The 71,623-nt window shown below is 44.5% G+C and overlaps 1 protein-coding gene across 2 annotated transcripts; it reads left to right on the top strand.

The window, feature by feature from the left end:
- Positions 1–16,002: 16,002 nt before the first annotated feature.
- N4BP1 (NEDD4 binding protein 1) lies at positions 16,003–63,918 on the top strand. 2 transcript variants are annotated; one of them, XM_059383559.1, is made up of 7 exons: positions 16,003–16,225; positions 42,425–44,115; positions 51,070–51,200; positions 52,758–52,854; positions 55,350–55,457; positions 57,397–57,504; positions 59,120–63,918. In XM_059383559.1, exons 1-7 carry the CDS (start codon positions 16,028–16,030, stop codon positions 59,475–59,477), a joined length of 2,691 nt encoding a protein of 896 aa, XP_059239542.1. In that variant the 5' UTR covers positions 16,003–16,027; the 3' UTR covers positions 59,478–63,918. The 2 variants fall into 2 exon arrangements, with proteins under 2 accessions (XP_059239542.1, XP_059239543.1); XM_059383560.1 differs by lacking the exon at positions 55,350–55,457.
- The last annotated feature ends 7,705 nt before the right edge of the window (positions 63,919–71,623 follow it).

Here is a 71,623-nt window from a genome sequence, read left to right as displayed (position 1 = left end):
TAGACAGAGAGGCAGGCAGAGAAGGGGAGAAGCAGGCTCCCCACTGAGCAGAGATCCTGATGCGGGGCTCGATCCCAGGATCCTGAGACCAGGACCTGAGCCGAAGGCAGAGACTTAACCCACTGAGCCACCCAGGCACCCCGGATTCTGATTTCTAACGAGTGTTCCGGGCATGCCCATGCCGCTGATCCATGCACCATGGTCTGAGCACTAAGAACCTGGAGGACCTGGCCCAGTGCCTGGCGCATGGAAGGAGCAAACACTTTCCGAGTGCTGACCATGTGTAAACCCCTTCTGTACACTAATTCATTTCCCCCTCACAATAGCCCCTCACAATCAGTTTTATTGTCCCTGCTTGGCAGATGAAAAACAGAAACATTAAGTAACAGTTCCAAAACCGTAACAGCTCATCTGTAGCAGAGTCAGGACTTACAGTATACTTTTGCTAAATCAGATGGTACTGTTTAACGCTGAATTAAACACCATCCGGCTTTCCTTCCTAACTTCCCAGGACAAAGAGGAAAGATCACCGAAGCAGCGTAGAGGAGCAGTGAAGAGGGCAGATTCCGGAGCCAATTACCCAGATTCACAATCTCAGCTCTGCCACTCAGGAGCTATGTGACTTTGATGGGTGGTGTGACCTCTCTGTGCCTCACTTTCTTCATCACAAAATTGGAATGACAATAGCACCAACTTCACGGAGTTGTTAGGAGGATTGAGGTAATTGAATACTGCGCTCTGCAGGCACCTGGTAGATGGGAAGTACTTGGCTCTGCCTGCCCCCAGGTCATTCTTCCAAGGCAGTGAGAACTGCAGGGACAAATGAGTCTCCACTTTGGACTTTAAGAAACTCACAGTGTTAGGGGCACCTGGGTGGCTCAGTCAGTTAAGTGTCTTCCTTCAGCTCAGGTCATGATCCTAGGGTCCTGGGACTGAGCCCCGCATCGGGCTCTCTGCTCAGGAAGGAGCCAGCTTCTCTCTGCCTGCCACTCCCCCTGCTTGTGCACTCAAGCTCTCTCTCTCTTTTTCTCTGTCAAATAAATACATAAAATTAAATTAAATTTTAAAAAGGAAGAACTCATAGTTTCATGAAGGAAAGGGAGAGAAAGTGCTAATAAGCGGGCCATCAGAGCACCCCCGGGGGAAAATCATCACCATACTACACAGCAAGAGGCAGCCCTCCAGCACCCCCTCCACACACAGCTTACATTTATTCACCTGTATGCGCCCTCCTCCCACAAGAAGCTTAATAGCTTGACTGATGCCACCCACCACCTGACCCAACAAGCCCAGAGAGGGCCTATGAACCTGCTGTGCCTGCTGTTCCAAAAGCCTCTCAGAGTGTGAGCTGACCACAATGTGTGTCACTACAGTGTGTAGACCCTTGATTTGTACCCCAAGGCCCCGGGAATGCACACCTGTTACTTCATACAGTGCCATGACCCATTACAATGCTAGGGGAAAAGCAGCCTGGGGTTTACTGAGACAAGATGGCCAGTCTTGACTGTGGGCCTATCTATTTTATTTTATTTTTTAAGATTTTATTTATTTATTTGACAGAGAGAGATCACAAGAAGGCAGAGAGAGAGGAAGGGAAGCAGGCTCCCTGCTGAGCAGAGATCCCAATGCGGGACTCGATCCCACCACCCTGGGATCATGACCTGAGCCAAAGGCAGAGGTTTTAACCCACTGAACCACCCAGGCGTCCCAGGCCTATCTATTTTAAAGGGTGAGTGTAAATAACACATTTTACTTTGCAGTTGAAGGAGCAGGAGGCAGGCTGAGGACAAAGCAAAACCTGGCGCCTTGCACCCCCCCTTCACCCGCTCCCCTCCATAGGTGTAGCATTCCTCAGGCACCCCTGACTGCCATAAAATGATAGTTAACTTGCAGAAATCACAGTCCTGCAGGGTAGGAGTCTCCCTTGGTTTGCAAATGTCCTTGAGATTTACAACAAAGAAGTTACCTTACGTTTGATAGCAGGAATGTAACATTTCACCAGGAGACTCCCAATTGTCATTATGTTAGTGCCTCATTAGAGGGAAAGTGGCCTTGGCTTGATAGTAACCAGGCCTTCAATATCCTGATAGTGCTTTTTTTCGCATGCGTGGGCTAACCGGCCAGTTCTGCTTCTGTAAGATTGCTTTGTCTGCTTTCGCGCGGGGTCCCCTGATCCACTCCACTGACGCCAAGTATGCCTGTTCAAACTATCAATCAATCAGCTCAGCCCCACCCGAAACTTGTTTGTATCTGTCTATAAAAATCCTGCACCGGGCGCCTGGGTGGCTCAGTGGGTTAAGCCGCTGCCTTCGACTCAGGTCATGATCTCAGGGTCCTGGGATCGAGTCCCGCATCGGGCTCTCTGCTCAGCAGGGAGCCTGCTTCCGTCTCTCTCTCTCTGCCTGCCTCTCCGACTACTTGTGATTTCTCTCTGTCAAATAAATAAATAAAATCTTTAAAAAAAAAAAAAAAAAATCCTGCACCGACCCAGCTCCGGACCTCTCGGCGTTATCAGCAATGAGCGGCGCAGAGGTCCAGGTTCGAACCTGCAATAAACGACCCTTGCTGCTTGGCTTTGAATCACGTCTCTGGTGGTCTTTTAAGGTGGGGGTAATATTCAATTGGCATTACACAGTCACAGTTTAAACTCTTGGTAAGTTGAGCTGATTCCTTTGGGTGGTAGTTAATAAAGTGTCTTCAAGAGACTGGAAACAATCTCCACACCCGCCAGCTGGGGAGTGGTGAAAGAAATTATAGTTCCTGGATGATAGATGCTATAGCAGCTATAAAAAAGGAATAAGGTATAGTATTATTTATAATAACCAAAGTGTGGGCACCTGGGTGGCTCAGTTGGTTAAGTGACTGCCTTCAGCTCAGGTCATGATCCCAGAGTCCTAGGATCAGGTCCAGCATCAGGCTCCCTGCTCCATGGGGCATCTGCTTCTCCCTCTGATCTTCTCCTCTCTCATGTTCTCGCTCACTGTCTCTCTCTCAAATAAATAAATAAAATCTTTAAAAAAATATATATATATAGGGGCACCTGGGTGGCTCAGTGGGTTGAGCCTCTGCCTTCGGCTCAGGTCATGATCCCAGGGGCCTGGGATCGAGTCCCGCATGGGGCTCTCTGCTCAGCAGGGAGCCTGCTTCTCCTCATCTCTCTCTCTGCCTGTCTCTCTGCCTATTTGTGATCTCTCTCTCTGTCAAATAAATAAATAAAATCTTTAAAAAAAAAAATATATATATATATATAATAACCAAGGTGTGGAAACTACCTAAGAGTCCATCAATGGGTGAATGGATAAGGAAGATGTGGTATATACATCCAATGGAATACTATGCAGCCACACACACACAGACACACACACACACAAATCTTGCTGTTTGCAACATGGATGGACTGTGAGGGTATTATGCTAAGTGAAAGAAATCTGAGAGAGAGAGAGAGGCAAATACTATACGATCTCACTTATATGTGGAACCAAAAAAAAAAAAACAAACAAAAAACAAAACAAACAAACAACAACAACAAAATTAAGCTCATCAGTACAGAGAACAGATTGGTGGTTGGGGAGTCAGGGGCAAAATGAGTGAAGGAAGTCCGAAAGTGTAAACTTCCAGCAACAAAATAAGTTAAGTCCTGGAAGTCTGACATACAGCATGCTGAGTGTACTTAATAATAATACTGTATTGCATATATGAAAGTTGCTGAGAGAGGAGAATCTTAAAAGTTCCCATCACACACAAAAAAATTCTATAATCACATACAGTGACAGATATTAATTAGACTTATCATGGTGACCATTTCACAATATATACAAATATCAGATCGTTAGGCTATACACCTGAAATTAATATAATGTTATATGTCAATTTTGCTTCAATTAAGATAAATAAGTATAAATAAATTTTTAAAGGAATGAGGGGTTCTTGATGTTCTGATGTAGAATGATCTCCAAGATATTACTGTCCCCAGACAATAATAAGACGATGATTGGTATGAATGGAGGGTTTGCTACTCTTTGTGCAAAAAGAGCCGGGGTCAAGGCTCTTTTTGGTCGAGGTCGAGGATTACCTGTATTGTGTGTATTTTTAAAAAGTGAAAGATCCCTATAAAACTAATAGTGCACATGGTTTCCCATGGTGAGGAGTCACCAGGCAGAGAAAGGACAAAGGCAAGAGAGAACTTTTCCCCTGAATGCCTTTTTTCTTTTTACTACAAGTAAAAAACATAAAAATAGAACATAAAATTCACCATTTTACCATTTATAAGTGTACAGTAGTGTTAAGTGTATTCACAATATTGCATGACGCTACTGAATATATTTTAGTATTTGTTTGAATTGTGGAACCCCATAATTGTATTGCTTATGTTTTAAAAATTAACTTTAAAATCATCATGCCTGGATAATAGGAATAAAGAGAATCATTGTACTGGAAAAAGAAAAAAGAACATCTGCTTTGAAATCAAAACGGACTGAATTCAAATCTTTGTCCTTGCCATTTTCTGGCCTTGGGCAAGTCAAGTAAATTCTTTAAGCCTTAGTCTCTCCCTCCTCTACAATGCACCAAAAAACGGGAACATCCCCTTACAGCGATGTGATGAGCATTAAGTGAGAATCCTCAGAGAACACCAAGAACAGTTAAAAAAGTAAGCTTTCAGTCCACGGTGGTATTTTTCACAGCATCCCGAAGAAGCTGGACAAAAGAGTGCTTTTTAAGCCTGTGCAAGTGCTTTGTTACCTTAGGAGGACAGGAATCACCCAGAGCACCTGTTAGAAATATACCCCACACAAACCCCCTCCACCACACACCCACCAGACGCTTCTCTTTCAACACTACTGTCCCTTTAATTCAGAAAAACCAAAACTAGAGAACAACTAAGGTGAAAAGCTTCTGTGCACCCAGACGGCACCCCCTGGCCTCCAACTGAAAACTCAGGTGGACTTTGAGAATCTTGGCTCAAAGTTGCACGATGGAGGAGTAGGGTCCTGGGGAGTGGCATCCCCGTTAGACTGGCACTCAGGTGCTGCATTCTGAACACAGAGGAGTTCCAGCCCCATCACTGAGACTGCTAAGAAAGAGAGCTTGCGGGGGGGGGGTGGGGGGGGGGGGGGGGGCTGTAAGTGCTGGGTGGCTCAATAGGTTAAGCCTCTGCCTTCTGCTCAGGTCATGATCTCAGGGTCCTGGGATGGAGCCCCACATCGGGCTCTCAGCAGGGAGCCTGCTTCCTCCTCTCTCTGCCTGCCTCTCTGCCTACTTGTGATCTCTCTCTCTCTGTCAAATAAATAAATAAAATCTTAAGAAAGAAAGAGAGCTTTAGGAAGCAATTCCCCCCCATGTGGGAGCGGAGCACATGCCCTCTGTGCGCTGACACCTTGCCTCACCTTCCTCTCCACTTAAGGTAAAAACAGAATGAAAAGTCCCAAACAAATTAATTCATCATCCATTTATTGAACCTCTGATGCAACTCCCTAGCTGCTCTCTCCACACCCAGAACTGCGGTGGGAAGCCGACCCAGTCCCTTTTCGTTGCCTCCAGGTGCTTGTTGTAAGCCTTCATTTTCGTGAAAAGCATGGCCAAGTAGGGCTGTCACTGCTTGCCTATTTCTTTTGGTTCCCTCTGAGGCCCTTCCATCCACGGGACGCTTTTCTGCCAATCACACAGATCCATTTGCCTGCATCCCCATTCGGCCTTGACCCTCTGTTCCCAAAAGAACTGCCTTCCCTGTTTCCCCAGGGGATTGTCCCCAGCGCGCGCGCTCCCTGCGAAGGAAGGCTTGAAATCAAGCCTGCTCCGCCACCATCGGAAGCTGCACTGGCGCCTCTGGGACGGCAGGTGGCGCCCCGTCGGTGGCCTAGACCAGGAGCGGGTGAGAAGCAAGTTTTCTTAGAGCAGAGGTGTCTGGGTCGGGGAGGGGCACAGTAAACACTTGATAAGGGAGCGAGTGTGCTCGTGAAACGTGGAATCGCTTCCCGCGACACTCTGTTCCCTGGTCCAAGCTCCAACGCTAGCAGGAGGCGATAGGAATGAGAATGTGTCAGCTGGAAGGGCCACAAGCTCCTCATTGCAGAAATGGGGAACTCAGCCCACAGCAGGGGAGACCCGCCCAGGCACCCACCCAGGCCAAGACTCCTGCCCTGCGGTCCTTTGGCCGGCCTAGAGCCAGCCCTTAGACCCTCAGACGGAGGTCTTCCGAAAGATTTGCCACGATTCGCACATGCCTTTGCATAAGGGACAAGGGACAGGGTCCCAAAGCACCAACTACCATAAGTATTTGCCACACTTGAGTTCTTTATGCCCCCTTGCGTGATTCTGGCCTTTTCCACACACTACCCCAGTTATTATTCCGTTAACACGTTTTCTTGAATCAACTCACATTTTAAAGTTAAATATAATTATATGGGAAATACTTCATTGCTACAGCTGGAAGTTCAGTATTTCTGCCAAAAACAGGACGGTAAAAAATAAATATATGACAATTACAACTTCTTCGAAGTCTGGCTGTTTCCCAATGAAACTCATCTGCCGTTCCCTCAGTGGTGTTTTCCACGCTTTAGGAAAAATTGGGCTTCTAGAACTACCTCTCCTGGGAATTCTGAAGGAGAAGAAGCAAGAGGTGGTGAGGGGGAGCCAGAGGGCGAGGTGGCCACAATGTTGACTTTGTTGTGAACAAGGAGAACCCTGACATATTCCATGGCCTTCCTGCAGTACACACTAACTTCTGAAAACTGCAAGTTCTTTTTTAGTCTGGAAAGCTGGAGGGGAAGGGTGGAGACCTAGTTTCCCGTGAGCCTGCCCCACCCTGGAGCTCTTAGGGAATGCATAAAATAGCATCTCAGGATGAGGCGGTCCTAAGAGGTCACCCAGCCAGTTCCCTGTAGCTGGACTGGTCTCCTCTCCCTCCCTGTTGGGTGGCAGGGGTACTCGGGCATCTACACCAGCACGGTGCCTGCTACCAGCATAGCAGGAAAAGATGCGTGGGACCTGGGGATGGGGGTGGAGAAAGACGAGGCCCTCCTCTAGACAAGGGGGAGCCTGGCTGTGAAAAAGGTTTGTCCACTCTGGATTGGGCTGTAGGGAAAGACAGTCATAGGTGTGGATAATCCACTTCCCCTCTCTGAATTTCAGTTTTCTCATCTATACAATAAAAAGGATAGACTGGGGCGCCTGGGTGGCTCAGTGGGTTAAGCCGCTGCCTTCGGCTCAGGTCATGATCTCAGGGTGCTGGGATCGAGTCCCATCGGGCTCTCTGCTCAGCAGGGAGCCTGCTTCCTCCTCTCTCTCTGCCTGCCTCTCTGCCTGCTTGTGATCTCTCTCTGTCAAATAAATAAATAAAATCTTTAAAAAAAAAAAAAAAAAAAGGATAGACTGGACAGGGGGTCTTAAGTTAGGGTCAGACTCAAGCGCTTCTCCAGAATACAACTCGGGGGAGTTGTCAGGAGGAGATGTCCCCTGGCCAACTCTTGTCTTCCAGAGCATTCAGGAGTTTTATAACGGGACGTCCAGACCTGTCTTGCACATTTCCAGAGCACTAACAAGAGACAGGTCAAGTAGGAAAAAGACCTTCCTGCTGTCTGGGTCCTGCAGTCCTAGAATGTGGAAAAGTCATTTGCGCCCTCCTAGAGATCTTTAGTTGAGCAAGACCCAACTGGGGTCCTGGGCAGTCACTGAAGGAACCTGTCATGTTTAGGTGCAGGAGAGTACCAGGGGAACCAAGGCATGCGTGCCCCCTTCTACTTCTGTGTCAATGCTGCAGACCTGTTGTGTCAGTTCTGGCTCTGCCCTTTCCTCCCCTTCCTAGTGGTACAACTTTAGACAAGTTACTTGAACTCCCTAAGTCTCAGTTGCCCCATCTTTAAAATGGGTATAACACCTACTTCATAGCATTGTTGGTGGGAGTGGACAAATGAGATCATTCGTGTGGAGTCAGCCAATCATTCCTTTGTGGAACACATACTGTTCTAAGTGCTGGGTGCATAGCCCAGTTCCTTGTATTGGTCAAGCATGCAAAGGGGCATTTGGAAAAACAATGTATATATAGACATATGCACATATGCTTAGGCAGCATGTCTTCCATGCCAGAGCAATTCCATCCAATCCCTTCCTCATTTGTGGGGAATTTTCCCTTCCTCATTTCCTCTGCATCTTTTGCCTGCCCCTCACCACTTGATTTCTGTCCCTCGTGGTGGTAACAGTATGCTATCTTTCATTATGAAGACATTACTTGCCTTCTTTTGCTCTTGGGGAAAGATAAGCAAAGACCACCTTCGTCACTGTTACCCCTACCTCTCACCCCCACTGGTGACTTTAGCATATCCTGTACATTACAGGCACTCATATGAACTTTGTCTGAAATTCCACAGCCCAGGTAGCTCAGACCAAAGGTCTCACAAAGCGGACCCCCTTGTTTGGCCACGTTATCCTAGAAGCTACTGTATCCACCCGGACCGGATTGTGATACATGCCGCTGAGCACCTGGTCTTAAGCCTGGAGTGGTGGCCTCGCCCACGTGCAGGAACCCAACAGCTCCTCTACTCTGGCTGCAACATAGTTCCACAAACAGGAAACGTGATGACAAGACTTCTGAAGCCCCCGCTGCTCTGTGATTTGCAGAATCTATCGACCAAGGAGCATGGATCACCTTCTAATGTCTTCCCATCACATGTAAAATAAAGTCCGCCACTTTCCCAGGCCCACAAGGCCCCATGCTCTGGCCGCTGCCCATGTCTCAACCTCAGCCTCTTCTCCTCCTCTCTGTGCTCACCCAGCTCCAGGCACAAGGTCCTGCTTGCTGCTCTGCAAACACACTAACTATGCTTGGCCTATAAGCTCTTCTCCAGGTATCCCCGGGGCTCCCGACTCCACTCAGATGCCTGCTCAAATGTCAGCTCCTCAGAGAAGTTTTCCTTATCCAGCCCATCTAAAGGATCACAAATGCATCTTCTCCATTTCAGAATCCCCATCATTGCTAGTGCACCCTTTTTCTCTGTTCTTTATGTTTCCTGTGAAGGAGACCAGCCAGACCCTCTCTCTTGGCCTATGTCCCTACCCATCTCTCCCTCCTCTCTATGGGAAGGTTGAATTGCCTGATTGATGAGTTTGGGAGAAGACGCTGAGCATGTGCAGCTCAGCCCTCTTCTCTAGGGGAGCCAGTCTCGCTGCAGAGAGCACACCCTTGACTGCTCTCTGATGTGTAGAAAGGGAACTTCCCATGTGCCCAGAGGGTAGGGAAAGAAGAGAAGACTGAAGGGTGACCAGCGGTGCCTGTCACCAGACTCATCTAGTTCATGAGTAGGTCAATAACTAGTCACAACCTTCACTCAACACCATCAGTTATAAGTTTCAGTATCTGGCTTCTATGTTGCCTATCAGTTGGTTATGAATTTTCAAGGTTTCTTTTTTTTTAATATTTTATTTATTTATTTGACAGATATCACAAGTAAGCAGAGAGGCAGGCAGAGACAGAGAGAGGGGGAAGCAGGCTCCCTGCTGAGCAGAGAGCCTAATGCGGGGTTCGATCCCAGGACCCTGGGATCATGACCTGAGCTGAAGGCAGAGGCTTCAACCCACTGAGCCACCCAGGCACCCCTCAAGGTTTCTTTTATCTGGTGCTACATAACACACCACCCAAAACCCAGTAGCTGAATGAACAATTTACCATTTCATATAAGTCTGTGGGTTGACTAGATGGTTCTGTTGTTTCACAAGTTGTCTCTCAGCGGGAACCCTGAGCCAGCTGGAAGTCCAAAATGGCTTCACTCACATGACTGGTACTTGGTTAATGGTCACTAGCTGAGAGTTCATCTGGGGGCTGTCAGCTGGGAAAATGAGGACCTTGGCCCTTCTCCACATAGTTTTTTGGGCTTCCTCTTGGCATGGTAACTAGGTTCCAGTCAGGCCTGTTCCATAAGCAAGTATTCCAAAAGGAAGGAAGTAGAAGCTAACAGGCTTCTTAAGAATTGGTCTTGGATATCCTGGAATATCATTTCTTGAGAAGCTATCGGTCAATGCAATCACCGAGCAGCCCAGATTCCTGATATAAGTATGATACTAGTAGGACCACACGGAGAGGAAAAGCATTGTTGAGGGCCATCTCTGGAAACTAGCTACCAGAGATGCGGGATAGAATATGGAGCTCCTAAATTCCCACAGCCCCTTCCCAACACTATGCCATTCATTCATTCATTGTCTCTTCCCTTCTAGTGAGTTCATGAAAGCAGATACTTCGCTTTGTTCATTGTTCATTGTTCTTTAACTAGTTGTTAAATGAATAAATGAATTAAACAACCAGTCATTCAACTGCCCAATGAAGGCAGATACTTTCTTTGTCCATTGCTATGTGTTCAGGCAGTGCCTGGTACATAGTAGGTATTCTGTAACTATTTGTTGAATGAACAAATGAATTAAACAACCAGTTATTCAATTGCCCTAGTTAGCTAAACAGGCCAGCATGTTTTCCCAGAAGTGAGGCTTAAGCTGGGCTTTAAAGACAGGCGGGCCTGGCAAGAACGTGCCCTATAGGTAAGCTGATGAGAAATAGTGATGAGTAATGGGCAGCCAGTTGCTGGGTCACTAGCTTGGTGGCCACACACAAGACCCGGACCCTCTTAATCCATGTTGTTCCAAACTCCGTCTACACAGGACAATATATCAGAGGGAACTCAGAGAGCTTTCATTAGATTTGGGGTGTGTGTGTGTGTATATATATATGTGTGTGTTCCCTAGAGGGAATGCAGAAGAGAGGAGAAGACAGAATTCTGACTGGCTCAGTTCCAGGGACAAGGCTTTCTCTGAACTGCTGTGTATACTAGCAGTTCTTAGTAGGGACAGGGCCATTACAAACTGCTGGAGACATTTTTGGTGTTGTCATAACTGGGCTGGAAGGATGCTACAGCATTATCTGGCCCCAAATGTCAAAAGTGCCATTAGGGATAAAACCTGCTGTAAAAGGTGACAGGAAAACACTGTAGATCCAGGGCATCTCGGAACTGGGAGGTTGCAGGCAATCATGGAGTAACACCTGGCCTAGAAACTGTGTTCCCACCTGAGATGACTGAGATTTATAAATGACTTGCCATGCGGTAGCAGGTTAGCAGTTTGAATTAAGGTCAGATGAGTTCCAACGACGTGGGTAATAACAACACAGAGGAATTATAAAGGGAAAGAAGCATAAGACCGAAGCAGCAGAAACACTAGGACTTTTCTTCAGCTAAGGAGAAACAAGTCCCCTGTACTTTCCTGTTGAGGTTTTGCCACCAAAAGACCTCTCAGATTCCTCCTCTCTGTCTCCACTCTGGCTTCCCTGATGCAAACCACCACCATCCCTCTACTGGAACAACACCAACTAAGTGCTAATCCCAGGTCCACTCTGATCCTCCATGCTTCCTCTCCCAGAGAAGGCAGGAGATCTCAGAGCACAAACTGAATGGAGCACTTGCTGCTTAAAACCCAGGAAGGCTTCTCAGTGTGCTTAAAACACTAAATCTGTGGCCCACCAGGTTGGTTGTGGAAGCTCCAACCTCATCCTACTAATGGGTGTCCCCCTGCCTCAGCACTCTCTAGACATAAAGGGCTACATGCTGCCCTGCTTTCCATTCCTAAAATACTTCAAGCTAATTCCAGCCTCCAGGACAGCCCCCATGGAGCTGATGGTCTGATGACATCTGGAGATGGATGTGAATCAATCATATCACACAAGCATATGTAAGACTGATCAGTGATATGAGCAAGAGGGCCACAGTGCCCCCAAGAACCCGTGACAAGGCAATTTGATCAACCAGAAAAGCCAGTGAATGAGTTGTGGGTGGTGGTGGTTTTTTTTTGTTTGTTTTAAGATTCTACTTATTTGACACAGAGAGAGAGAGAGCATGCAAACACACCACAAACAGGGGGAGCAACAGAGGGAAAGAGAGAAGGAGGCTTTCTGCAGAGCAGAGACCCTGGGTTCATGACCTGAGCTGAAGGCAGACGTTTAACCAGCTGAGCCTCCCAGGCACCCCCAGTGATTGAATTCTTAAAAGAAGTGGCTCTTGAGGGGCACCTGGGTGGCTCAGTGGGTTGGACCGCTGCCTTCTGCTCAGGTCACCATCTCGAGATCCAGGGATTGAGCCCTGCATCAGGCTCTCTTCTCAGTAGGGAGCCTGCTTCCCCCTTTCTCTCTGCCTTCCTCTCTGCCGACTTGTGATCTCTCTCACTGTCAAATAAATAAATAAAATCTTAAATAAAAAAAAAAGAAGAAGTTTGGATTTTATTCTGAGCATAAGGGAAAGCCCTTGAGGGATCTTAAGAGATTGACTGATGAAATCTGCCATTTGAGAACATACTCTGGCTGCAACATCGATATTTGTAAATAATTTCTCCCAATCGGATGGCAGTTGTAGCTCTTGGAATTTGGAGAGAGGGCAGGAAGAATGTGGGGGCTGGACCCCACAGTTGTCAAAGGGAGAAATGATAGTGGCTTGGACTACTGACAAGGGAGATGAGAAAAACTGAACAGTTTGTAAATATATTAAAATGTGTGGCTAAGACACAATTGTATTCCTGTTTCTTACTCTAAAGCTGTAGGTGTCATTATACCAAAAAAAAAAAAAAAAAAAAAAAAAAAAAGAAAGAAAGAGAAGAGCAGAACCCAGGAGGTCTCACCACCCTAGAGACTGATGGTTGGAGGGCATGTTAAATAAATTTATCAGATTGGTTGGTTGTGCCAAGAAATGTTACTTGTGCAAATCTATTTTTGACAGCATTCCAAGGCAAGCAGAGCCTAAGGGTTAGTGATGCCCCAGCACAGAGAGCCTGGATTCAAATTCCTATTCGTATCACTTAACTTCCCAGATCTGTGAAACATTCCCAAACCTCTCCATGCTTCTATTTCCTCACCTTTTTTTTTTTTTTAAAGATTTTATTTATTTATTTGACAGACAGAGATCACAAGTAGGCAGAGAAGCAGGCAGAGAGAGATGAGGAAGCAGGCTCCCCGCTGAGCAGAGAGCCCGATGCGGGGCTCGATCCCATGACCCTGGGATCATGACCTGAGCCGAAGGCAGAGGCTTTAACCCACTGAGCCACCCAGGCGCCCCTATTTCCTCACCTTTAAAATAGAAATGATATTAATAGCAACCACTGTTGGCATTTTAGAAGACCAATACACACTTTCTGCCCCTCCTGCATTCAGAGCTGAGAAATAAAAGCAGGTGTCAGACAGGTGGAGGTCAAAAGGTAATTTTTTGTACTGAGCAAGCTGGCCTGGAGGATGTGGCTGAAGTGACCCCGTGAACAACTGCAGACAGCACACAATAACACACCTTCTCGGGGGGCAGGATGGTCCAACTTAGTCCTCTCAGAAAGCCACTGGTGTGTTGGATCCAGTAAGTCTTCCTCCTGCCCTGGGGAAGACTGAGGGAGAAGTAGATGGAAGCTGGGATATGTTCCTCCATACTTGGCTCTGCTAGGGATAAAGTAGGAATCCACCCCCACCTCCATGATAATACAAGAAGGGGAAATAAGAGATTCTCTTAAAACTGTTTCATGGGATATTAGAGAAAAAAAAATAGGTAAAGGATTTGGAATATAGACTCCATAAAGGTCTCATCCTTGGCATCAACTGTCCTGGGCTGGTGAGACTAGCCAAGATAGGCTAGGCTGGTCAACTGAGGAAAACTGTGGTTCAGAAATTGCAGGAATCAAGGGAGTTTCTTAAAAAGGGGATTTCTCTTTCTCCCTCTCTCCTAGTTCCCTACACTCAGGAAACCTTGAGAGTTCCCTAAAAGGAAATGCTGACCAGATATGAGTTGACAAGTCTTTTAAATAGGGGGGGAAAACCCCAACAGCTATATGTCCGGTGATACACCCATCCAGTGACTAATGAACACAATATACATTATACATGTAATGTATCAGCTATCTTTTATGGGTGCGTGTGTATGCACTACTTTTGTTGGCATAGGGCGGGTTTTTGTTGGGGGACGGGAAGGAGCTGTTTTGTGTTTTTCAAGGCAACCTCTCCTCACCCTTTACAATTAAGCAATTAAGAATCATTGGCCAGGAAGTCACTGGGAGCAAACAGGAAAGCCTGGGGGGGAAAACCTTGTCCAATCACTGAACAATAGCAATTCCTTTTAAGGTGAGTACACCAAGAAGACAGGAAATAACATGTGTTGACTCTAGCTCTGAGTGCAATCTATCAACAAGGCCATGCTCACCACCTGCCTTGTCTCAGCCAGTCTCAGGTCACCTACCTGAGGAGGCAGAGGAAGATTGGAGGAAGACTTCTAGTTGTGTAGACACCAAGGGAAAAGCCCAGGGGAACAGGAAGTCGTTGGTCTGTGAGCCTAAGGTTCTCTTCCCTGTGTTGAGTCATCTCTCACTGGGGCATCAGGGAACCACACCTGCCTAAATTTCTGATACAAATGGAAAACCCCAGGAGCCAGGATCCCTGAGAGGTTTTACCTTGGGTAATCCCTCTTACCAAGACCATTTACCTTTGGCATTTCCAACTATAACATCTTTAGATCCCTTTCTTTCTCCTTAAGGGGAAATCTACACCGATGGAGGGGGCTCCCAGGCCCACAAGTTCAGCATGGTTGTATAATCCATACAAAGCTTTTCCATGAAAATAGAACCTTAAATGCATTGCTAATTCAGCAAAAGTAATAGCTAATACTTAGTGATCACTTACCAAGTCCAGGTAGTGCAGTAATTTTCACAACCACAGGAGGCACTATTGTTGCCCTCATTTCACAAATCAGGAATTAAGACACAGAGAAGTTAAGTAATATTCCCATGATCCTTGTCTATCTATCTACTATATCCATAACATTTAGCCCAGGGAAAGGAAAACAACATTTTATCTTCCACAATTTCGTTATGAACTCAGAGAATGTAAGATCTGGAAACGTCTTTAAAGATAACTGAGTAAACCCATGATTTTATAGATGAGAAAACAAAGTTGGAGTGGGGTTAGGGCATATTTATTCAAGTATCACAGAAAAACAGATGCATCCTTAGTCCCCCACTTTTTATACCTCTATTATGATACATTCCCCTTCTTTCCTCCCAGAAGAAATCACTCTTCTGAATTTTTTAACCATTTCTTTGCTCTTCAATTCTCCATATTTATTATTGCCATTTTTTTCTCTTCTTGTTACCATTTTTACCGAAAAAGCAATAGGAAAGAAAAGAAGGAAGAAAATGTAAAGGAAGATGATGGGTGGGGAGAGAGAGAGAGGGTGAAAGAGAAGGGAGGGAGGGTGGGAGGAAGGAAATCTGCCGAGCAATTATTGAGAATCTGGAAGGGATGGAGAAAGGGTGGAAAGGAGGAGAGAAGGTGGAAGGGGAGGAGAGGGAAGGGGAAAGGAGGAGAGGAGAGGAGAGGAGAGGAGGAAAGTAGGGAGGGAGGTGGGAAGGGAGAGAGGAAGAGATGGAGAGAGACCATCTGCCTATCAATTACTGAGAAGCTAGAAAACTTCAATTGCTAGAGCCCTAATTTGGGCTTCAAGATGTAGGAAGACAAGCCAAATCTCTTGTGATACTGGGTCAGTCCTGTCAGTTAATTCAGAGCTTCAATTCCCCCAACCTTAAAACCAGAGATTCACCATCCATCAAGACGCCCCAAAAGCGTTCTGCCCTCACCAAAGAAGGCCGTCCAGGCTCCTCTCCGCAGCCGTCGCCTTGCCCTCAACAAACATGGCTACTGCGCGTGACGTCAAGTTCCGTCGCCTCCGCCCTCCCTCCTTCCCTCGGGGGCGGCGAGCATCAATGACGGCGGCAGGCCGGGCGCATGCGCGGCGGCGGGGCTCGGCCCGCGGCAGCGGCGGCGAAGGGGCGGAGGGGTTCTCTGCCCTCAGTTGCCAAGCTGCGGCGGCCGTGCCGGGATGGTGTAGCTAGGCCTGCGGGAAGGCGGCGGGGCGCAGGCGGGGGCGAGGCGGCCGCGAGGGCCGACGCCTCCTGACGGGCTCCCGTGTAGCGGCAGCACGCTGAGGGGGCGTCGGCGCCGCCGACCCCGGCGCCGCCGCGGGAGGCCGCGCCCGCCATGGCGGCCCGGGCGGTGCTGGACGAGTTCACGGCGCCCGCGGAGAAGGCGGCGCTGCTGGAGCGGAGCCGCGGCCGCATCGAGGGCCTGTTTGGCGTGAGCCTGGCGGTGCTTGGCGCGCTCGGGGCCGAAGAACCGCTGCCTGCGCGCATCTGGCTGCAGCTCCGCGGGGCGCAGGAGGCGGTGCACAGCGCCAAGGTGAGTCCCGCTGCCGCCCCCGCGCGCCCGCCTTCCGCGGCCTCGGCTCAGCGGAGCTCCCAGGGCGCCCCCACCCCCTTCCTCCCTGCTCTTCGTACTGGGACGCAGCGAGCGTGGTGAAGAGCGCAGTCTCCAGAGCCCACGGACCTGCGTTCTCAGCTTTTCGAGCCAAGTGACCTTGGGCTAGCGGTTCAGCCCTGGGGCGCCTCAGTTTCCCCATTTGTAAAGTGGCGCTGACGAAAGCACCTCCATGGGAGGGCTGTCGCGAGGATTGGAGTAGATGCTTTTGTAAAGCGCAGAGCTCAGTGACTGGCCTGGGGTGGTGATTCGCGCTGCGAATGTTGCCTGTTACCTTTCCCCTCCCGACCCTCAGGACGGTGCGCAGGGCCCGATACCAGGGCCCACAGCCTCCTTAACGACCACATCAGCCACCCTTCTCTTCCCAGGTCTCCGGTACAGTGGTTCTGAACCTTTTTGGGATTTCAGTCCCTTTTGAGAATCTGACAAAACCATTCTAGTGGTAAAATGCACAGAATATCAAGAAGAGATAGGGATGTTTAATAGTAGTGTTAAAAAGAACATTATTCATTGTGTCGATATTATGTTCAACTAACATTTATTTAATGGTTATAGCACATCAGACGTTATGCTAAACACTTCATAAGGATTATCTAATGCAGCTCTTAAAAAATCCGGTGAGGTGGATTTTATGATCTTCCTCTCTGTAAATTAACAGCTGGGGAAACTGAAACTCTGCAAGTGGTGACTCACCTTCTCTCAGAATCAGCGTTTCAGGCTTATACCTACGCAGCACCTTCAACTATTGCCCTTCCTTCCCGAGCCAAGAAACAGTAGCAAAGCACATACCCCCCCCCCCCCTTTCCCAGGTATGCACGTTTCTCTAGGTTTTGCCGTCCATTGCGTGGAGGCTCCAGGATTCAGACTTAGAGCCCTTGTTCTTGAAACCTGGCTCCCAAATGATGAGCCCTCTGGCCGGGAAGAAAATGGATCTTTTTTTTGGCATCCGACTTCAGAAATTTCACAGTGTCCTTGGAGAATTGGACAAGCTGTAATTCCTGACTCCCTTTGATAAGAAAAAAAAAAAAAAAAGCCTGGGTGCTGTTTGTTTTAATATCTTCAGAAGAGATAGGACTCTGTGATTCTTCTCCACAGCATAACTTAAAACATTGTAGATGTTCCATCAGTTTTACTTTGCTGTAGTTAATTTTTCCTAACTTTAAATTTTCTAAGTTTTTAAAAAAATTTTAATTTTTTAAGGTGGGCTCCATGCCCTAAGTGGGGCTTGAACTCAAGATCCTGAGATCAAGAACCACACGTTCTATGGATTGAGCCAGACAGGCACCCCCCCCCCAACTTTTAATTTTTAACTTCTTAGGCCCCTCCTTCTTTTCTCCCTGGCGACTGAATTTCTTCCCACTCCCCAGAGCTAAAAGGTTTGATGTCACTAAGTCCTATCAGTGCTTCTGAAAATATCTTAGATGCAGTCATTCCTCTCCTTCCATTGCCTCTGCTGCAGTTAAGACCTGCTTTCTTGGTATGCGCCCCTCCCTTAGCTCGTTGCCCTCACTCCATTCCTCCTCCTTTCCCTCCCTCTCTAGTACAACTTGCATTTAACTGATCCTCCCACAGAAAATCATTTTCCTTCCCTGGGAACTACTGGGAAGTCCTGCTGGCTATCTCATTCATTCTAAACTCCTCCTCTGGAGAGTTATAAAACATTTACTAATCCAGTCCCACCTTATTTTCCCAACTCTCAAGCTTAAACCCCTGCTGTCTTCTGCCTAATCTCACTGCTTTTACTTCTGCTTCACCTGTTCGCAGTTCAGTTTTATTCAATGTTCATTCCAAGTGTGGAAAGTGCTTCTTTTGCTCTGCAGAAAAGCTGGCATAGTCTGCCAGACCCTCCCAAGGGCTGTTCTCTTGCCTGTCCTGCCCTGCAGTTTAGCATAAGCTATCTGGAAAAGGTGTGTCTTACAGTATCTTGGAAGTAGGTGTCACTTGCCCATTTATCTTTGTGATGTGTATTACTCATAATCCAATCCTCCCACTTGTAAGCAATCCTTTTCTTTTCCCTTGAGTCATGGGTAGGCATTGAATGCCATAGTTGTTAGTTGGTTTTGGAGTTTGTCTTACATTCTTTTGAGGAAGAGAAGACCATTAACTTAAAAATTAAGAACAGGAAGCAAACTTCAGCATATACAATATTTTAAGTTAAGTTGAGGAGGAGGTTTTCGGGAAGGAAGATTTAGAGTAAATAAGTGCTTAAGCTAACTTAGTAAGTCAGTCTGATTAAGGTAAGATGCAAGGTTACTGTTTTGGGTCCCTTCGGGTGGTTTACTTTGTTTTCCTGCTTTTAAATGTTAAGTCACTACAGTTAGTTAATGCTAGGGAAGAGGAGATTGTGGAGATTTAGTTAGGGGTCCCTTGGCTTGAGAGAATGGGGCATATAGGTAGAAAGTGATAATGCTCTAGGAGGTTAAAAAAAAAAAACAAAAAATGGCACACTCTAGAAGAGTGGCCACTTTTGTCAAAGGGGAAATGTATTGGGGGAAACTGTACTTGAGTTGGGCTTTGAAGAACCAGTAAGATTGAAGAGCCACAAAGTGTCAGACCCTCGAGGGACCCTAATGCCAGGTTAAGCCATTGGGCCTTAGTCAGTAAGGAGTCAGGATTTTTGAGAGAAGGAGAACTTGTCTTCTTTTTACTTGGAAAGCGGGAAGATCCAACTGTGGAAGAGACATGTTTTAAGCTGGACGTGGGTGGGTGACAAAGTTTTCACTGGAATTTGGCAGCTGAGTGGATGTAGGGATTAAGGGGAGGGGTTTTAAACCTCCGTGTCAGGAAGATTGGTGGGTATGTTGTTTGACCTGTTGTTGGTAGGCCCAGGTAGCCAACATTTAAAGAAAATTTATGTGCCAGGAAGTTCACTGATGGTTGCTTCTGGGCCTCAGGTAATCCACTGCCTAGTAGGGGAGACAGACTTGGAAACAAATAGTACAGTACGACACATGTTAACAATTTGAAGTATGTGCAAGGTGTTTATGTTCATACAGGAGAGAAGGGGTTGTTCTGCCTAATTGGGTGTTAAAGGATGAACAAGAGTTCTCCTGAGGGAAGAGCATGTGTAAAGTCACAGGGATGTGAAATAGTGCCAGTTTATCACTGATTTCTCAAGTCTAGAAGTAGATTGGTAGAAAGGGGCCAAGTCACAGGCACTTGGGGCCTGCAGAAGAACATGGTTTTACCAAGCAGGCAGGTAGTAGGGAGTCAGGGAAGGGTTGTGAGACCAAGAGTGATGCCATCAGATTTACATTTCTAAGAAATCTCTCCATGTCAGTTTTTATACACCTAGGCTTGTTTTTCTCAGTGTGGTCCATTGCTGGTTTGTGTTGATGTAAGGGCAAAAATTGGAGTGTTTAGTGGCTTTTATGGCAATGTGACATTACCATGAGGGCTGGAGAGGCAGTGTCTCAAAGAGCAGAATACTAGGAGAGAGCATTCTACACGGGGACCCAGCAGGAGGGGGTTGAAGTCGGGTGGCTGACGTGGAATAAAAGGAGGATGAGGACTGAGTTTTTGAGAGGAAGTGTAGGTTTTGACTCGATGCTGCCTCATTCATAGAGAGATCAAAGATGCAGTGCCTCGGAGGGATCCTGGTGACTTGGCCTGTGACTTGGCCCCTGTCTACCAATCTACAATGATGGGGAGGGGTGAGGCTGAAAAGATCTCAGCCCTGGGAGCAAGAAAATAGAACTCTTCCTTTAACTCTAGGTGGCAGGAATTCCATGCTCCCTGGGTCCATGTAGGGAGAATGCATATCGAAGCAGCTGGTTGATAGGGAGTATCTGGTGAATAAGGAAGGTAGGTGCTTATGCTCTGTGCGAGAAGGTGACTGCCAATGCTTAGTATTAGCCAATGACATAGTAGGGGCCCAGTGATATCTCATCTCATTATCTGAGAAAAGTCAGGGGTTTAGATTTCATAATCTATTTTGTTTATTAAGAGGTAACCAATTTCTACTTTAAAAACCATTCATGCTGTGAATGATATCTCGGTAAAATTTGCATTAAGGTATCCTTGTCAAAAGTGTATGTTCTGCAGGCACCTGGGTGGCTCAGTGAGTTAAAACCTCTGCCTTCAGCTCAGGTCATGATCCCGGGGTCCTGGGATCGAGCCCCACATCAGGCTCTCTGCTCAGCAGGGAGCCTGCTTTCCCCTTTCTCTCTGCCTGCCTCCCTGCCTACTTGTGATCTCTGTCAAATAAATAAATAAAATCTTAAAGAAAAAAAAAGTGTATATTCTTGGGGGGGGGGGGCGGAAAGAAAGGAACCATGCACGCTAAATGAAACATGTCAGAGGACCAGGTTCAGTTTTTAGGACCTCTTCTAGATAAAGGAGACAGGATGAGTGAAGATATGCCCCCCCTCTCCCATTTGGTGAAGAGGGCAGTTGAACACCTTAATGGCCTATAGTATTGTCTCAGTGAAGTGGGAAACCAGTTCATGCCTGCAGAGGGAGGGTGAGAGCTGGAAGATGGTGGAGTATGTTAGGGTGGATGCAGTGGAGCTTTTGGAAGTACTTTGGAAAAGAACAAAAAGGGATTGGAACTGAAGTAAGGACCAGGGGAATTTAAATGGCCTGAATTTATAATATCACTTGATCCAGAAATTCTCCAGTAGGTGATGATTTCCCTCACTTGGGGTATTGGTAAAGCTAACACACCAAGGACTAAAGGAATCCAGGATGTAATCGAACGAGGCAGAATGGGGCCCAGGAAATGCTTCTGAGTGGTCAGCATTATTTGGGTTAGAATAATCCAAAAATGTGTAAGACTTACCTTCTACTTTAGTGACCTGACAGCTATAAAGGTTCAGACTGGGGAGGAGAAGGCAGAAAAAGGGGCATAATGAACTGTGAGAACAAGGGAAGGAGTAAGACCTTAGACCCTGTCCCCTCCTAGACTCTTGGAATCATACAGATAGTGCAAGTTCAGTGAGTATTGGAGAACTGTAAAAGGTGAAGTGAGGGAGGAATTTCAGATTAGAATCTTGGATATGGAGGAATTCTGAGAACCAAGGAGTGGTGCCTCAGTAGTCTGGGTACGAATGGAAGTGTGAGGCATCTGGAGATAGTATGGGGCTGAGTTCAGCAAGGTTCATAGCAGTGATTTGGGTGCTAACATTAGTTTAGTTGGTTGATCCCCGAGCCTGTCCTGGAGGTTAACAAACAATAGGGAGTAATGGGAAACAAATGGCTTGGCTGCTTGTACAAAACTGTCCATCAGCTTTTCGGGGGCTTAGATTTGCTAACTACAGTTGCCTGTCAGTGTTTCAGGCATTACGTTGTGACAGTGAGGAGCCACCATGAGCCACAGCTGGAACACCAGTCTGGAGGACTTAAAGAGTAGTTTGGAAGACTGGGAAGCCTTGGTGGCTCAGCTGGTTAAGAGTCTGTCTGGCTCTGGTCTTGATCCTTGGGTCTTGGGATTGAATCCTGCATTGGGCTCCTTGTTCTGCTTCTCCCTCTGCCTGCTGCTCCCCCTGCTTGTGTGTGCTCGCTCTCTCTCTCTCTCTCTCTGACAAGTGAATAAATAAAATCTTTAAAAAGGGGGGGATGATATTTGGAGGACTGATTAATCTTAAAATTGAAATTACAGTACATTCAAGAAGCTATGCTAAGGTAAACCAAACATCTGGCCCATTTTAATTTGTGAGGAAGAGAGAAAGGGAGAAAGAGTGTCATATGAAGAGTTGGCAATCATCCTTAGGGTTTTTACTTAAATGTTTATAGAGTAAGAGGAGAAAGATCAGGATTTAAAAAAAAAAAAAGGAATTCGAGTGGAAGTGGCTCAGTACTGCATTGACTTCAGAGAGTTAAAATGGACACTGTACTGTTTCATTTCCTTTTCTGTTAGGAGAGCTTGGTACCTGGTTCCATGAATGAATTCTTGAACAGTTGATTTGTTCATGGAGGAAATAATGTGTAGATGTAATACTGGGTAGTGACATGGGGTTTTTGTTTTGATTTTACCGGAAAGGAGGTTGGTGGCCTCTTTGCATTTCCTAGAATGATTTTTTTTTTTTTTTTAAACTCACTGTGGTTGTGAAAATCATCTTCTTAAGAAATGGTGGTTTGTTCAGTTTCTTTTTATGGTTAATATTTTGGGGTTATACCAGAATGTTGAAATAAGGGATACTCAGACTGGTTATACTGGGGTCAAAGTGATTGCTCAGGACCGTAGTTTCCTCTTCCCTATTGACCAGCTAGTATTGTAGGGTTTTAATTAAATCAAGGACAACATTCTTGTTCTGTGTTGGCTTTTTACTAAATTAATATAACTGTATTAAGTTAGAAGTCTTGCATTTCAAAACCAAAGATGGGGGGAGGGCAATACTTAGAGTAATTAATTAAAGAACTGTTTTTTTTTTTTTTTAAATTATGTTATGTCCAATAGAAACAACATAGGAAACTTCTTTGTTTAAAGAAACTGAATTAGGGACGCCTGGGTGGCTCAGTTGGTTAAGCAGCTGCCTTCGGCTCAGGTCATGATCCCAGCGTCCTGGGATCGAGTCCCACATCGGGCTCCTTGCTTGGCAGGGAGCCTGCTTCTCCCTCTGCCTCTGCCTGCCACTCTGTCTGCCTGTGCTTGCTCTCGCTTCTCTCTCTATGAAAAAAAAAAAAAAAAAAAAAAAAAAAAAAAATCTTTAAAAAAAAAAAAAGAAACAATTATTATTTGTTATTTTATGAGGTTCCTTTCAAATTGGAGGGTTTTGTTCAGTTTAGTACTGAGAGGATTAGTAATTTATATTGGTTGATAAATAAGGAGCCACATGATAAATATTTTAGATTTTGTGTACTGTACCCAGTGTTTGTCTCATACTCTTTTTTTGTTTTTGCTTTTACAACCTTTCTGAAGGTTCTTGAAACCTTCAGATAAGACAAGAATCTGAACAATTCTTATCTTGGGGGCTATACAGAAATTGTCCAGAGGCTGTATTTGCACTGTCCAGTATGTAGCCACTACATCATGTGGCTATTTAAGTTAGCCAGAGTTCAATGAAATTAAGTATTTACTTCCTCAGTTGCAATTCAGGTGCTCTGTGGCCACATGTAACTTGCGTCTACCAGTGTGGGCAGTGCAGTTATAGAACATTTATGCTATTTTGTCCAGAAGTTCTGTCAGACAGTGCCACCCTAGATAGAAACTAATCCTTGGTTGGGCCTCCCTGACAGTTCTCTGTTATGACATTGAATGAACATGCAGCCATCCTTTTACCTTGTTTCCTGAATTTCTATAATTTTTGTTAATTGTGTCCCTTGTAATCATAAATAATTTCCGAGGACGACTCTTGATCATAGAGACACATGAATACAGACTAGCTTCATTGTATTTGGAATATGGTAGGAGATATTAGCAATTAGTAAACCTGGAGAATTATCCTCTGAGAAAATTTCACAAGGAACCTTCTGTTGCATTTTTAATAGCCAGGTGGTTTTTGTTCTTAATTGCCTTTATGGCTCTCTTATTCTAAAGTGAGGAAGCAGACCTCCAAAAAAATCAAGAAAGTGGTCTCCATATTTCACCTATAGTATTTGTACATTTGCATGAATTCTTCTCTTCCCAAGGTTCCCAAAATATGCTAACATTTCTGGCCTGTTAGGAAGTCACTTTCTTTATACTATATGTAAGGCTGGGACCCTGTATGCCACAGAACAGGTACCACAGCAGTTTCCTAAGCATTGGTTCTATGCATGAACTACAGTCCTTATTTTGTAATAGTGATGTTGCCATATATGATTCAGCAGGATTTGTAAATATGACATTCTAGTTATGGCCTGGGTTGCACATTGAATTTGTCTAATTTTATCCTCGTCAAACTGAGGACAGCTTGTCACTGATCCCTACACAAATAACTACATTGCCATAAAAAAAGTAAAAGAAACCAGACTTCCTTTTTGATTTGACACAAATTAATGGTGTTGCCCCACGTAAGAAATAGTTTTAGCATCCTTCTTGTTGGAAGGTAAAAGACAAATTTTTGTGACTGATCGCTGGGGACGTTTGGAAAATCCCAGAGATAATTTAGGAGTTAATGCTTTCAGAGTGGTATACTGCACAGCACTAATGTAGATGAATTCCAGAGATAAGTCGAGTGAAAGAAGATTTACATAAGACAATTCTATATATATGAAATACTAGATAGGGCAAAAAATTGTGTAATTATGGTGAAAAAATAGAGCAGAACAGCTCTATTCTATTTTTTCACCATAATTACACAATTTTTTGTGTAATTAGAGCAGAACAGCTCTATTCTATTTTTTAGGACATTATTTATTCTATTTTTAGGACATTAAACATAGACTGAGTATTACCAATACTAGGGAATCACTGTTCATTTTGTTGGGTGCTGTAACGACATTGTGGCTATATTAGAAAGCCTGTATATGTATGTGCTTTCATTGTATTTGGTGTCTGACTCATTTGGAAATTAAAGATGTATCTGAAGAGGACCTTAGTTAACCATTTACTATTAGTCTGATCAAGATTTTAAAGGTAACTGAGGATATTGTAAATTATGCTTACGCTGATAACTGAACAGCATATAACTTCTGATACTACAAAAGTTGTCAGTGTTCTAATTGAATTTAGTTGAACATATAAGCTTGTGTGTTTCATAATTATAAATGTGAGTAATCATGAATAATATAGCTTATTTGACCAGCAAGCCAGCAAAGTTTAGAAAGTTCAGATGTGTCCCTTCATAGGAAGAAAAATATATTTAAAAAAAAAAATACACGAGAGCATTGTGTTCTACACAGATGAAATCAGGAAAAGGATATCTGTGTTTTTTGTTTTTTGGTTTTTTTTTTAAAGATTTTATTTATTTATTTGACAGGCAGAGATCACAAGTAGGCTGAGAGGCAGGCAGAGAGAAAGGAGGAAGCAGGCTCCCTGCTGAGCAGAGAGCCTGATGCGGGGGCTCGATCCCAGGACCCTGGGATCATGACCTGAGCGGAAGGCAGAGGCCTTAACCCACTGAGCCATCCAGGTGCCCCAAGGATATCTGTTTTTTTGGGTTTTTTTTTTGTTTGTTTGTTTTTGTTTTTTGGGGTTTTTTATTTTGTTTTGTTTTTTGAGGATATCTGTTTTTAAATTAGCATTAGAATTAGCAAATCAAACTGATCTAAGGATTATTTCATTATGTGAATGGGATTCTTAAATAAAAATTCTTTTGAAGTGTCAGTTTCTGTGAGCTTGTGGGATTTTTTTCTTTTGGTCCTTAAAAGACTAACGTAAGTATTAGATGTTTAGTTCCTTTATTTTCTAGGAATTCTAGGTACATAAATTTAAGTAAAAGCTTGTTACTCTGTATAAACTAATTAGAACAGAAATTTTTTAATCTAATTCATTAATACCCCTGGAGGTAGGAATATATTTCATACCTCATTTTATAGATAAGAGCTTTCCTCATTTTATAGATAAGAGCATTCAGAGAGCTTTCAGTTCTGATTCCACAGTGTTAAACATACGTCAAAAGTAATCCAAAAACACGACACTGGTACAGATTTCAAAAAGGCTGTTCTTTCAGTGGTGCTGAGACATGTTTTACACAAACAGAAAAACAGAAAAGACAAAAAACACATTTTCTTGTAGTCTCTCATCCAACAGAAAATAGATCCATTATCCACTGACAGATCCCTTGGTCAGTCACTGTAAAATCGGATTCCTGTAGTCTACGTTTGTGTATATCAAGGATGTAGTTGAGGCTGACCTGATAGTATGTAACCAATGGTGTAGGTGTAGAAAGGGACATGTGGCCAAGAACTCTAAAGCAAAAATAAAATCAGAGGAATAAAAAAACAAGGAAAGAGCACCAGTAAAAATCTCTTTTTGCTTGGGATTCACTCTGGGACCCAAAATGAGACATGGTTGGGCTTACACAACCATGCAGTCTTCTTTGTGGGCCATTCAGTTTAATAGTTCCAGGCAGAGGAGTCCACTTGGACATCTCCATGAGGACTCATGGAGTCCTGCTAAAGTGTAAATTAAAAAAAAAAAAAATTTAAAGCTGTAAACATGACTTTCAGGTAGATAACTCATGAATGAGGGAACCAGCAGGAATGTAAAACTGGTTAGGAGAGCATTTGAGGATCTGATTATTGATCTACACTGAAAGAATAGTGGAGTAAAATTACTTGATGAGATACAGATTGCTTTATATCTCAAGCAGTATAATCGTAGTATTTTTTTTCAGTCAAATGGAGATACATCTCTGCTGGACCAAAAAAAAAAAAAAAATCTACATTTTAATATGTAGCATCCCTTTTTAGGCCCAAATGAGTAATGAATGGTGTGTCAGACAAAACTAAATTTTCTAGAGGATTAAATTCTCTGGGGGTGGGCCAAAGACAGTGCTCTGTTATGATTGCAAGGCCATCCTTTTGCCTTATTTAAGAGTATTTAGAACTTTTCTTAACATTATACAGACTATTAAAGTGGGACACCCCACCCTCCACCTCCTTTTGGTCATCTTGGCCATTTTCTCTTTGACAGCATTACCCAGTCATTGGTACTAGGCTAGATGTCAACCTGTGTTCTCAGACTTCCTAATTTCTGTTTGAGTGCATATTTGTTCAGCGTTTATTGTTCAGTTCAGGGTTTCTCAGTAGTGGCACTATTGACATTTTGGTTGAGAATATTTTGTTGTTTGGTTGTATCATGCTTTCTAGGATGTAGCATCCCTGACCTCTACCCCCGAGATGCCAGGGGCACCCCATCAGTGTAACAATCAGAAGTGTCTCCTGACATTGTCAGTGCCCCCAGGAAGAGCAAAATTATCCATGGTTGAGAACCACTGTGTTAAATAACCAAGGCTAGGCCCCACACTGTCTCGTCAAGTTGTATAAATGCTGTAGTTCAAATAATGAGATAACTGGTGTGCGTAGAAAACATTAACATCTCCCTCACCCAGTTCTTGGAAAATGTTTTTGGATGAATATAAGGAAGGAAAGGTTAAATTAGGCTGCAGAAATAAGAAAATAGACTAAAATCCAAACTACAGAGGACTTTGAATATGGGTCTGAGGGTCTTGAACATTAATGCTTTGTAGTGAGGATCTTTAGAAAGTTTTTGAGTAGGAAAGTGAAACAGGTAGGTTTTCACATGTCACTAATACTGTTACTTGGGGGTGGAGTCTGACAAGACCCAGAAAGAAGGGTTTAGAGTTGGTTGCGGTAATACTCAGGTGAGACAGGATTTGTGAAAAATTGCAGGTGATGAGAAGGAAAGAAAGCTTTGAATCCAGGCAACTGTGTTTCATTTTTAAGGGAACTTGGACTAAATACAAGTGGAGAGCTCTGAGCTCTGATGCAGATCATTAAATTTGAGGCACTTGTGGGACAGTCTGGTAAAAGTGTCCAGGGGATGGATAGTTTGCAGCCTAATAGTATTAAGGGCTAGAGATGCAAATTTGGAGTTGACATCATAGAAATAAAAGTTCTGGTAAGAACCTGAAGAGTCTCTGAGAGTATAACTGAGGGAGAAGATCAGAAAGGCACGTTGGGGAAGGCATACATGTAAGGTGCAGTAGGAAGCAGCAGCAGAGGATTTTGGGAAGTAGTCAGAAAGATAGGAAGTGGACAGCTAGCGGTATTTCCAAAGTATGGAGAGGAAATAACTTGTCAAGGAGAAGTTGGGCAACCACATCGTGCTACAGAGAGCCTGAGTAGGAGAGTACAGAAAATGGGCCTTTGCATTTGACAATAGTTGGCATTGTTCACATTCAGGAAAGTGGTTTCAGTTTGAATGGGGGCAGAATGGGGGCTGAAGAAAGTGTTCTGTAGGATCAGGGAAACCTACACACACAGGTTTGTATGTGGGCAGGGGTGAGTAAAAAGAGAGTGATGAACCAAGACCTGGGAAAGGGGCATGGCTTTGAAGCAGAAGGAAGGAGATAACAAAGTCATGAAAGGAGAATTTTTTAGATAAAAAAGGAGAGGCAGTTGAAGACGTTCACAGTGTTGGCTTTTGGACTGTGATAAAATAATTTATTTTACTAAGAGTGAGACGAGTGACAAATGAAGTTCGGTACCTGAAGATATTATTTGGGTAAGAACAAAGAATAAATTGACCAGGAGAGCTGAGAATTTTTTGGAAGCTGTAGAAATTTCAGAGATTTACAGGAATGGGGATCAAGTCAGGGGTAAATACTGAGTATGGTCCCTGGTCCCAAGTTAAGAAGTACACTCAAGAGTGAGTACGAAGGAAGTTCTTCCCTGTGGAGCTGTTAAGGCAGTCCTCCTGGGAGAGCACTTGGTAGTCATTTTAGAATGAGATGGAAGAGAAAGACGGAACAGAAAGCAGATGTTGGAAATGCACTGGAAAAATGGCTAATGTGGTTACTCATTTTATAGCAGTATTATTAATATAGATAACCAGATAGAGACCTAAAATGGATCTGTTACAGATTTGTAAATTAATCATGTTAAAAATCTTTTCTTCTTCTAAGTCGTATGTGGTGCTTTGAAATTAGGCATATTCTGTACGATGCGTGTCAATGTCTAAAAATCATATTACACCTCCTTTCTTTCATTTTGGAGATAATATACAGCACCGTTTATGTAAGAGTCCCCTAAGTATGAGAAATCTTTAGAATCCTAAAGTGTGCAGCCAGAGATGGGGGAAGTGTTTCCAAACATTTTAGGAATCTCTCTAAAATGTATTAAGAGCTTCCTTGACTGCATAGTTTCTTTTTCCTTGATGATTTGTGGTCCACTTGAGTGTCTTCTGTGTTAGCACAGTTATGCTCCTGGCAGCTGCCAAAATGTGTTAGATCCACACTGACGCTACCTGATCTTGAGTTGCTATGGCTTTTAACCATTATGTCTTCCTTAAATTTGTTTTTGCACCTGTGCTCTCAGTTGTCATTTGCTGTTACGGGCTCTGCAAGTAATACCCTGTGTTGTTCCTTCTATACTTTGAACCAGCTGCTTCAAACCATATGTGACCTGCTGACAGAGCCCCTCACGTGTGCGCCCATAGTAAGCGATGGTAGATGGTGAACAGTGGTTCAGAGAAACCTTTCCCCCGCCAAACCTGTGGACTCTTGAGTAACCACTCTGATCTTTTCTGGTTTTAGATATGTTCTGAATGGCACAGGTTGCCAAGAACTTCTCTTTGGTTTTGTGAAATGTTACAATAGGGTTGAGAAGAGCTGGTTTGTAGAGGGTAGAATAATAGAAAGTCACTTTACTATATGAAAGGAAGTTATAATTACATGTATCAGATGCCCCCTCCCCTCCTTTTTTTTTTTACTAAAAAGCCTGAGTAAACAGCATATGAATATTACAGGGTGGGGGAGACAGTTTTTGACTAACATTCAAATGTTGAGATAGCCAGTTACAGCCAAATGCAAATAATGGATATTAGGGTCCACAGATGCTTATCCATGCAACTGATGGCTAGATATCTAGACTGCAGTAATACTGCATACCTGTATACTTTATTGTTCACTTCTGAATTTGAACATAAAAATCAATTGTTGCTATTTAGTAATTCACAAGAGTAAATTATTAATGAAAAAGTGGGAGTCTGAATCTCAAGGGATAATTACTCCTTTCTTTTGGGAGTACACAAAGATTTGTGCATGTGAAGCTGTAACAAGCTCTTAGCACAACTGTCCCTCAAAACTATGCATTTAATCTTGTAGTATTGGTTTTAGTTTCTTAGCAAATAATGTCAGATGACTCTGCTTGTATTGGGCATTTCTCTGCCAGTCCTCCTGGTGCTTACATACTGAGAGCCACCAGGGCTCTCCTGAGGCCTTCTAATGATCTTTTCAGAGGATCTAAATTTTACTTAATTTTTTTCTCTGAAAGATGGTAATCTAAATAGTATCTGGATACCTCCCCAAGAATACTTCTTGCTGTGAAATGATTGTATAAGCAATGAAAAGTAAATTGATTTGTTTGTAAATAACACATCAGATTTATAATTTTAGAGTGTGTATTTTCTGTAGGTTCAAATGTATAAAATCGATGAAGTTGATAAAAACATACAGACTTCTGTGATCATCATTAAACAAATTATGTGTGGGAAATCTGTATACCTTCTCAATTTTGCTGTGAACCTGGAATTGCTTGAAAAAATAAAGTCTTTTTTTAAAAAAAATCAAAGTCAGGATTATCACTCATTTTTGCAGTTACCTGTCTTGTGTCAGCATCCAGTTTAATTTTACTTTCCTTTTTTGGTTGCATAGCATTGAGAACATCCTAAATCAATCAGTACAGTTACAATTAATTAGTTATAACTCTTCTTGAAGATTATACCACTCCAGAAAAGTGACAGAAATAATGGAAGATGTTTGTTTCAGAGATGAATCACTCACAATATTTCAAAACTGCTAACATTTCTTATCTTAAATGTCAAATAAGAATCAAGCAAAACAAAACACCAAAGCTGTCACTAATGTAGCATCGCTATCACTAATGTAGCATCGCAGTATGTGATGTATCCATTTTAAACATTTTTTATTTAAATTAGGAAATAAGGAGAATACCAAAATAATATATATATACATGGTTAAAACAAAAAAGTAGTACTGTTTTTGTAAGAAATAGTAACAGTCCTTACTTCCTAAAGGCAACTACTTTTTACTGTTTTTAGCTGTTTGTTTTGATGGTTACCTAAAGAATTATAAATAATATACTGCTATTTTTTATAAATTTTAGGCATTATCTACTTTCTTTAATAGATGAGTTGGGGCACCTGGGTGGCTCAGTCAGTTAAGTATCCAGCTCTTGGTTTAAGCTTGGGTCATGATCTCGTGGTCCTGGATCGTGCCCCTCACTGGGCTCTCCACTGTGTAGAGTCTGCTTCAGATTCTCTCTCCCTCACCCTCAAACTTAACTCTCTCAGTCTGACTCAAATGAATAAATAGAATCTTCAAAAAAATAAAAAATCAATGAAGCAAAAACTACCCTCCATTTTCCCATTTGCTATGGTCTGAATCTTTGTGTTCTATCACAGTTCATACGGTGAGATCCCAATGCCTGATAAGATAGTATTAGGAGGTGGAGGTGGAGCCTTTGGGAGGTGATTAAGCCATGAGGGGCTTGAATGAAGTTAATACCCTTATAAAAGAGGCCCAGGAGAACTCCTTTGCTTCTTCCGCCACATGGAAGTACAACCGGAGGTCTGTACCCAGAAAGAGAGCCCTCACCCAAGCACACTGGCACTCTTATCTTGGGTTTCCAGCTGCCAGAACTGTCAGAAGTTTCTGTTGTTTCTATGCCACCGGTCTGGTATTTTGTTACAGCAGTGTGAATGGACTAAGACACCTATATAGTTATTTTGTTATTAGCTAAAGCAAGAATCAAGGTTTATATAGTTATACGATTTATGTAAATATCACTGCAAAGCCCAGTATTGTATTACATTATGTATGCCTTCTGATACAGCTTTTAATTTTTACTGCAATTTATCTGCCCTGTTTTCATTTACTTGTGAAATATGATTTAAACACATCCTTAAGTTTGTACAGATACTCATTGAGCTTCCTTTTCCAGGAGAACAGTCCTTGAGCCTCCTTGCCTCCTCCACTGAGCTAATTCCTCAGCTTGTTTGCTGCACAGCTATAGTCTTTGGACATCTATTTGCCAATCTTGGATTGGATTTACTAATTACTTCATCTCCCTTATTTTTGGTGGCCTTCATCTTCAAATAGTTTCTCAAGAAACTGTGAGAGTGATTTCGTTGGCTTTTAGCATGTCTGGAAATGTCTTTAATATGAATGGTTTAGAATTATAGATTAAAAAATCACTTTCTGTTAGAATTTAGAATGCATTGCTATCCTTTTTATCCCCCATTTGTCCAGATCTACTGTTGAGAATTTCTAGTATTCTGATTGGGATTCTTCTATATGTGTCCTGTTCCCATCCTGCCCCCAGGATTTTTTTCTTGTGGGCCTTTAAAAAGTAATCATGCTTGAATATTCTTTGGACCCTTTCAAGATAATATCTGTGTGCTTTAGTGTCCAAACAGGATTTGATGTAATTTTTTCACTAATCATACATGGGGTCTTATGTATTTTAGTTCTGAGAAATTATTTGTTTTACTTCTTTATTAATTGCCATTCTGTTTTTGTTTTTGATTTTGATTTTGTTTTGGAGTGTCACTTATTTGGGTTTTGGATATTCTAGATGAACCCTTAAAGTTTCTTTTCCCTCCGGTTTTTCAGTTTGTTTCTGTGGTACTTTTGGAGAGGTTTCTTCCGTGTGTCTTTGAAATTCTTCTGTTTACTTGTATTTTGGCCATCATATCCTTAATTTACTATTTTTGACTTTGATTATTTGTCTTTCTTTAGCATCTTGATTTCTGTTATATGAACTCATTATCAGATTATATGTTTCTGGAAGCACTAATTAAACTTTTGTTGAACTTTTCTTTCCTGCCCTGCATTTATTACCTGGTTTCCCTCTAGTTTATGTTCTACTCTGTTGGTTTCTGTCTTTCATACTTTCATATTTGAGATATTAATCTGGCAGGGGTCCTTTTTATATTTCATATGGCATCTGAAAAACTAGTTGGAAGCCTTGTGTCTTGGGCAGGATCTGTTGCTATGTGGGCTTTACAAATTGGATCAATTGGAGAGAGAGCCCTTGTTTGAGAGGATACTTGTTTCAGAAGCTTTTTATCTGGAGAAGAAACCTCTTCTCTCTGGGTTGGCTAATTGCTGGCATTCCACTGAGTGGGTGTGATCAGCTTTTTCTCATCTGGTGGCTGCACAGTAGTTTCAACAGTATTTGACTCATGAATTCAACCATGCACTTAAGCTAAACAGGCAACATTAGCATTACTTAAATATTAACAGGTAGCCAGGAGATTCCCGTTCTGAGTAAGATAGAACAACCAGACTCTACCCTGTCACTCCTACTGAATATGATTAGAAAACCTGGACAGAATCCATGGAGCAGCTAATTCGAGGGCTCTGAAAATTAAATAGTAGGCAGACTGGGTTTGAAAACCAGAATTCAGAACACCACCAAACCAGTGGCAAGTCTGCCATATTTTCCTCTTTTTGGTCCTTCATCCTGAATTCAATGTCGCTCAACCTGAAAGTGGAAATGATCACCAGCGGGTAGAAAGAGCAGTAGGAGAAGCCCTCTGGTTCGGGCTCCAGGGGCAGGAAAGGGAGCACCTAATAGAGGGCAAAGGCCATTTTCTTCATTCCAATGCATACCAGCTTCCAGCCAATCCTGTGATGGTGACAGGGGGAGGTTGCTGGAACCAAAGTTCTGAGGGAGGAGAACCTTCCTTTCCAGTTGGTGCAGTTGTGGTCCCAAGAGGATGGGGCCAGCCTCATTACTTTGTCTGTGTGTATCCTCTGGCATGACCCAGGCAGAGCTGCAGAAGTGCAAGGCAAAGTGGGGTAACCAAAGCCCCAGCTTTCTAACTGGAAGATGGAAGAAAAGAGCCTCAGGGAACCAGAAACCAGAAAGAAACCATAAAAATATGGCAGAGAGGGTAGAGCTCAGAAAAGTGACTCTGTAAAGTTTTGGTGATCTTCTGGGTTTATCCCAAAGCTACACATGTGTGGATCTGCTTTTCATCAGCATAACAAAGACTTAAAAACTGAACTAACAGAAAAACTACCATCTAGGTCCCAGACTGGCCTCTGGTAGCACACATGTGGGACAGATACAGATAACATTTCAGAGACTTTAAAAACTGAATTAGCACTAGAATCACAGCTTACTGAAGACAGGTTGCAGCTTGCAGCCTGAATCTAATTAGGTCAATTAATTACCTGTTAGAACAGAAGTATCAACATTAATCCTAGGATTTAAATAAGACTCAGAGTCTCATAATATTTAGAATGAATACAATACAAAATCACTTGGCATATGAAGAACATGGAAAATATCAACTCTCATGAGAAAAGACGGCAGACACGAATGCCAAGATGACACAGATGTTAGAATCATCTAACAAAGACTTTTAAAAAAATTTTTATTTATTTGAAAGCATGCCCACAAGTGGGGGATGGGCAGCATGAGAGACTCTCCAGCAGACTTCCTGCAAAGTGTAGAGCCCAACCTGTGGCTGGATCTCCGACCCTGAGATCATGACCTAAGCCCGAAACGAGAGCTCATCCTTCCCAGAATCAACCCTCATCCGACTGAGCCACCCAGGCATCCTTTGTCTGTCTGTCCTATCTCCACACCCATTGTGGAGCCCAATGCAGAGCTCAAACTCATGACCCCAAGATCAAGAGACCTGAGCTGAGATCAGGACTCAGACACTTAACTGACTGAGCCATCCAGGTCCCCCATCTAACAAAGACTTGAAAAACATCTATTATAAAGATGCTCCAACAGACAATCACAAATACTCTTAAAAGTAATTAAAAAATAGAAAGCTTCAGCAGAGAAATAGAAGATACAAAGAACCAAATGGAAAGGTTAGCAATGAAAAATACAGTAACCTAAATTAACTCACTGGATAGGCTTGATTTTAAAATGGACATGACAGAAGAGTCACTGAGTTTGAAGACAGAAAATAGAAGGTATCTAGGAATGTCCAGTTGGCTCAGACGGTTAAGCATCTGCCTTTGGCGCAAGGCATGATCCCAGAGTCCTGGAATCAAGCCATCGTTGGGCTCCGTGCTCGGTGGCGAGCTTGCTTCTCCCTCTCCCTTTGCTGTTCCCTCTGCTTGTACAATTTTGCTTCCTGTATCAAATAAATAAATAAAATCTTAAAAAAAAAAAAAAGAAAGTAGTAGTTATCTAGTCTAAATGAGGGGAGACAGGAGTGTGGCGTTAAAAAAAAAAAATGTGGAGAAATAATGCCTAAAGATTTCCAGAACCTGGCAGAAGATGTAAACATAATTTAAGAAGCTCAGTGAAGGGCACCTGGGTGGCTCAGTGGGTTAAGCCGCTGCCTTCGGCTCAGGTCATGATCTCAGGGTCCTGGGATCGAGTCCGGCATTGGGCTCTCTGCTCAGCAGGGAGCCTGCTTCCCTCTCTCTATCTCTGCCTGCCTCTCCATCTACTTGTGATTTCTCTCTGTCAAATAAATAAATAAAATCTTAAAAAAAAAAAAAAAGAAGCAGCTCAGTGAACACAAATGGAATAAGTTCCAAGACTTTCACACCCAGACATCATAACCACAGTGCTGAAAAACTAAAGACAGATGAAAAATTACAAAAGCATTTAGAGAAAAACACATGTAGAATAACAGCAACTAGGATGAGTACAGGTTTCTCATCAGAAACTACAGAGGCCAGAGAAATGACACAATATTTTTGAAGTGGTAAAAAATAAAACAAACAAAAAAACGTTACCCCAAAATTCCCTATCCAGTGAAGTTAATCCTTCAAGAATGAAAGTGAAATGAAGCATGATAAAAATTCTCATTTGAACAAAAACTAAAATGAAATCATTGCCAGTATCCAGTTCTAAAAGAATTGGTAAGGGAAGTTCTTCAGCCAGAAATGATAAATACATGGACAAATGTAATAGATTACTTTAGCTTCTTGAGTTCTTTAAAATGAGTTGTTGAAAATAAAATTTATAATGTAGTCTGATGGGATTTCAAATGTGTATACATGTAGTTTATGGGGTAACTGTAACGTACAAGGGAGGGCAGAGAAAATAGAGATTAAGGTAAAGGATGATAGTGATGTTCTAAAATTTATACCCAGGGGCTTTAAGTTAGGGAAGTGACTGAATGATGGCCCAGAGAAGTCAGTGCCACTGAAGGAAGATTGTGATTATATCTCCCCGGAGAAGGGTGCATACTTCACTATGCTGGGCTATAGGTGAAGCATTGGGCTTTGGTCAGGAGGCAGAAGCAGGAGCAAGGGGGAGGGCAAGGCAGGAGAGAATAAACCATTTGGAATTGGCTAGTTTGGGTAATTTCAGTGGCTTTGGGGCATGAAGGCTGGTTTTAGTTGTCTGGTTCCTGGCCCAGGCTTGATACAAGGTAAGGGAAATACTGGCTTAGTGTGTGAGTTCAATAAAGAGATGGGTGTGGCGGCATAGCACTAGATCAGTCAATCTGGACACATGTTCACCCCTGCTAGAAATTAGAGATAAGTCTCTCCTCAGGTCTGAAGGCCCCCATAAGATGTCAGAACATCATAAGATAGAGAACATAAGAGCATGACTAGTGCCGATGATAAGGTTTATACATTCTTGAAATGATAAAATATTGACTCTGAAGTAGATCAGGTATGTTATAATAGCATGACCGCTTTAAAAACTATACAAAGAGATACAGTAAAAAAATACAATAAATTATAATACTAAAAAATATTTTGTATACTGCAAAAGAAGGCTATGTAGGGAAAAAAGGAATTAAAAGTCAGGAACAAGCAGAAAATAAATAGTGGACTTAAATCCAAACAATTTCATTAAAAGTAAATAGTATAAACACACCAATTAAAAGAGATTGTCAGAATGGATTTAAAAAACATAACCAAACTATATGGCGTCTTCATGAAAGTTATTTCAAATATAATGATACAGATTAAGTTCAAACGAGGATAAAACATCTGTGCAGCCATTAATCAGAACAGAGCTGGAGTGGCAATATTACTGTCAGACAAAGCCTTCAGAGCAAAGAGGAGTATTTACATAATGATCAGAGGGTCCATTCACCAAGAAGAGGAAACTGCTTAAATGTGTATATTCCTAATAGTACAGCTACAAAATATATGAAGCAAAACCTGGGAGAACTGACAGGGGAAATGGATACAATTATAATTGGAAGCTTCAGTATCCTCTCAACAAATGACAAAACCATCAGAAGATCAGCAAGAATAAGAACTCAACATCATTAGCCAGCCAGATCCAAATAGTTGTTTTTTGAACATTGCCCAGCAATAGCAGAATGCACGTTCTTTCCAAGTATCCACAGAATATCTGTCAAGATAGACCATATCCATAAAACAAATCTCAACAAATTTAAAAGAATAGAAGTTATTTAGAGTATGTTGTCTTAATTACCAAGGAATCAAAACTAGAAATCAATAACAAAGATAACCAGAAAATCTTCAAATATTTGTAAACTAAGCAACACTCCTGAATATTGAATAATTTCTAGAGAAATTTAAAAAATACATTGAACTAAATAAATGAAAATACAGTATATCAAAATGTATGGGGTGTAGCTTAAAGTATTAGTGCTGAAAGAGAAATTTATAACTACTTTAGAAAAGAAGAAAGTCTCAAATCAGTAATTGAAGCTCCCACTTACAGGAATGAGAAAAAAATAAAAAGAGCAAAATAAGTGCAAAGCAAGCAACAGGAGGGAGTAGCAGAAGTCAATGAATTTGAAAACTGAAACAATAGAGAAAAATCAATGAAATAATAAGCTTGTTCTTTGAAAAAATAAAATAAAAAAATTGACCTCTTAGCAACCCTTAAGAAAGCAGACAGAAATTACTAATGTCAGGAATGAAACAGGGTATCAACTGTAGAGTAGACCCTGCAGACATCAAAAAGATAAGGAAACACTACAAACAGCTCTGCACGCATAAAGTTGACAGCTTAGTAAAAATGGGCCAATTCCTCAAAAAGTGCAAACTACCATAACTTACCCAAGATGAGATAGATCATTTGAATAGACTTATAGGTATTAAGGAAGTTGAATTAATAATTTGATAATTCTTATAAAGGAAATCTCCGGGCTCAGATTGTTTCATGGGAGAAGTCTACAAAATGTTTTGGGAAGAATTAATGTCAATTCTACACAATCTTTTCTAGAAAATACAAGAGGAGAGAATACCTTCTTCACTTACTCATTATTATCCTGATGCTAAAACCCAACAAAGATGGCACAAATCGAAACTACAGACTAAAGTTCCTCATGAATATAGTTTCAAAAAATGTAAAAATTCTTAACAAAGTATTAGCAGGTAGCATTCATCAATATATTTATATATCAGGACCAAGTGGCAGTTTTTCCAGGAATACAGGCTGGTTCAGTATTCAAAAAATCAGTCAGTGCAACCTACCATATTAACAGGCTAAAGAAATTAAGTCACTTGAGAATATTTGATACAATAAAGCATTTAACAAGTTTCAATACCTATTCATATTCCTGTTCCTAGATAAGTAGAAATACAGGATGACCTCCTCAACATGATTTTTTTTTTAATATATAAAAATCTAACATGATAGGGGTGCTTGGGTGGCTTAGTTGAGTGTCTGCCTTCAGCTTGGGTTGTAATCTCCTGATCCCCCCCGACTTGTGTGTGCTCACTCTTTCTCAAATAAATAAGTAAAATAAAAATTTAAAAAGAAAGAAAGAAAATCCCAAGGAGTCTGTAAGAAAAAAATCCTAGAACTAGAAGCAGGGTTAGCAAGGTCGCAGGATACATGATCAAAATCTATTTCTATTTATTAGCAATGAACACAGAAATCAAAATAGAGTGTCATGTTCTGTCGCTCCAGAAATCAAGTATTTGGGTGTACGGGTTTGTATGCTCAAAACCATAAAACACTGATGAAAGAAAGCAAAGATCTAGAGAAATAGATGTTATTCTTATAGCAAGAGACTCAGCAAATGTCTGTTACCCTCAAGTCAGTCTGCTGGTTTAACAAAACTGCTAAATGATAGCTAAGCAAGATTATCCTAAAATTTACATGGAAAAGCTAAGGAACTAGAATAGCTAAGAAAAATTTTATAATGAATAAAATAGCAATTACTATTACTATCCAATTTCAAGACATTCTGTAATTACAGTAATCAAGATTGTGTTGCATTGGAGCACCTGGGTGGATCAGAAGGTTGGGCCTCTGCCTTTGGTTCAGGTCATGGTACTGGGGTCCTGGGATCGAGTCCCGCATTGGGTTTCCGCTCGGCGATGGGGGGGCCTGCTTCTCCCTCTCCCACTGCTGCTCTCCCTGCTCATGCTCTCTCTCTCTGTCAAATGAATAAATAAAATCTTAAAAAAAAAAAGATTCTGTTCTGTTGCATTGATGAAGGAATAGATACCTAAGCCAGTGGAACAGAATAGCGAACCCAGAAATAGCCCCACGAAAGTATGACCAACTGATTTTTGACACCTGCAAAAGTAATTAGAGAAAGGATATTCTTTTCCAGAAATGGTGCTGGAGTAATTAGATTTCCATAAGCAAAAACATGAACCTCACCCTAAATTTCATGTCTTATCCAAAAGCCAACTCAAAATGGGTTGTAAATTTAAATGTAAGACTTTTGAAAGATTACCATAGGAGAACTATTTGGAATCTGGGGTTTGGTGAAGAAAAAGCCAATGAACTAAACTTCCCTAAAATTAAAAACTGTCTCCTGTCATAGAAGACCCTGTTAAGAGGATGAAAAAGCAAACTAGAGAACAAAATATTTGTAAGCTGCACATCTGAGAAAGGATTTCTATACTTGTAGAATATATCAACAACTCCCAAAACCCAACATAAAACCCAAATATTCCAGTTAGGACCAAAAAATTGAGTGGACAGTTTGCAAAGGAGGGAAATAGAAAGCAAATAACACATGCAAAGATATTCAGTATCACTTGCCATTAGGGAAATACAAACTAAGACCATGACGAGATATACTATATTCTTAATAGAACAGCTAAAATAAAAAATAGTAGCACTATCAAATGCTGGTGAGGATGAGGAAAAACTGGATCTCTTTATCTCCTACATTGTGGGAATGGAAAATGTTACAGTTATTCTGGAGCACAGTTTGGCAGTTCCTTGAAATCTAACCATGCACCTACCGTATGGCGCAGCATTTATCCCAGAGAAATGAACAGTTAAATTCACATGAAAACCTGTTAATGAAAATTGTTCATAGTAGCTTCATTTGTAGTGACTCCAAACAGGAACAACCACAATGCCACTCAGTAGATTGTGGTTAAAAATCCATAGTTCATCTGTACCATGGAATAGTACTGAGCAATAAAAAGGAATGAGCTTGATACATGTAACAGCTTGGGTAGGTTTCAAGAGCATCATGTTGAGTGGAAAAGGCCAATCTGGAGGGGCCTGGGCAGCTCAGTCAGTTAAGCGTCTGCCTTTGGCTCAGGTCATGATCTTAAGGTCTTGGGATTGAGTCCCACATTCAGCTACCTGCTCAATGGGGAACCTTCTGCTGCTCTGCTCTCCCAGCTTGTGCTTTCTCTCACTCTCTATCAAATAAATAAGTAAAATCTTAAGAAAAAGGCCAATCTCAAAAGGCAGAAACTGTATAATGCTATTTATGTAACATTCTTAAAGTCACAATATGATAGAGACAAAAACAGATGAGCAGTTGTTGGGGGTAGGGGTGGTGTGGGAAGAAGTAGGGGTAAAAAGGACTAACAGGTGGCATGAAGGTAATCTTTGTGGTGATGGAGTCATTACGCTGATTGACGTGGTATTTGCTTGAATGTGATAAAATGGCACAGAACTGTGTACACACTGTATCAGTGTGAGTGCCCAGGTTTTGATACTGTGCTGTAATTAGGTGAGATACACGTAGTGATTGGAAAGGACTGGGCGAAGAGTACACAGAACCTTTATGTCCTGTCTTTGCAGCCTCCTGGAAACCCATGATTATTTCAAAATAAAAATGTTTTTAAAGAGAAATAACTTCAAAACACAACCTAAATGCAGCATAGTTTCAAACAAGTGGTAGCAAAATGTCCATTTGGACGTGTTCAGGGAGGCTGACATCAGTATTTAGCACTCTGCACACACATTCAGGAAAAAAGGATGTTCGGTTACTATACTTTGTGTTAAATGCAGTTACCGTGTTGCAAAATTAGCAGACCGCTCTCATAAACAACCAGCACACGTGCGTCCTGCACCAGTCATCTCCCATCTTTACCACCAAGCCCACCTACGTGCCAGGTTTATCCAGAGGACCTAAGAGGATCTTGTGATTGAACATGATACAGCTTAGATCAGATGTTTCCTCTCCGACATTTTCCTCCTGTTTCTACTCGGAGGGATTTGTACCCATTGGTATATGAATTCTCCCTGAAGCTGTGTGACCCCTGTGACAACAAGCAGGCAGCAGGGGCAGGGCTGCAGAGCCTCACCGGAGCTCTTCAGTAGCAACATTTAGGGGAGCACCATTCTGATTTTTGTGTCAAGTATGGGTCATGTGTTTCCAGGCTCATTTCTTATAAATGTCCTTCCAGAAAATTTGCACTAATAATTTAGGAGTGTTAGTATTTAGGAAGCACTTACTAGATACAAGACACTTGTCGTCAGAATTTTACTATCTCATCGAATTTCCTCAAAACACCTGGGATTGCACCATCTTCTCACTCCTCTACGTGGGGACATGAGGTTAGAGGGGCTGTGGAACTGTACCAAGGCCTCCAGACCCCCAGAGCTGGGGTTTGAGCCCAGGAACAGACTCCAGCGCCCACATTACTAAGTGTATCCCACCATGCCTGAGTGTGTGTGCGCATGCGTGTTCATTGTTCACATCATTCACACTTTGGCCTCTGGGAGCAACCTAATTGGCTGGAGAACGCTGTTCTCTTTCTTACCTCACTGAGGCCTTATTTAATACCAGATTTACTAGAAACTGGTTTTCTGTCTGAGAGGGGGCAGTACTGTCCAGCACTCTCTGGTTCTTTCTATTTAGATCTACATTTAAACAGTCTGCCCTTTGAATTAAAAAAAAAAAAAAAGACATAAAATTATATAGACTATGCATTGTTCTAGCCAGCTAGGGAATTTATTTTATTTTATTTTTTAAAGCTTTCAGAATCTCTGTTTTATCTGGAAACTAAGGACATTAGTAGCAAAGCAAAAGTCCAGGTTTATTCTGGAGTAAACTGTTTGACTTGATTATCTTATCTCTTAATTATGTCATTGTATCAGTAAATACCTGGTGGCAAGCAAATCCAGTCTTGTCCTTACCCACTGTGCAGTTGGGCATACCCCAAAGATCATATTGCAGGATACATTATTGAAAATGATAACACGGGCTTTTAAGGCAAAATTTTCAAGTCCAACAGAAACGATTAAGCAACTTACATCTCTTATCTTGACTCTTTTATTTAAAATGTGGCATTTTTTCCCCAAGTTATTAGCATGCTTTTGATTTTTGTACGGCTTGACATTTGTCATTATGTGTAACATAAGAGGTGCTATAAAGAGCTTTTGTAAATTGATCTAATTTAATTTCTTAACTCCTCTTTACAGGAATATATTAAAGGAATCTGTGAACCTGAACTAGAAGAAAGAGAATGTTACCCCAAGGCCATGCACTGCATTTTTGTTGGGGCCCAGAGCCTGTTTCTGAAAAGCTTGATTCAGGACACCTGTGCCGATCTCTGCATTCTGGACATTGGTCTTCTTGGCATCAGAGGAAGTGCCGAAGCTGTAGTCATGGCTAGGAGTCACATTCAGCAGTTTGTAAAGCTCTTTGAGAATAATGAGAACCTACCGAACAGTCAGAAAGAATCCGAGGTGAAAAGGGAATTTAAACAATTTGTCGAAGCTCGGGCTGACAACTATACAATGGACTTGTTGATTTTGCCCACTTCCTTGAAAAAAGAGCTTTTGACACTCACACAAGGTGAGGAGAATTTCTTTGAAACGGGAGATGATGATGTTATTGAAATTGGAGATTCTAAACAAACAGAGTTTCCACAGAATGCTGCCACAGGGCTGAATATTTCCAGAGATGAAATTGTTTTGCAGGAAGATGCAAGAAATAAAGCTGGCACTCCTGTTTCTGAGCTTACAAAACAAATGGACACGATCTTTTCTAGTTCACAAGATGTACTTTTTGTTCCAGTAAATGGTCTAAGCCCAGACGAAGAGACATTATCCAAAGACAGAATTTGTCACAAAAGGAGATTTTCTGATTCTGAAGAAAGGCATACCAAGAAACAGTTTTCTTTGGAAAATGTTCAAGAGGGGGAGCTTCTCGATGATGGTAAGACGTTAGCTGGAAGTGTAATCATTGACTTATCCGATTCTTCTGCTGATCCTGAAAATTTAAGTCCCGATGTAAAGGACACTACTGAGGAAATGGAATACAACATCCTCGTAAACTTTTTTAAAACCATGGGCTATTCCCAAGAAATTGTTGAAAAGGTCATTAGGGAGTATGGGCCATCCACTGAGCCATTATTGCTCTTAGAAGAAATTGAAAAAGAAAATAAAAGATTCCAAGAAGACAGAGAATTTTCACCTGGTACTGTGTATCCAGAGACTAACAGAACCAAAAACAAAGGTGTTTGTAGCAGCGTAAATGAGCTTACAACGGATTCCACTCCAAAGAAAACACAAACTCACACACAGCAAAATATGGTGGAAAAATTTTCTCAGTTACCATTCAAAGAATCAAAACCATGTACCTCAAATTGCAAAATTAATACTTTCAGAACAGTGCCAATAGAACAGAAACAAGAAATCTGGAGTTCAAACCAGAATTATGTTTGTAACATGGACCTTGAAACTGATGGCCTTTCACCCTCTGTTGTTCCTTCAAGTCCCAAAGAAGTTGTCAGTTTTGTTTCAAGAGGAGCTTCAAGTCACCAGCCCAGAATTCCAGTTTTTCCTGAAAATGGTTTGCAACAGCAAGCAGAGCCCTTACTTCCAAGTAGTATGAGGTCTCCCTGTGAAAACCGATCAGGGTGTTGTAGCTCTCCCCAGTCTAAGCCAAATTGTCCACCCCTTTCTCCACCAATGCCACTGCCCCAGCTGTTACCTTCGGTTACTGACGCAAGGTTGGCAGGACCGTCTGATCATATTGATTCCTCCGTCACTGGCGTTCAAAGGTTCCGAGATACTCTGAAAGTACCCTACAAGCTGGAATTAAAAAATGAGCCAGGGAGAACGGATTTGAAGCACATTGTTATAGATGGGAGCAATGTCGCAATTACGTAAGTCCACTATTTGCAGGTTATATTATAGTTGTAAATAGGGCCCTAAGCAATGTCTCAGAATTACATGCAGTTGAAGGAACTTGGGCTATGCATCTGTCTAGCTGATCTATTTTCTTACCTGGAAAAAGAAAACATGAAGCAGCTGTTTGGAAAGTTTTCTTATTCCATCTTCTGGAGTTGTAAACTTGGCTTTTCATCTTGCTGAACCTAAGTTTCTGAGGGTGAGAGATAATAGGAAATTTGTCTTCACTTTTGCATTGCCTAGTCAGTGATAACAGTATAGAGATTTTTACAGCATTAGCTACTGGTTTTTTGTTTTTTTTCTAATCATTAGGTTCTTAATACCATGAATTCCATTAGGTTCTGAATATGAGGATGGAGCTTAAAGCCAAAAAGATATTTTTTTCTCTCTTTATGCTACTTTATGCTATTTTTATGTCTCTTTATGTATGTTGGGGTTCTAGGCAAGAGTGCAGTGGTAATGGATGTGCTGTACTTCTGTTGTACTTTGTTGATAGAGTGATAGCAATTTCCTTTCTAAGGAAGTTCATCAGTTTGAGCTTCTTCATGGTCCTCTGCTGCTACAAAAAGCTTGTATATTTGCTTTTAGCAAAAGGAGTTAAAAGATCATTTCTATTTAACCTGTCTTAGAAACCTCTGAAGAGTCTGTATTTTATACATCTGGTGCAAGCTTGGGTTTCTTCTCTAAGGGGAGGTTTAATACAGTGACTAAGAAGGGGAGAGGGGATCAAGTGGGAGTCTCTGCCCTGCTGTGGACCACCTGTTTGACCTCATGTAGGTTTCTGTCTGCTGGGTTTCACTTGCTGTAATCTGTTGCCTTTGCCTTGTCCTAAAGGGCACCTTTATCATGCCATTTCAACAACTGGTAGGTAAAGTCTCCAGTTTTCAAAATCAGTCACTCCGTTGATTTTGAAGAAGTCTGTAAGGTCTGGCATTTTAAGTGGCTGTCATTTAAGAAAAGGGGCATGTCCCTGGACACCAGATTAAGACGGTGAAACTCTTCTAAATTTTAGCAAATGTGTATGTGACCTCTCTCCTAGGAATTCTATAAGTGCTGTATATTTTTGTTTTGTTAATTTTTTACTGAGTTTTCAAACAAATACATAAAAAGGTAATAGGATAAATCTATTTTTGAATTTGGGATTCCCCATCTTCAATAGTTCTCAGCTCATGGCCAGTCGTGTTGAGCCTATACCCCCACTACTGCCTTTCACCCAAGTTATTTTAAAGAAAAGCTCAGATATGTCATCTTATCCTTAAGTACTTTAATGTCAGTTTTTTTAAAATAAGGATTCTTTTTATTTTTTGACTGAATTGTTGATGCTGTATTTTGCTGTCAAAAGAAAGAAAGAAAAATCCCAGCATTCCCCATGTTAATGTTTGAAGATAGACTGGAAAAATACGTAATACACTTGTCTTCATTTCTAAATAATACTGTTTGTTGTCATTTCACTTTGCTTTTTGGCAGTTCTTGTTGGGGAAACCCAGCAAATGGCCCACAGCCACATAGTGTTATCTAAGTAAAAATGTAAAGTGCAGTTTCAGTCACCCACAGTACAAGCCCGGCACCAGTTCCTCATTGTTATGATTTCTTTAGCAACTGGTGATAATAAAATTTAGGTCATGATTGTGAGTAATAGTAATTCTTTTTCAATTTTTATAACTGGAAAGATTTCCCAAATTGGTGTTGAAGGATTAAGAAATGTAAAGTAACATAGAATGAGCAGTGATGATGCCACTATTTAAAAACATTTGGGAGTAGTAACTAATGTATTTCTCAGAGGGGTCACAATTGGAATTTAGAGTGGTAGTGCCTTTCATGACAGGGTTTTTTGCATATCTCGTCCCTCCTGCTTTGCCCATAGTATGACACCCCAGAACACTTGCACCTATTTACTAACACCCATGGGTGCAGTGCCATTTCTTTTGAAAAACCACTGAATTAGTGCACTAAGGGGAACCACAGGCAGACTTTCATTACTTTTCCTTTTAAAAGCTGATTATTTGGGGAGGATTCCAGTTTTCTTTGAATTCACAGATGTCTGTGTTTAAAAGCAACAATTTATAAGGATGTGTTATCCAAAAAATAACAGACTTATACTTGATAAAGATTGATCTGAAAATATCAGTAACTAAAATTAACTCTTATTCTGCGGGGAACTGCTTAATAGGACAGGGTCTTATTTGGGGGTGATGGAATGTTTTAGAACAAGATCTAAGTGGTGATTATACAATACTGTGAATGTACTGAATGCCACTGAATTGTTACTTCAAATGATTATATTATGTAAATTTCAGCTCAACATTTTTTAAATTTGGGAAAAAAATTGATCTTCATTTGAGATCACTTTGATAGTAAATGTGGATTCTAGATTGTACATTCCGTGGAAGAAGTGATTTGTATGTCTCCTGTTAACTGAAATAACCGCAGGGTCCATGGTGCTGGCACACGGTGGGCACTCAGTAGCATTCTGTTGAATGAATGACCTAAAGACTTAAATATTGGGATTTTTTTTAATAAACATATATTTTTATCCCCAGGGGTACAGGTCTGTGTATCGTCGCCAGGTTTACACACTTCACAGCACTCACCAGAGCACATACCCTCCCCAATGTCCATAACCCCATCCCCCTTCTCCCAACCCCCCTCCCCCCAGCAACCCTCAGTTTGTTTTGTGAGATTAAGAGTCACTTATGGTTTGTTAAAATGACTTTTCCCCACTCTTTTATAACATCCTATTCCATTAATCAATTTAGATTAAAATTTAACTGAGACATTTTTCAGCAAATATTTGAAATCTTAAAACTGAAACATTTATTATGTTTTAGGTACTTTTCTCTTTTAAAATGTAATCTTTACACTGATTTTGTGAGATAAAAATGATCTATACTTTTATAACATAAAATGGCTTAAAAATCTTTTCCAAGATTTCACAGATAGGAGATGTGGGCCCATAGGCTCCCAGAGCCATCATATATCCTGCCTTGTCCCATCAAAAATGAGGTTGGAATTTTCAGGCCTTGGCAATGTAGGGTACTTAAGTCTTGAGTTGTTTAAGCATAAACCTCACTTATTTGACCCAACTGGTGCAGAAGTAGTTAAAAAGGAAATTTGAACTCTTAAACAATAGGATTTGTTGGTTTGATCCTACTCCGGAGCAGCTCAGACCTACCCATCTCTGGGTGTCTGCCTGTCCTTTATTATATTAGCCTATCCAGCGTGCTCTGTGCAATTCATATACACTGTGAGAAATTCCAAAATACCCACTTCATGCTGCTAATTACACATATTTCTACTTGGTTTTTCCCCTTGTCACCATGAATGAGTCAAATGATGAGTAAATGGAAATTGTTTGTGGTGCACGGCTAGACATCACAGTGGTGGCTAGATGACACTCAGACTCGGTCACTTTGAAACTTGAGCATTAGGACACCTGACTTATCTGGGTAGATAATTTTCCGTGTAGATGAGGTTTGCCCCTTCACTTTTCAGCGCTATGTATTTTCTGCATTTTTTTCATGCTAGTCTTATGTACCAGGGTCCCATGGCTTTTTTTATTAGTGGAAACTATTGAAGGAAATGACTCTTTTCCCGGGGTAACTCCAAAAGAGTTTTTTCACCATTTCCCCTACATTGCATGGTCTGGTTCTATCACTACTGTGAGATTTTATCAAGCATCTGTTGCCCATCTCCTCTCTGCTTGGGACATTCTTCCTTCCAGTTTAATGCCTGCTATAATATGGAAAACAACCAGATGATGTAACTTGTTTCCAACTACATGGAATAGGAGTTTAAATCTCCCTTGAGAGCCAACACACCTGGCCCCTCCAGCCTATTAATCTGTTCATTCTGCATTCGGAGCTGGAAGCCCCAGACCTTTGGCCTTCCCAGAAGTAGAGGAGAAGTTACGGTATGTAAACCCTTTGTCTCAGAGTCTAAATAGACAGTTGGTCTGGGTCTACCTGTCAACAGGTTCCTCTGACTTGACTGCAGGGAGGTGAGGAGGCACATTTCTGCCTAGCCAGGATGTTGGGGAGTCGAAGTAGGAAGCAACAGGGACCTTCTGTATTACTCGGAGGACGTGAATTTGGCTGCACTTGATTTTCTTGTATAGTTCCATTTTTTGGCTGAATCTATGTGTTTTCCACCAGAATTTTGAACTGCCGTTTTTATTCCTAAAACAGCTCTCAAGATTTTTCAAGGTACCCACAGTGATTTGATCTTATCACTAAGGATAACCCTGGAAATTAGTACAGAGCTAATGTTTCCGGAAATGCCATATCTTCCACTGTAAGTTTGTGCGTGGTATAGCGCAGTGGGATTGCATCTACTTGCATTTCCCTTCCTTTTCCCCCGGGACCGTGGGACAGAGCTGGATTCCACTCGCTTTCTACTGTTGCACTCAAAAGAAGCTTTAGAGGGAGGGAAAAAGTTAGTACACATTTGTAGCCGATGAATAAACCAAACTTTACAAGCCTTGTTAGTGCATTTCTCTTAAGGATTGTTCTTTTCAGGACTTAAATAACATACATATTCCTTGGTTTTTCTAAGAACCAGTAGGCTAGTTTTTGTGTGTGTGTGTGTGTGTGATTTTTTTTTTTTTTTTCATGTTAAGGCTGTGGTTGACATTAACTCTGGGTGTGTTCTTGCTGTTAAGCAGTTAGAATGGTTTTTAAAGATTTTTTTTTTTTTTTTTTTAAGATGACACCTACAAAAACTACCTCCAGCCTTTCTCCAGTAGCAGATGTCCTGTTGCTACATTCTTGCCATGTTTTGAATGCTTTTAGATAAACAGATCACTGCTGAGTTACTTCATCAAGAAGGTTTACATGCATATGTTTTCTGGAGCAAAGCTGATGTCGGTGCAGTCTCTTATTTATGGCTCACAGAGAAGAGAGTGGGCTTTAGACTCTTAAAGGAGAAGTTTCTGAGCTGTTCTTCTGAGTGTTAGACGTTTATTGAATGTGCTGCCCATTTCTCCTTCGTGAGAATGTAGATTTAGGTGGGGACAGTCCCAGTGTAGGGTGGTAGGAGGGGCACTGGCTCAGGACTGAGGAAGCCTGAGTAATCCCAGCACAACCACCCTGTGGCAGTGCAGCCTGGGAAAGTTGCTCAGCTCTCAGGGCTTTCGTTCTTTTTATCTAGTAGGAATCTAACTTCGTTCCTTCTCCTAAATTCTGTCATTCCGGTAGACAATATAGGATAGCAAGACAGGAAAGAGGAGAGGTGATTGAGGACCTGTTTTTAGAAATGGCGTCATAGAAGAAGGTCTGGAATTGTGTGCCTAGGGCGTTGGAGGAAGGCATAAGAGAAGGTCTACAAAGATAGCAGAGAAAAGAAAGCTCACTGCCGAGGAAGAGGGTGATGGCAAGCCCACCTGGCCAGAAACGAGAGTGATAATGCATGGTGATAGCTAGATCCCTCCTGACTAGAGAGGTATAGAGGGGACCTTGAAGCCATGCCCTGAGTTTGTTGAAAGGAATGCTGCCACTGATGACCCTGAGCAGGATCGAAGGCCTGACAGCTGTATTTCAGGGTCTCACTGGAGTTTGAGGAGGTATGGGAATTAGGAGAGCATGGGGTTGACTTGGGACACATTATGCCTGAGGTGGCAGGACTTCTAAGTGATGGAATTTTGGTTTTGATATGGAGACACTAGACATGAAGAGAAGACAGGACTGAAGATGCAGGATTTCCTGTCACTAGAACCTAAGTAACTATTGAAATAGTAAAGATAGATTATGCTCATTTCATAAACTGTAGCTTCACAGTTTGGGGGTTTGAGGTTTTTGTTTTTTTCTTTCTTTCTAATATTCATGGTTAGAAAATGGATCACCACCAACAAAATGTCAAACTTTGAAAACCCTCCTTTTTTAAAAATCTCCACTTTTACTTAACTATGGGAAAATACAGTTTAAATATTTTTTCTCGTTTCTTTTGAAACTTGTTACCACATTTTTGGGTGGGGTTAGTTTTTAATCCACTATACCAGGGGTTGCAAACTGTGGGCCAAATCTGGCTACCACCTGTTTTTGTAAATAAAGAACACAGCCACCCTCATTCATTTCCAGTTGGCAGACTTGAGTGGAGCAGCAGAGACCATATGGCCTACAAGGCCTATCTGGTCCTTTACAGAAAATCGTATCCTGACTTACATTCTATACAGTTCATTGTTTGTTTGCATCTGCTCCCCACACTTTCTGTTTCCTTCAGTAAAAGCATCTGCCGTGGCCTCCAGTTAGTTCCACTGGAATTGTGTCCTCAATTTATCTCTGGGAAGCTGCAAACTGAGTAGGTTTCACAGTTCCCTAGAAAGGGTATGGAGCCCTGGAGCTGGAGGCATCTTGCTTCAGCAGCAAGTTTCTTTTTTTCTTTAAGATTTTATTTATTAGAGAGAGAGGGAGAGAGCATAAGCAGGGGGAGCAGCAGAGGGAGAGGGAGAGGGAGAAGCAATCCCAGAATGTTGGGATCATGACCTGAAGTGAAGGCAGATGCCTAACCGACTGAGCCACTCCAGTGCCCCCAACAACAAGTTTCTTAATAAAATGTGTAAAATGCTCTTAGAGGTCAAATGACCAGGCAGGACTTTTTGGAATGGGCTCTCTAAAGAGAGCAAAAACAGAATAAAAAGTGCAATAAACAAGTATTACGATGAAGCTCAAACTGCCTTCTATCCCAATAGCATGTTCAATTAGATTGAACAAAGTACAAGAAAAATGATAAAGCTATTAAGAATCACATCTCATGCAAAGTCTTCTGTCTTGGCTTTGTAAAGTAATAAACTATGCGATTTGGTGCCAAAGAATATAAAAGAGTATTACAGGGAATTTTGTTGCAATTGTTTTTGTTATATATGGAGTTCACCTTTTCACTTTTTCATGATGAAACTTAACATACTTTAAGCTGAAATAAATTTTGTTCTCTTCTAGCCATGGTCTGAAAAAGTTCTTTTCTTGTCGTGGAATTGCAATTGCAGTTGAATATTTTTGGAAGCTTGGCAACAGAAACATCACTGTATTTGTCCCACAGTGGAGAACAAGGCGTGATCCTAATGTCACAGGTAAGGCAAACTGATCCTTCCAGATTTCTCCTTTTCTAGATGTTTAACGAGTTGGCTTATATTTGCAACACATGCTACTTAGAGCAGAGCCATGTGCCTTAGCAGCTTTTAAAGCAAAATGGTAAATCTGTTGCGCCCAGTAGAACATTAGGTGGAGTGTGTTACAGCATAAGAAGTACTTAGGGGAAGGATGGAAAGTTAACATAGTTGTTTATATGGAAAGTTATGTTAGAGTTCTTTAAACATACAAAAATTTTCCCAACTTTCTGAAAACGAGGTTAAATCTATCTTTCCTTTAGTCTGGGCTTCTGCCTCCTTAAACGGTCTTTTTTAAAATGGTCACTTGATAAATTTGGGAACCCCCATAGAGAGTGTTTTTTGAGCAGTCTGTTTAATAACTTAACATAAATTATATATGTTAATCGTGTGGTGCTGTTGACTGCAGGCCACATACAGAGCTTTGAACTTAGTGAATCGTGCAGCAGCCCAGAGAAACCTAAGGTTGTTTCTTAGGTCACGGTAGGAGGAGTGTTCAGTCTGTGTCAGACAGCTTACCACAGCAGCGGGCCTCGACACAAAAGGTAGATTGGGAAGAGAAAGAGTGAGTACAGAGCTCACCCAGCATTTGAACAGGAAGTGAAACTTAGTCACTGTTGAGGTGGAAATGGTAAGACCACACATTTCTCAAGTATCCCAACTTCTCTCATTTAGGAGAGCATATTTGTCTTAACTGAGCGTGCTTGAGGACTAAGGCAGAGCCACTGATTTTTTGCAGTAGGATCTGTGAGGGCATCTTGTGATCCCTCCTGTGAGCCCTCCATGCTGTGCATCTCTAGGGCAGTAAAACACTGGCCAGGGCCGGGGAGGGGGATAGTATTTTGGTCTAAGCCAGTAGTGAGTACTGTTGCAGGGGATACTCTCTCACCCCGAGCAAAGTTTAGTGCTTTTTGCCCATTGACTGGTTTTCTAGTTTGGCTTTGACCCTCTTTTCTTCTGTGTCATGAAAGTCAGTAAAGGTTCATGCAGATAACTGAGAGCGGTTGGATACAATGCCAGCTAGAGGGATATTTTGACAGACTCTTGGAATGGGTCCCAAGGCCTTCCTTGGGATGGGGCAGAGCCTCGTGTCCCTGCCACACCTCTGCTTCCAACCCTGTTTCCTGTCCCACCCCAACCCTCTCTCTGGAACTTGTGTCGTCAGTCTGTCTGTTCTACTGATTGTGATAGGAGTGTGAAAAATTCCTGGATGGTAGGATACATTAAATACAGGTTTATGGCCTACTCTTAATTTCAGGAGCAAATGAGTTGAACTTTTTTGTATTTAAAAAATAGCTAAGGTCAATTTTTACATTATATTTGCCTTAGTTGTGTATATTCCTTGTTTTTTATTTTTTTACTTTTTTTTTCCTACCCAGTGAGTTAGTACATTGAGTCTTCTTGATTCAGTAAAGGTTTCCCTAACTCTCCAAGTGAAACATTTGGGGGTAGTTTCATTTATTTGAACATCTGGGAAGAGAGCCTTTTTCTGAATGTGTATTCAACTTATTCCATGAACAGAACAGCACTTCTTAACTCAGCTCCAGGAGCTTGGAATATTATCTTTAACTCCTGCCCGGATGGTCTTTGGAGAAAGAATTGCTTCTCATGATGACAGGTACGAAAGGCTGTTTTCCTTCCTGAGATGGGTGAGGGGTGCTGAGGAGCCCACTGCCTGCTCCACTGGACAGTTCATGGTGCTCTTGGACCCCCATGCATAAAGGGCTTAAAAGATCCAGGGGTTTGAGAATTTTAATGTTTATGGTCATTAAGGTTATATAGTCACTCAGTGGGTTATTATTATTTTTTTGTTATATGGGTTTAGGAACATTATTATCTTAAAGTCTGTTGGTTAGAATGTTTGTTTATATGCTTGTTTGTATTCTTAATAAAACATAACTGAGAATCCATAAGTAAAAGCAGATATTGAGTTCTCTTTTTTGATGCATACTAAAAGTAATGTTTGAGTAAAGTTTGTCTTGTCTTAGGGTGTCAGCCCCAAGAATGCTTTTCAAACATGATTCATCTCCTCCTGGTTGATTTTGGCCAGTGACTTAGTTTGTCATTGCCATACCTGAGCCCTCAGTATTTCTTCCACGTAATAAAAGATGGTCTCAGCTGACGCAAAGTGTGATAAGAGTAAGCTGCATTTCTTAGGTTGATGGGTCACTCAGAAAGCAGGTGTTAGTGCATTGGAGACAATAGGCTTTAATCCGTACCTTTTACATTTTTTCTAGCAGTCTTACTGAGCACCAAACCAAGTACAATGCCCAGAGCTAGGCTCTGGGGACATGTGCTTCAGACACATGTCCTGCTGTAAAGAGCTTGTGATATAAAGAAGGCACAGAAATAAATAAGGTGGGGTGGGTTCTTGTGGTTGAATAAGAGAAGGTCCCAAACATGACCAGTGGCGTGACAGCCAGTTTTTCAAACCTTCCTCTTTGGAGTGAATTCAGTAGTAGCAACCCTGCCAGTATCTGGGAACTTAAGTAGTGGCCTCTTGTTCTTTCCACTCCTGCATTCATCCCCTTTATGGCATTCTGGCCTGAAGCACTTAGAGTGTGCTGGTGGTTTTGCCTCAGTTTCCACCAAAGTGGTCCCCCTACATTGCAGACCGTGTTTAGCTCGTAACCCAGACTAGTGAGTGATAGTCAGATGGGTGAGAGATGCAAAGAGGGGAGCCCGGCAGTAGGGAGTTGGGGGAGAGACTAGGGATGACAGCAGACGTTCCTTAAGCAAAAGGTTCTGAGGCCTTCTCACTGACAGCCCCTTGTCCTTGTCTAGGCTGGAATGAGAGGCCAGATCAGATGGGAAGAATCAGAGTTGATGGGAGAGAATAGCATGAGAGGAAGTGGAAGAGGAGAGCACATCGGGTGGGGCAGGGGTGAGGAAGTGCTGGGAGACCAGGTCCCACTCCGGTTCCGTGGTACTGGCCTCAGACCCTGCAGTGCTCGGGTGGAGGGTCAGGTGGGCTGCGGGGCTCGTAAAGAGCCTTCAGATCTCTAACACTGTAGCTGCACACCTGCAGAATTTGAAGTCCTGTGCAAGTATGCAGACTAAATAAGCTTGTGCTTATTATTATGACTCTGGGTTTTTAGCAGACGTGGATCTGTGTCTTGATTCATAGTACATGCACTCAGAAGCCTTAACTACTTTCGTTAATACCTATGAGTGAACCTCATCGCTTACAATTCATGCCAGCTAGGAGTAGTTTATAAAGTATTCAATAATAAATCAAAATATGTATTCATACTTTCCAAGGCATCCTAAGACTTCTGAAACTAATGAGGCTTGTTTTTTAATTCCTTTGAAGTTCTTACTCTCACTAAGAAAAGCAGTTGTTCGCACCTTCCGTTCTAGTGATTCTCTTAATGTATTGTTTGTTGTCTTTGTCTGCATTGCCTTAGACAGATGCGGTCCCCCTGACTGAGGGATAAAACTCAACATTATTATCCTCACAAATCTCTCATTAAGAGGGTTTGAGCATGAGTAATCTGCCGCAATGAAATAGAATTCTCAATATTGAATTCTTACCCTTCCTTTTCACCAGCGCAGCTTCTCATAAATGGCATTTGAGTGAATCTCTAACTTGGGCTAAACACAATAATAGTTCTAGACATCACAAGTCCAAGCAGAAGATGTGAACCTGTGGGTTTTTGTTTTTTTAATGCAAGGCTGATTGTACCAAGCAGCTAACCTCAGAACCAGAGTACTGTAGCTTAGCAACCAAAACTTGAATAGTGATTTCACAGGCTTGTCAGCTCGAATTTATTCTCAACTTTAGTCCTTGTGGATCATCTGATGATCGCTATCTGTTGATAATACAACTTTTCTAGAAAAAAATGTGTAAATCATGGTTGAGATCATTTTTAAAAAGAAAATAATATTGTATGAAAACCAGACCTTCATTATAATCACACTAAGAATTTCAGAGGTATTCAGTATTTCAGATTGATCGTCAGCTGACAAGGACTTAACTTTTCTACCTCCTAGCCATAGTTAAATTCTTTGGTGATTTTCCTATGAAGAGGAAATCCTTCTGTTTTCTTATAACATAGCTTCTATAAGCCAGGAATGCCTGCTTGCCCATTTTAACCTCTTATATTACTATAGGTTTCTACTACACTTAGCGGACAAAACTGGTGGCATAATTGTAACAAATGATAACTTCAGAGAATTTGTGACTGAGTCACTCTCTTGGAGAGAAATTATTACAAAAAGGTAATATTTTCTTCTTTGTCTTTGGTAAAGTGTTTTTTGTTGTTCATTGTTCGGTTTTGTTTCGTGTCCACCTTGGCCCTGCAGAAAGCAGTCTAGGGAAATAAGAATAATCCTCACCCCATACTATGGCTGGTCCCTCTAGATAAGTGGGGTTCCCAGTACAAAGCCACAAAACCAGCAGGGGATGTATAGGCATGCTGTGGTGGCAGCTGGGTGTCTTTGAAAGATCGGTGTTCCCTGACAGGAGGCAAGAGGCCCATGTTTATGGTGTGGTTAACTCTTGTTAACAGTGTAGTGGAGCAGAAGTGGCCCCTACCTTAGCCTTGCCCTGGATGGCAGGGGAGACTTCGGCAACTCACTGGGCATCCGTACTTGACCAACCATGAAATACGAAGGTTGGATTTAATGACAGCTGTGATTCCAGCAAGAGGTCGGGACCAAAATCAACCTGCTGGTTGAGTTTTTACTTCTTGGGAGTGGGAAGAATATTTGTGCTTTTTAATCTGTGATGCCTTTCTTGACCCTTTACCACAGTGTTAAATCATGTACATTGGAACTATGTTTGATTATCATCTAGAAAAAACTCAAGAGTAGAGCATTCACAGATGTGTTTTATTTGTGATGGTACTCTGAATGTGTCCGCCTGCCTGAAGATCAGTAAACACTGGGTTCCAGGACTTCTCGTTAACAGGCATCATCTGATCAAGTTACCTAACAGCACCAATCTGTGATGGTGCCCCGGAGGAGGCCCATATGCCACAAATCTAAAAACGTAGATCAGCATACCTCAAGCTGTGTGTTAGTAGTAGTGTGTAACAGCTACAACTGGGTATTTACCTCTGTTGGGGTTTCACAGTTGCCCCTTATCTGATATTTGTATTTTGCTAAATCATTAGAGGATTTTGGAAAATAATTCTTTTTTTTTTTTTTTAAGATTTTTTTTTTTTTTAAGATCACAAGTAGGCAGAGAGGCAGGCAGAGAGAGAGAGAAGAGGAAGCAGGCTCCCCGCAGAGCAGACAGCCCAACGTGGGGCTCGATCCCAGGACCCCGGGATCATGACCCGGGCCAAAGGCAGCGGCTTAACCCACTGAGCCATCCAGGCACCCCAGAAAATAATTCTTTACTGTAAAATGTCCAGGTGTGAGATAAATACTCTCTTCATTTTGACTCACATGCTGTTAATAAGCTGTTCATGAGAGCTGAACTGAAAATTGGTCTTTGACCTTCTGGGCACACTTAATAAGCCATCAATCTTCAAGGACATGTTTCTGTTGGATCTTTGCCCTAGACTCATTGTCAGTATTTACTGGACACTCCTCTGTGTGGTCTAAGTGCAATCAGGACTCATGTTTGTACACCAACCCATTGCCTTCAGAACTCACAAAACAAGGCGTTTACTGAGGTCTAGACAACCAACACAAGCACTTGGCCTTCTTTTCTTTCTTATATCTTGCCCAGACTTACTAAATCATACTGAACTGATCTTAGATTTTCTTTCCTTGTAGATCATATTGTTCTGTTGTTTTAAGAGGTTATCTTCAGTGGGTTTGCCTGTAGACACAACTATTCAAAACAAAAGTAAAACCTTTGTTGTGCACCTGCTGTGTCCCAAGCTGACAGTCTTTAAATCTTGTTTTCAAAGTTGTATTAGGAGAAGAAGCTGCTTCCAAAAGCCCAGATAAAAAAAAGTCTGCAAGTCTCATTAAGAAATGTGGGGGCCAACTGATTAAAGTTTGTTACTTTATTGAATTTATATCCAAAAGAGAAATTCAGGTGGTTTAACTTGGTTGTTTTTTTCCATTAGGCAATTAAGCAGCCTTGTAATTTTATAGGTGACTGTTGCCTTGGAATTAGGTGGCCACTGCTACTTTCTTCTCAATTCCTGCAGCAGTAAAAGCTTCATGTTTTCTCCAGCATTGTAATCATACTCTGTTGTAGATTGCTTCAATATACCTTCGTTGGGGATATATTTATGGTTCCTGATGACCCTCTGGGAAGAAGTGGACCTCGATTAGAAGACTTTCTTCGGAAGGAAGTCTTCCTTAGGTATTTGTTTTTTTCACACTGTTTTGTATTTACAGACTTGTTTCACTTCTTTGTGCTTTAGTGTAAGTGATGTCTCTGAAGGACTAAAGATGGCACTTTTGAAATTTTTATTAGCCTTATACTTGTCGCTGATGTAGTATATTTGAAAAGCTAATCAAACACTCACCTTAAAAGACCAGTTCTTCGCTTGTGATCCTTTTGGTTTTAATCCTAGGACAGGATTTAATTTAATTTAATCCTAGGACAGGTCTTAAAAGACCACAGATTTTGCTGGCAGTCACTTATTAGCAAATGCCACTTAGGTTCGTTTTGACGTGTGAATATTCTTTTATATTCATTTTCCAAAATCATTTGCTTTTTTAAGTTGTTATGCTGCTGTTAATTTACTTTACTATTCAGGAATCACTACCTGGGGAACTCTTTATCTCAACTGAAAGGAGAAGCCGGTATTTCATATTCTTCTGAAATTGATTTGATAATGTGGGTTTTCTTTATTGTAGTTTCGGTTTTTGTTTTGTTTTTTTAAAGATAATGTTGCTAGTGGCTGTTTCTGTTTTCAGAATTCTCAAGTAATGGGCATTGTTAACTAAAGTATTCTGTGTGCCCAGCTGGCAGATAGTATGAGCCGGTGACAGCTGATCTTTTTTTATTTATAACCAGATCCCTTTGGAGTTCTAGCTTTGGATTTGGGGGTAGTTCACAGAGAGGTACTTCTACAGAGGAGACCAGTGTAATTTCAGTTCCCTGGTCTGAGAAATCATTTTTCTTTTGAGCCTTTGGGTTTTATTACACAGATGAGGGCTTACTTCCCAAGGTTCTGCTCCTCTCCTTACACCAAGGGAATAGCAGCCATTTTAACATAGGCTGAGTATTGTTGCATCGCTGCTGGGCTTTTAAGACCTGGGGCCTGTGCGCAGGCATCGGGGCCCATGGATCAGACTACCCGAAAAGAGTTCTCTGACTCCTTCCACACCTGAGCAGCTTGGCAGCAGGGTCTGTCCTGCCTGCACACTTAATCGTTCTTTATAGTGTGTTAACTAATCGAGTAAGAAGTTAATAATAACCCCTCACAGAGGCTCTAGCTTTTGAAGTTGGGAAAAGTGTTCAGCCGGCCTCATTTCTTGGCTGCAAGTCCGAGTCACCTGGGAAGCTGCTTAATGAGACAAATGCCCTTTTCACACACACACACATGCCCAGAGAACATGCAGGTGTGGGCACCAGCACCTCGCCCAGACTGGTGATGGGGGAGGGGTGGAGACTGCAGGAATCGGAAGTGGCTGCCTCGCCCCAAAGGAGTCCCTTTTTCTAAGCCCTTTCATCCAGGGCCCCCACACAAAATTAGAGTCCTCAGGAGAAACTCAGGCTTAGAGCCAACAGTTGGCTGGGGTCAGTTCTCATAGCTGTAAATCTGGGATGGTGGGGTAGCTCATGAAGAGCTATCACTCACCGTCGTGACCAGTCAGGGGTGTTACAGGCGTCACCCCCGTGGACCCGTCTGTGGGCAGCTTGCCTTCAAAGGTCATGGAGCAGTACAGCCTCCAGGTCAGCAGCAGGTCATTTTTGACAGCTTTCTCATCTTTTCTAACCCAACTCACCAGACTCATTCTGTTCACAGAGATATGCAGCCCCTACTCAATGCCTTGCCAAATGTGGGCATGTTTGACCCCAGCTTCAGAGTCCCCGGCACCCAGGCAGCCAGCACCAGTCACCAGCCTCCCGCCCGGATTCAGGGCACCCCGCCCAGCCACTGGCTTCCTCAGCAACCCCGCTTTCCAGTTCTGCCAAACCTTCCCGGTATGCAGCAGAGTGTGCCCATGCCGGCGCAGAGGTCTCCTGCGGAAACCAGCGAGTTGAGGGAAGCCCTTCTGAAGATCTTCCCTGACTCAGAGCAAAGACTGAAAATTGACCAGATACTGGCGGCCCATCCGTACATGAAAGACCTGAACGCACTGTCTGCCATGGTTTTGGACTGAAGGTCACACTCTAGCTCGTGTCTGCACGTGGCAGCAGGAAGCGACATAATGTGAAGAGACCGATTTCCCAGTGGAAATACTGTTGTAGTATATAGAAAACAGATGTTTTGTGTATAAAAAAATCTGGGTTTTCAAAACCAGCTTTTTCTATATATAAATTATGCTGCTATTACAGATTTAACATTTTCTGTAAAAGGAAAGTACATTTTCTGCCTGTTCAGAACTGTTTAATAGCAGTTACTCTTGAGTGTATTTACATTTTTATGTTTTTTAAACTATTTTCCTTAAAGCTGAAAATATTGACAAATGGATATGATTAGCCTTTCTAAATAAAAAAAAAAGAGTTGCTTTCTTAGGGAAAGCAAGACCTCTTAAAGTATATTTTCTTGAGATGACTATGTAACGTCCACTAACATGAAGTGTGCTCACCACCCCCAGCCTCCTCTGCCCTCACCCCTGAATTAGAGTCATAGGAGTAGGTTTTGCTCCTGTGAGTCTTGTTGGAGCCATTTGTGAGAGGGGGCAGGAGGTGCCACTAGATGGCACCTGGGCCTAGCCATTGTTAATGACCAGGGCACAGACAGACTCCCAGAATGTCAGGGCAAGAAGAGATTCTAGAATTCATGGAGTCCCACCCTACTTCCCCTGCCCCCAGCAGAAGAGGGAACTGAGGCTCAGCATGCTTGCGTCCACACAGCCCAGGTCCACAGCTGTGGAGCAGCTGGGCAGGGACCAGACTCTTTGTCCAGTACTCTGACACGCTCACCAGGCTGAGACCTCACTGTTGAGTAGAAGTCATGTCTTAGCCTCTGAAAATAATAGTGGGATGTGAGGAAATTCCATGAAGAGCCGCATTGTTACATACAGTTTTGTGTCCACAACCTCCATGCGAAGTTCGTTCAGCTTTGCCAAAAAGTGATTTTCTATTCTCAAGAATGACCCAAGCCAATAAATAGCATTAGTAGCTGCCGTGGGGGCTCAGCCCCTTATTTATTTCTCCTGGATTTGTCTTTTTAGTGTTCTCAGCTGTCCTTCCAGTGAGTCTGTCTCAGCATTGGTATCTCAGTATTGTGTTTTCAGTGCTCAGATTCTGTGTCAGTGAAGTTCTTTTCCTGGGTAATTATACGTAACATCTTTGCTGTTCTCTGGACTTTCAAAGGGCTTGGTATTTTCTACCTTTCTCTTCCCTGGCTGCTCACAGTCAGTTTTGTGTCTGCCCTGTGGGTCGTGCCCCTCCCAGTCCCCAGAAACAGCTGCTGCGGACTCGGGGCCAGTCTTTTCTTCATGGTGAAGGGACTTTGTTGGCCACGAGCAGAGCTGGTACCTCCCTAGGAGCCTCCCTCCCGGTGTGTACGACCCTTGCTTCCCTCAGGGGATGAATTCAGAGTCCTCCAGGTGGCTGGACTTGTATTTTTCAATCATGTTTTCTCTCTAGTTGCCTTTAAGATGCCTCCTAATGGGGATCTGGTTGTCAGCTGCTGCTTTAGGGCAGGTGGCCAGAGTCACCCACCAGCTGTGGGTTTGGAGGTAGGAGACTTGGGGCGGGCAGGAAGTGATGCAGTCACAGCCCCGTGCCTCAGCTTCAGAACTCGTGGTTTATAAAAGTGTGGCAGACGTGTGAGGGCTAGGGCTGTCTCACACAGACTCTGATCTGGCTTGAGGTTTGGTCTGACAGCCTTCCCAATCCAGTATTTCTCCTATTTGCAGAGAAGGACTCAGCGGTAAACCTTACTGGCCCAGACTTAGCCACACAGGTCTTCCTGGAAGGGGACTGGGCTTCAAGTGACACCAGGTGGGGCTGGCTAGACTGGGGGTTGCAGAGTTTCCTAGGCTCCAGAAGTGACTTGACCCTTGACCTTTGGGTTATCTAAGCCTCTCTATTTTTAGTATTGTTTCTGAGGGCTCTACCTGCCCCTTTCTTCTTTCTAGGGTATAGGAAGGAAAGATGCAGGAAATTAAGTGGGTCAGTTACCTGCCTTGATAAATTACAACATAACACAAAAGTCACAGTTCTTTCTGAAACTTGAAAATTTAAAAACCCAATTTTCAAACCATTAAAAAAAAAGTCATTACTTGTTCTCAGCTTTCTCTTATACTAGGCTGAGTGTTGACGCTCCTCAAATGCTGCTTGACGGTCTGCCCCCAGTGGTTGATTTCTGAACCGCCGCGGTGGTGTCGGCAGCAGTGCTTCCTCGCTCTGCAGCTCCTCGGGCAGCCTGTGCCGAGGCTCCGCATCCTGCACTTCCTGGCCTTCCTAGAAGGAGGTGGCAGGGCAGGGGATGCCAACTCATTCAGGAGACAGGCGTCTGCTCCTCTGAGAGTGGTTGTCCAGGGTTCGAGAATTAAGTAAATGGTGATACGGGATGATTCCCGGACTTAGCTTCTGCCCCAGGCCCCTGCTGCCTTCTCTGGGAGAAAAAAAAAAAAAAACCTTGTTTGACCGTTCTGTACGGTAGCCTGTGTTTGAGACCTTGTAGGCCGAGGGCTCGAAGACCGTGGGAAGGCATCTCAGCCATCCTGGATGGCGGGTCAGCTTTGGCAGGCTCAGCTGTGGCTTGGCAGAGTCGCCAGGGACTCAGGCCTGTTGCAGCGTTTGGTCTCTGAGAGGAGGGCGAGGGTCGGTCTTGCTTCCTTAGGTTCGTTGTGGCACTTGTGGGATAGGATTCACGGAGAAAGCCATGCTCCCAGGTACCCTTCTCCATCACGGGAAATGCCCCCGGCACTGGGCCTCCTGAGTGTGGGCCTGGGCACCCTTCTCCCTCAGCTCCAGCCTGCTCCCCTCCAGGCACCTCCGAGACGTGGACTTCCTGCTTGTAGCTCTCCACCAGCACTGCCATGTCCTCCCTGTGTCCCTCTCCTCTCCTCTCCTCCCCGTGGTCTGTTCCGGCAGCCCCTCTGCCTCATGCCGTTTGTTTCTTCATGATCTACCATCTACCTCCCCGGTGCTCCCCGTTACTACAGTTGAGATCCTGTAAGAACATCGCCTGACCTCAGAATCCTCTCCAGGCACTGCTGCTCCCCCTCACCTTTCCGCTCTTCACTTCCTGTTTGGCAAACTTGGCCTTCATCCCACCACATGGAAGTAGTCTAGGAAAAGTCCCAGGGACCACGTAATTGCCAAATTCAGAGGCCTTTTCTTAATCTTCCGTCTTCGCGTCCACATCAGTGACCAGAATATTTGATACTATTGCCCTTATTTTTCCCCATTTTCTGAAATTTCCCTCCCAAATGTTCTTCATGCCTTTCCCTTCTTTTACTGAAAGGCCAGGCCTTGAGACCCTTTTCTTTCTTGACAGGTGGTTCTCAAATTTTGGACCAGCCATGGAATTCATGGTGGGGTGGGGAGGGCAGCTCTTACTAAAAATTGTGATTACCGGGCAAAGCCGGCCCCCAGAGCTCTTATACTCGGTGGCCCTTATTCGGTGGCCCGGGAGTAAAGCATGGAAATTGAAGATTTCGTCAAGCTCCCTGGGTGTGTCCCACGCAGGCTATCCGGGGACCACATGGCAAGAAAGTGCACTCACCCTTAGGGCTCACTGACTTCAGCCTTCCTCCTCCCTAACTTCTCCAGCTCAGGGGGTCCCCCCCCCCCCCCCCCCCCCCCCATCCAGGGCATCGACTTCTGGTCCCACCTCTAGGCCTCCCCTGCAGGAGCATGTTTCTAGCTCACCTGGAAGCCCTATGCCGGCCTCACACTCCGCCCGCAGACCCCCTGCCTACATCTGTCCCTTGCTCTCCACCCCCACTCCACCCTGCCACAAAGTCCCCTCCATCAACCCTTGTCCATGGCCTGACGGTGCCCACCAGTCATGCTCTCATGGTCTCCCTATGGGTGACGGTCCCTGACCAGTCAGCTCACCTCTCCCTCCCAGACTCCACAGTGCTCGCAGCTCTATCCGGCAGAACCACACCACGGGTCACAACCTCATCTCTGTTCAGTGCTTCAGTGCCTCGCGACCAGAGCACCAAGCTCAGCGCTCCGGAGTGTAGTATCTGTGCCATCCCCCTCGTGGCCACGTGAGACTGCCCCACTTGGAATAGCCCTTCCCCGGACGCTTGCTGCAGCCCACACACATTTCCTCAGTTCCCTGTGGGCTCCTGCTTCCGCGTGCACCTCTTTGCTCTGCTGGAGATGTCCTTTCTCCCAAATGGCTTCCCCTGCAAAGGCCCAGCCTGCATCCTCTTTGTACCCTTGCCCAAGCTTCTGACCAGAAGCAACGCCATGGCGCTCTGTGACCCACAGCACTTGTGTCTGGCTTTCGGCACTTGCCGCGCTGGCTGGTGTCACCGCAGCTGATTGTGTACTGTGTTTCACCTCCGTTTCTAGACTGTGAGCTCCTCGCGGGCAGGGACCCTCTGTGTTCACTCTTTGTATTTCCCATGGCACCTATCACAGTGCCTTGCACTTAATAGGTGCTCAATAAACGTCTGCTCAATTGAACTGGACAACAGTGTCTTCTTGATGTGGTACGTGGCAGCCGTAAGACTTCAGAAGTCACACTGTCGGCATTTGCACCAAGGAACCCATACTCCGCTGTGGTAGACCGCGAGGGTTGGGGGAGGTACTTGCCTGGCTTTCCCCTTCTCTCCAAGGCTCCCAAAACACCTCGCGTCCCAGGGGTCAGCACGGGACAGGCTGAGCCCTGCCGCATGCTCACTTCTGCCCACAGATGGGCCGGGGCAGATACCTGGCCCAAGCTAGGCAAGTCAGAGCCACTCCTTGGGTTCTCCCCCTGCTGGTGGGACTGAGGAATGTCCTGCCCAGGTCGTTTGGAGGCCATTTCCTGCCACGGGGGAAGCTGACTATGGTAGAGAAGCAGGAGCAGGGCAGTGAGATTCCCAGGCAGGAAGGCCAGGCTGCTATTGTCTCGGGAGCCTGATGGCACCCATGCCTTTGCACAGATGTCGAGAAATGCACTTCCTTTCGCTTAAGCTAGTTCAAGTTTGGTTTACAACCCTTGAAATCAAGAGTCTTGAGTAAAATGGGTATCACGGCTCCCAGACTCAGCAGATTAAATGGGAGAGGCCCATCGTATCTTTCGAAAGATCCCAAAGATGGGTGCAAACAGAACTTAGGAGTGTTCACCCCAGTCAGAAAACGGTAAGAGGCTGATAGTTTCTGATTTATTTGAAACTTTACCTCCAGAAGAGCTCCGCCCCACCCGCCCCCTTCAAGCAGGCTGTTTCCTGGTGCTGCTTTTCCTTCTCAACATCCCCACTTCCAATTGAGGGTGTCTGGAAAAATTCCCTGAATTTATTTGTTCAGTTCCCCGGCTTGGCAGACACTAGGCCTGTCCGGAGCCCGACCTTCCCGTAGACTGCACATCCCCATCTGTAAAACACGCGTAGTGGAATCCCACGTCCTACGCCAGGGGCATTGTGAAGCATAGGTGTGTTCATACCCATGAAGCACACACGACAGGGCCTGACACTGGGCCCTGTTCAGTGACATTCAGAGCCATCAGTGTGGCTCTGATCAACGCAACCCCTCTAAGACACCCGTAGTGTTCACACCTTTACAGTTACTCCACATCTAACCAGGGGTTCGAGAGCTTGTCTCCAAATGCTCAGGTTATCTTCCAGCTTCCTGATGCTCTTCCGTGCCTGCCGACTCACTAGGCGTGTGGACCAGACTTCCCTTAGAGCCTCAACAGGGCCATGAAGTCCAGCTGTCCCCTCTCTAGGGCACTGCTCCTAAAAGCTAGGCAGCCAGGAGGGCTTCTCCGATATCACCCCCAGGGAGGGGAGAGAGGGAAGCGGGCAGAGCCACTGCCTGGCCTAAGGGTGCATGAGAAGGCAGACCCTGACTGCTGGCGCCAAGCACCCACTGTGCCTAATTCTGTTTGTGATCCTCACCACACTCCTCTGGGGTCTCTGGGAGGAGCTGGAACACAGGGCTACAAAGAGATTTGCAGTTCTCCAAGCCAGCGTGTCCCGGATTCATCACCTTCCCCAGAGGTGATGTGGCAGCCAGAATGGCACCTGAGATGACGCCCTGCCCCCACCCAGTGAACAGAAGGGGGGCCCACAGAAGGAAGCTGCCTCTTGCCTCCCCACTCCCTGCACAGCGAAGCCCACGTCCAGCGCTGTTCCTGTGCGAGGAGCACAGTTCCTAAAAGGGAAAGTTGACCAGCGTTGTCCAGAGTAAGCCCACGTGTGCAACACACCACCTTTCATTTCACTTAGGGCAACGCAGATCAGGAGGAGGAACTTCGAGGGGTTTTGAAACCTGAAAGAAGTCTATTTCACAGCTCCAGTCCTCGGACATCGTGGTTCCGGGGCGGGTGGCCGTGACTGGCCAGCAGGGATCTGCGAGAAACAAGGCAGGAGTGCCCACGGCCAGCGCTGGAGCTGGAAGCCCAGGGGCCTTGGGACTTCTTGACTCAGCCCCTTCCACCAGGCTCCATGGAGCACAGGCCTCAGACTCCAGCTTGGGGGCTTTCCTTCCCACCGCCACCACGGCCCCAGGGAGCCCTGCTGGGCCCCACAGCCTAAAACCCAGTCTGGGGTCAGCCTGGGCAGGCCCTGCCCTTCCCCATCCTGTTCCCAGAGAGGAGGAGGCCGCCCTGAAGAGAATGCGCTTGTCTGCCCGCCTGTCTGGCTCCAGCTTCCGTCTAGAGTTTCACACCAGAGCAGGCTGCAGGAGGGAGAGGGCCTCCCACAGCCCGCAGCAAGCTGCTGCTGGGCCCCCATGCCTTCCCCAGACCAGAGTGTCTCTGCAGCAGCAGGTCCCTCTCCCCTGGCCAGCCCAGCACCCCGCTGGTCCCCTCTAGGATGGGCAGCGTGCCACGCTTCCTCCCAGCGTGTGGCTAGGGAGTCTGAGGCCGGGCTCGTGAGGGGTGGAGGTGGGGTGGGAGTCTCGGACACCCCCACTTTCTCTGCCTGCTTCTGCTTCCCACCCCCGCGTGATTCCCACAGCTCCTCGTCGACAGGCAGGCCTTGAGCGGCTGGTGTGTCCAGGGCACAGTGGGGGAGGGGGAACAGCCAGATGGGCCCCTTTTCTAATCCTGACCTGGCCACGAGGGCTTGGGCCCTGCTCTGGCCCTTCTTCCTGTGTGACCTCGAGAAGGTTACTCAGCCTCAAGGTCTGTTTCCTCCTCCGAATGGAGGTGATGCTGTTGCCCTTGGAGATGGAGTCTTGCAGCCCCGTGGCTGCACATTGTAGTCAGCTGTAGGGAGAGCTTCTAAAATGCTTGTGGCCAGGCCATGCCCCCAGACTACCAAGATCTGAATTTCTGTACCTCTCCAGGTGACCCCGGGGTGCCCTCAGATTGTGAACTGATACCCTCCCAGAGAGTTGCTGCAGCCACAAAACCCCACAAAGCGGGCCTGGCCCCCAGGCGAGTGCTGCTCTTTCCTGATCCCCACTGGTAGGAATGCACCTTAAAGGCCTGTCAGTGCCCCTCACGATGCACACAGCTCCGGCTCCAGTAAGGCTTCCTCCTGGAGTCCTCGTCTTACCTTCGGGGATTTTCAAACCCAAGACGCCGCTGAGGCAGGACGCCACGGGAAGCACTGAGCCAGGGGAGCCCCAGGAGCCCCTGCCAGCATCCTCCTGTTTGCAGGACTGACCTTGATTTTCCCCCACCCTCGGCCCAGCTGTGTATCCGCTTCCTGCAGAAGCTGGCTCCGATCACATCCCGGGACAGCTTCTGAAGGAGGATGAAGGGAGCGGCGCCTGGCCCCGACGAAGCATGCAGGCTGCTCTCCCCCAAACCCATGCCTTCACGCTGCCCATCATGCACACCCCCGAGGGCCCAGTCGCCATCCAGCAGAGCGCAGATGGGGCCTGGGAGTCCCAAGGGGGCAGCACACACTGTCGGGAAGGACAGGAGTCGTCCAGCCTGGAAGGTTTCCTATTTCACAGGGTGTACAGAGGCCGGCTGGCTTGGGTTCCCACGACCCACGGGCATTGGGTGAGGCAAGACTCAACGGGTTCTCTCCACTGCCTCCCTGGAAGAGCATCTTCCAGGGATACTGCCAGGTGCACCCCTCGCCCAGGAGCATTGGCATGGAGGACCGGCCTGAGACGAGGTCCCCCTGGGGTGGGGATGTTGGACCACTAGTGACTGCCCAAGTGCCCTGGTTCCTCGGTCCCAGATCCCCGGCCCTGGGAGGGCCCCCTGGGATGGCTGCCGGGAAGAGGCCCTCCTGCCCACAGCAGCGGTGGCAGTTTCCCTCCGCCGTCCCAGCACCCAGGCCTGGGTCCGTCTGCTGCCCTGACAAGCCAAGCCCCCATGCTACTGTTAGAGTAATCACCAGGGAACTCTGCATGATGGCGCCAGGGACTGGACCTGAGAACCAGCCCCAGCAGCAAGGGACTTGACACAAGTGCCTGTCCAGACTGGAGATCAGGCCCCCCTCTGTTTGATCCTTCAAGGTGTCCCTCACAGGTACCCCCAGTCAGCCAGAGCTGCTCGCCAGCCTCTTACGGGCACCGACTCCACGGCAGCCAGTGGGTAGAGTGGTTATCCCACCTTGCACGTCTGGAGACTGAGGCAGAACCATTCTGCAACCTGCAGAGCCAAGACTTGAAGCCAACCCTCGGCACTCAGCCCCTCCCGCGACGGCTCAGGAGCCACCGCTGGGTGTCCCAGCTCGCCCACCCGCGTCAGTTTCTACTCAAACCTGCCCGATTCTGAATTTCTGGCGGGAGGAAGAATGAGGGCCGGAGAGCCAGAGAGCAGAAGTGTGAGTGGGGTGGCTGGGAGGCGGCCAGGAGGGACAGGGGAGCTGTGGATGGGAGGACTGCCCCTGTCAGAGGAAACAGCACATGGAAAGGGGGGCCGGCGGAGGGACTCTGGACAAGATCAGGGAGGGGGGTTTGGCTCTGTCCTAAAGGAGGAGTTCTGCCTTCTTTTCTGGGGGTGGCCCATGGGGCCGGCAGGGTAAGTCTCTGCTCTTTGGAAAAGCCCTTCTGGAGCCTATGTCTGAGCCTGGCAGACAACCCTTGGTCCAGCCCTCGCCAGCTCTTGGAGCAGGAGGGTGGCCCAAGATTCCTGCGAACCCATCTCCATTCCTGTGGGGAACAGAGTGGGTGGCAGGATGGGGACTGGGGACCTCCTGTGCCCGAGGGATCACCACTGGGTCCCCCAAGTGCCTGTCTGGGGAGGCCCGGCCTGTCAGGGGTACGTGGCGGCGTGTTACTAAATGGTCAAGACTAAGTCCTCCCGGAGACCCCTGGGCTGGGACGTCGCCTCTGCAGCAATGCCTCTGGCCCTCCATTTCTAGCCTCCTTGAAGGGCCAGCACCAAGGGGTCAGTCAGTCCTGTCACTTGGGACCAAAGTTCCATGCCCTTCCTGGTATCAAGAAAACACGCCCCCACCCATCTCTTTCCCCTAGTGGATTTGTTTCTCGGCAGCAGACCCGGCTTCCCTGCTTCTCTGTGCCTGCAGCAAAAATGGCCATGCCAAGCCTCTCTGGCCTCACAGCTCCACACTCTGCACCAGGACCAACGACAATCACCAAGCTCCACTTCCACACTACAGGAGGTAGACTCTGAGGAACCGGCTTGTGTCAAGCGGCCCACTCCTGGCCAACCGGCTGTGGCCCAGGGGCGCAGGGGCAGGCTGCAAAACAACAGCATTCACAGGTCACCTTTATTGATTTCCTAGTGCATGCTCAGTGGCGTGGGAAACGCAGTACACACGAGGGGACTCTCCCTGAACCAACATAACAACATGTGGCAAGCGTTACCCCTGCTCCGAGTCCAGAACTGCCAAGTACCCGACCTGGGAAGGGCCGCCCAAGACCGGGACTGTTCCAGCTTTCAGCAACACAGGTGCACCACAAGCGGGGACGAGTCCCCAGGGAGGTGAGACACTGAGATGGTGAGGGGTGACAGCTGGGGAGCTCCAGGAGCAAGGAGCTGAGGACCCAAGAGCCAGGTGAGGCCAAGAGAACCCAAAGAGGTGCCTAAGAGCAGGGCTTTGCAGGGATATTTGGGGAAGTGGTTCACCAAAGGAGGTTCTTGGGAGGAGATGGAGGGAATGTAGCAGGGGCCAGAGACAAAGTCTCAGCGGAGGCGGCTTTCCCTGACCCCACAGGAGGCTGAAGGGTATGAGATGTACTCGAACTAGTCCCCTCTTGCCACAGCTCTGCACTGAGATGGTGGGTCACGGAGTGTAGTCGTCCACACGGGCAGCCCCGCTGCAGGCATCAGCCAGCACGCGCGGCCACAGGTGGACACGCCGGCCCAGCCACGAGGTGTGGCTGTGGCGCCACTGCATCCCCTTGAACGTAGCCCCAGCGGCTCTCAGCACCGATATGGTCATGATATCTGGGAGGGCGTTCCCAGGAAGGTCAGTGGGATGAACTCCTACAGCTGGTCCAGGGGCCACACCTGTGTCTCATCATCTCCCCTATGCATGACACATGCTGAATTCCCATCCCCCTGTTGGCCTCAAGGGCTTGTCTGCTACAGGCACTCAAACCCTCACCCCTGTAGGGACTCATGCCCTTCCTATTGCTGTACTTGCACACTCCAGTTGAAACTGAGTCTGGCAGGTCGAAGTGGGGCTCCAGCAGATCTGGGCACTAAACACATGCCTCCCTACTCCTATGATGTGGCAGAAGTCCCCTCTGCCCTTGATGGGCAGGGTCCCCCGCCACCATGCTAACTCCTTTCTCTACCTGCAGGCCCCTGGGTACATAGGGCCCTAAGGGACCAGACAGCGGCCACAGCTTGAAGTCAGTAGGGCTCTCACTGTGTCTCTGATGGAAGCCATCAGAGCCATGGGAGCCAGGACCTCCAGATTCAAGAGTGGAAAATCATGAGGACAGAAAGCCTGAGCCCTGAAGTAGCTCACTGGAAGGGACGGGGCCATAACGACTTCCATCCCTTGGCTCCCAGACCCATCTCCTCCTCTACCTTTAGAGCAGCTATTGCTTTAAGGAGTACACCACAGCCCAAGGAAAGCCCCCTATCCGGACGAGGTGGTGTCACCAAGCTTACCTGTACTTTTAAGGGACCATTCCACTATATTGTCAGGATGAAGCTTCTGGTGGAGCAGGTGGGCAGGACAGTGGCTGCCATGGTCACGTGCCCACTGCTGCTCCTTCTTTACTGCCGCATGAGTCCCTTGGCCTGCAGGAGGTCTTTGTTGAGGGATCTCAGAGCCTGGGACCGTGGAGCTGGCTGAGGCCCCGTGAGCAGGGAAGGCAGACCCTCACCTCCCCCAGCGCGATCCGTGTGGGAGCGGACACCCAAGACAGTCTAACTCTCTCAAGTCTAATCTCTCTTACACCCCCAGAAGAGGGTCTCTTTGATGTCCGAAATGGGGGAAAGAAAGAGTAAAGCCAGGTTTAATCTCTAACAGGGCACTCTGCTACGCATGATATTTGGGAATACGATTTAAACCAACCAGGCCAGGGTTAGGGTTTATTTCCAGTAAATGGGGCAACTTTCTTCTTGGAAAGACATGACACCTCTGTCTCCCAAGCACTGGGCCAGAGTCTAGACACCAGTCCAGGTTCTGGCTTTGTCCAGGTTTCACACAGGTTCCTTGGAGGAACACTGCCCCTCCCTGGATCTGTGACCCTATCTCAGGATGAGGGGTGGAGGGCTGACCTCTGAGAGCTCTTCCAGCTCCAACCTCTCCTGTCCCTTGGAATCTCTTTTTCTTATCCAGAGCAGAGGAGGCCAAGAGTAGGAAGAACAGCTGAGGCTTCCTTAGAAAACGAACCAGAAGTTTCTTACAAAGTGAGATGCATATCTACCCTATGACCCAGGAATCCCACTCCTAGGTAATGACCAAAGAGGATGAACACATATGTGCACAAAAAGACTTGCACGAGAATATTAACAGCAGCCTTATTCCTAAGAGCAAACTGGAAGTAACCCAACTACCCAAGAGGTGAATGGATAGACTAATCGTGGAACATTCATATGATGCAATTACTCAATAGGTACTTGGACCACACTATCCCAACTGTACAGACAGACACAACAGCAGGGACAGATGAGTGAAGAAAGCCAGACATCAGTACACACTGTATGATTCCATTTATATGAAGCTCTAGAAATGACAAAAGTGTTCTTTGGGAATGGCAATCAGAAAGCAGTGGATAAGGGGAGAAGACCGAGGGAACTTCCCAGGCTGATGGCAATGTCCTTTATCTTCTTTGAGTGCTGGTTATATAGGTG

The sequence above is a fragment of the Mustela nigripes genome, chromosome 17 (genome assembly GCF_022355385.1).
Source record: "Mustela nigripes isolate SB6536 chromosome 17, MUSNIG.SB6536, whole genome shotgun sequence".
NCBI classification, from domain to species: Eukaryota; Metazoa; Chordata; class Mammalia; order Carnivora; family Mustelidae; genus Mustela; species Mustela nigripes.
This window is presented reverse-complemented; position numbering and strand designations above follow the sequence as displayed.

Bases quoted from the DNA above. Each gene is read 5' to 3' on its own strand.
- N4BP1 (XM_059383559.1), top strand. From the start codon at position 16,028: ATGGCGGCCCGGGCGGTGCTGGACGAGTTCACGGCGCCCGCGGAGAAG. The intron at 51,201-52,757 runs GTAAGGCAAACT...TTCCATGAACAG, and splicing joins GCGTGATCCTAATGTCACAG to AACAGCACTTCTTAACTCAG. The intron at 55,458-57,396 runs GTAATATTTTCT...ACTCTGTTGTAG, and splicing joins AGAGAAATTATTACAAAAAG to ATTGCTTCAATATACCTTCG.